This window comes from Pinus tabuliformis, chromosome J (genome assembly GCF_031772625.1).
Source record: "Pinus tabuliformis cultivar Carrire ecotype Pingquan chromosome J, CPIR1, whole genome shotgun sequence".
NCBI lineage: Eukaryota > Viridiplantae > Streptophyta > Pinopsida > Pinales > Pinaceae > Pinus > Pinus tabuliformis.
Genome location: NC_142295.1, coordinates 753,393,043 through 753,465,131, shown reverse-complemented (window position 1 = coordinate 753,465,131; position 72,089 = coordinate 753,393,043). Strand labels below are relative to the sequence as shown.

Genomic DNA, 72,089 nt, shown 5'->3' with positions numbered 1-72,089 from the left:
AGTGATGTTGGATAAAAAAAATAAAAATAATTAGTTGTCCATATGACCTAATATAATTTCATGTAAAGTAATTAGAAGTAAAAAAAAATGTAAGATGTTTAAACCTTATAATATTTTAACATGTGATATCAACTTCATATAGAAAAGAAATGTTAAAAGAAAATATTTTAATGTTGTAAAGAATAAAATATGCAATGTGGGTTATGTACTAGCCTAGATCCATCTAACTCTAGATCTATCATGCGCTAAGAAGGATCAAATCCCTCGAGGTGCAAACATTCTTTTTGGAGTGTAGAATTTGAGGAAAGGTTTGCACCTCGAGGGATTTGATCCCTCTCAACACATGATAGATTCGGATTTGGATCTAGGTTGGTTCCAGCTTAGGGAAGCAATGCCATATCTTTAGACTATATGTATATGTTTGAGATAAACTTCATACTTTGAAATTTACATTATGTTTTCTTTGCTTGACATGGTCATATAATTATGTTCTTTTTTTTAGTGTATGATGTTGGCCTTGAATGGTTTGTATGTCTGTGTTTGGATGTTTTGAGTGGTTTGTGTGTGTCTGTGTTTGGATGCTTTGAGTAGTTTGTGTGTTTGTGTGTTTGGATTTGGATGCTAATATTTGTGAATGTTACAGTTTTTGTGTTATATTTCTATATGTTTATGTAATTCTCTATTAGTAATTAGTTGGTGATGAAGAAGGTGCTAATTTTTCAAATTGTTCTATGTTGTATCAATTACTTTAGCCCAATTCCAAACTTCAATTAGCAATATTTCAAATTACAATTAGTCTTTCCATTCATCAACGGTAATTGAAGATAGAACAACATATGCAATGACAAAGAAGACAATCAACACATCAACAAGAGACACCAGATTTGGTCAAAGACCAAGGAAAAAACCCCACTACGGGGAAAACCCTTTGAAATTATTCTTTTATTAGATTGTCATAAAATGTTCAGCAAAGAGTACAATGAGCCCAATACAATATGATTAGCAATACAACCCAACAACTTCAGAAACCATTTTACAGTGGCAGAATATATCAGAGAGAACTTGATTCAGACTTCAGACAGCTTCAGAAAACTTCAGATGATTGTCAACTATAGTCAAACCCATGGATCGTCCCTTTAGGTTAGTATGTGTGTGTCTGTAGCTTCCAGGACATTGTCTTGACCATAAAATGTGTGCATCTAGGGACGAAATTTCCCCGTTCTGTTCCAGCGTCTGGAACAGAACCCCTAATTTTGTGCGAGCTCCAGATCTAAGACTTCGAACCTCCATACGACCTTTTCATTTGCCAATGTGCCAAACCAAATCAGATAGAAGAGAAGAAGATGTTTGATGTTGTGATGATTTCCAAATGAGCTTCTAGGTCACTTGTATTTATAGGCTTCTAAGAGTTTTCAACAATGTCCATTTGATGTTGAGGCCGACCTGCATGAGAGTGAAGCCGACCTAATCCAATATCCATGACTGGGTGCACAAAATCAAAAACCAAATTCTGTTTGTTCGAACGAGGTGATATTTAGGTTGATTTTGGTCCTCTCGAAAATAGGAATTTGATTCCATCATCATCTCCATCGAAAGAGTATTCCAAAGTGGAATTTGATCGCAATTGCGTATTTTTAACACTCCCTCTCAACTAGGGATAATTCCACCTGGAAAACCTATCCATCGATCAATGTGTCAACCTATCATCATGTGTACAAATATTATCAACTCTGTCTGTTGAAAAATTCTCGAATCTAAACAAGAAGAATCATGGGGAGTAAAATCTACCACCCTCTTTAAATGGGCTACAACCCGAAATATCTATCAGTGCGCTAGTACTCGGAAATATGTCATCGGGCTACTACCCGAAATTATGTCATTGGGATACTACCCAAAATATCATGGGGGAGCTACAACTCAACCCATATCGAGCAATAGGTGATGTAGGGGAGCTACTACTCAAACCATCCTATTGCATATCAATCTTCCCAACAATGACCCTTAAGATTCATGTGGTAGAACACTTGCATCATAATCCTAGCTTGGGTGAGATACCTGACTTACCAAAGGTAAGGATCTCACGCCCCCAAGCCTCCTCACCCATTGGCCAGACAGGGAGGGATAATCCCAACAAACCCATTTTGTGGGTATGATGCCAACAAGAGTATACTCTACAAATACCAAGATAGGGTGAGCTACTATTCCAACCCTATGGGTAACAAATAGGGGTGATACCCTATTTTCCAGAGTTCCCTCAACCTCAAGAACCCTCTATCTCAATTCCTCACCCTGGGAGCTCAGACAGGGGGGAAGAGTATGGCTCAGTGTCCTTGATCAGTGGTGCCCCTTATTAGGAGGGGTCACATCCATCAGTCTAAGCTTCTCTCTGAAGACCAAGAAATTCCCTTTCGACAAAGCCTTGGTGAGAATATATGCAATCTACTCATCCGTTGATATGTGATGGAGTTAAATGGCTCCTCTCTGTACCATATTACAAATGAAGTGATATCAGATCTCTATGTACTTGGACTTGTCATGAAACACGGAATTCTATGCCAGACGGATCCCACTCTTCTTGTCACAATATATCATTGTAGTGTCTAGAACCTGCTCAAATAGCTCTCCAAAGAGCTTCCTCAACCAAACTTCTTTGCAACTATCCATGCTAGCAATAATAAACTCTACCTCAGCGTTACTCAATGCTACGAACTTCTACTTCCTGCTCATCCAAGATATCATGGAATATCCAAGACTAAAACAACATCCTGACATACTTTTCTTGTCGATAACATTTCCCACCCAGTCAACATCGGTGTATCCATGAAGTCGAACATCTATGGTAGAGTATCTCAGACCAAGTGCAATTGTTCCTTGCAAATATCTCAAAGTGTTTTCCAGCGGTCCAATGTCAATGGAGACGCTCGGTCATTAATTGACTCAACATGTTCACTACATAACATATGTCCGGACAAGTGTTCACAAGGAACATCAGAGCCCCAATCAACTGTCTATATTTGGATGGATTCGCCAAATCGGGTCCTGAAGCTTCTCCACATAACTCCTTGAAGTTCATTTCCATCAATGTGGGTAGGGACTTTCATTCTATCATTTCAAATCTTCCCAACAACTGCACAACATATTTTCCTCGTGAAAGGAAAATCTCAATGGACCTTTGCCACACCTCAAGGCCTAGAAAATAGTGCATGAGTCCAAGGTCCTTCATCTTGACTTCAAAGGATAGCTCCCTCTTACACTCGATCATTAGGGGCTCACTACCTTTCAAGAATAGATCGTCAATATATAAAACCAGAATCAGCAGCATACCTAGGACTACCTTGAAGTATAGGTTGAGATCGACATTGCTTCTTGTGAATCCTAGCTTCACCAAATAATTGTCTACATGGGCATACCATGCTCTTGGGGCTTGCTTCAAACCATACAATGCCTTCTTCAATCTACAAACGTGTGTCTTTCGATCTTCTACTTCAAATCCCTGTGGTTGCTCAACGTATACTTCTTCTTGTAACATGCCATGGAGGAATGTGGTCTTTACATCCATCTGATGAAGGGTCCATCGTTGATTTGTGGCAAAGGAAACTATCAAATGAATGGTTGTATATCGATCCACGGGTGCAAGTATATCATCATAATCTTCTCCCTCTTTTTGGGAGAATCCTCGAGCCACAAACCTCGCCTTGTATTTTTCAATGCTTCCATCAATTTCATGCTTGATCTTGAATATCCACTTCGAAGTTACCATATATTTCCCCTTCGATCTCAGCACAACATCCCGTACATGATTATTCATAATAATTCATATGCCTTGACCATAACATATTTCCAAACTTGTTATTTTACGGCTTCTTCGAATGTGGAAGGTTTGGCTTGAATCATAGTGCTCATGGTTGTACCATATCCCTACTACATGCATGGCTTCTTCCTTTCTATAAACGATCTTCGGATGGGCACATGACTACGAGCATCCTAAAGAGTGTCATGGAGCCAAAGTGGTCTCTTCCTAGTAGGAGGATTACTAGGAGGACAATCAAAGGGATCCATGGGCTCCATGGGATCATCAACAATATCAGTCTCGGATTTGGAAACGGACGGGCCATCCAATATATCCATATCACCATTCTTCTTGGGAGGAGGAGGCAGAGGAAGGTATCTTGATTTTCCAAGAGCAACATCTTCATCGAATGTAACATCCCTACTAATTTCAAACTTCCTTTGACCTAGAATATTTATTCTAAATGCTTTAGAATTTTCACAATCCCCAACAAACGTACCTTTTCTTCCTGTGGCCTCCAATTTTTTCCTTTTTTCCTTCGGCACATGGAAATATACAGGACATCCAAATATGCAGAGATGACTAATGTCGAGCTTCACACCTAAAAAAGACTTCTTTAGGAGTCTTGTTTACCAAAGCTTGATGAGGAACCCTATTTTGAACATATACAGTGGCATTTGAAGCTTCAGCCCAAAGAAATTTAGGCAACTTTTGACCACGAAGCATCGCTTGAGTGGGTTCTACAATAGACTTGTTCTTCCTTTCAGCTAAACCATTTTGTTTGGGAGTATATGGCACAATTGTTTCCTTCTTGATACCTTCCTTTTTCCAAAAGTAAATGAATTCATTTGACATGTATTCTCCACCATTATCGGACCTGAATATTTTTATCTTCTTCCCTGTTTGATTTTCAACCAATGCTTTGAACTCCTTAAATGTTTCGAAGGCTTCATCCTTATGCTTAAAATAGTATATCCATGTCTTTCTTGAAAATTCATCAACGAATATGATGTAGTAGATATATCCACTAATAGATTGCACGAGAATCGCTCCACATATGTCGGAATGAATGAGATGGAGGATGTCAGTGGTCTTGTTTTCACTAGAGGGGAATGGTCCCCTTGTCATTTTTCCACTAGCACATCCCGGACATACTCCATCATGTTGAGCTTGAACCTTTGGAATCCATGAGGCCAAGTTCTCCAATTTTGGAAGAACATCATAATGAATATGAGCCAACCTTCAGTGCCATAATTCGCTTAGATGATTTGTATTGTGAACCAATGCTAGTAGTGGTATTCCAGTGACCCTGTAGAGTCATTCATATCTTGTTTCCAAAGCGAATGCATCCTCATAAGTGATCCAACATGCCAAGTAAGAACCGTTCATTTGATTCAAATTATTCTTTAACCCAGGCACATACCTTACATCATGTGGTACAATGATTCCTCAGAATTCAAATGAAATTGGACAGATCCAAAACGTTTAACAGGATGAGTGGAGTTGTATCCAAGAATTATTTTCAAATTTGACTCCCTCTCTACAAAGTTAGAGAGAACTTCTTTGTAACCAGAGAAGTGATGAGTGGCCCCATTATAAACCAACCAACTATCCCACAAATCTGGAGGAGATGAACTAGTAAGAGTGGAAATAAGAATATATTCAGATTGATTTGCAATGTTACTTTCATACCTGGAGAATTTTGACTTCTTTTGTGAGCGATGATCTTCTTCATGGTCACTTGGAGCATCTCTTCTTCTTCTATCATTTCTTCCATTGTGGTCATTCCTTCAGCCATCTCTCCTTCTTTGATTATTGAACTTGTTGTTGTTGCTTCTAGTATTATAACATGGTCCATTGTTCTTCTTAGGGAAATATTGAGCATAGTGCCCTTTCTTATGACAATTGTAGCATTCAATGTTCACATATTCCTTTCTTCCACCAGAATTTCGAGGAGGAGGCTTTCTTGAATTTGATGGACCTCCTTTCCCTTTCTTCTTCTTCTTGTCATGAGCGATGTATGCAACGGGTTCTCCTTCTTCGTTCTTTTGAATCCTTCATCTTACTATCATCCTTGACTATTATTGAGTGAGTTTTCTAACAATTTCATAAAATGAAGGGAGGACATTTGTGTTGCTTATAGTAGTGATGAATGTTTCCAAAATAGGAGGGAGACCTCTAAGAGTCATGATGACCAGTTCCCTATCAAGCACAACTTCTCCAACTCTTAGCAATTGATATGTAATATGAGAGATCCTCATTATGTAGGATTGCACGGGCTCTCCTTTGTTCATCTCAGTGTCTTTGAGTTGATCTTTCAAGGTGAGGATTTCATTCAAATTGTTGACCTCATACATGTTGGCTACCTTATAGTACATGTCTTTAGACCTTCTCAAGTTCCCAACATATGCAAGTAGATTATCTTGTAAACCATCAACTATAATTTGTTTTTCTTTCAACTCACCTTTCTTGTGCTTGTTCTTGACAACAATGGATGCATTCTCTGGAGGCTCTGGTACCTTTCCTTGAATGTAGTCCAAAACGTCATTGTTATCAGCCATGATCTCCAACCTAACTTTCCATGCAGAAAAATTAGATGAGTCACCCAACTTCTCATAACTCTTGAAGTAGGAAGCCATCTGACTTTGACTGGATCAGTTCTTTCAACTTTCCAAAGAAGAGTGCTTCAAGGCTTGTCTCCTTTTGGGTTTGTCCTTCACCTTAGCTTTGATACCATGTTAATTTTTTAGATTATTCTATGTTGTATCAATTACCTTAGCCCAATTCCAAACTTCCATTAGCAATATTTCAAATTACAATTAGTATTTCCATTCATCAACAGTAACTGAAGATAGAACAATATATGCAATGACAAAGAAAACAATCAGCACATCAACAAGAGACATCAGATTTGGTCAAAGACTGCAAAAAAAACCCCACTAGGGGGAAAACCATTTGAAATTCTTATTTTATTATATTGTCATAAAATATTCAGCAAAGAGTACAATGATCGCAATGCAATATGATCCATAATACAACCCAAAAACTTCAAAAACCAGTTTACAGAGGCAAAATATATCAGAGGGAACATGATTCAAACTTCAGACAGCTTCAGAAAACTTCAGATGATGGTAAACTGTAGTCAAACCCCTAGATGCTCCCTTCAGGTTAGCGTGTGTGTGTTTGTAACTTCCTAGATTTTGTCTTGATCATAGCATGTGTGCATCCAAAGACGAAATTTCCCCATTCTCTGCTAGCATCTAAAACAGAAACCCTAATTTTGTGCGAGCTTCGGTCTAAGACTTCGGACCTTCGTACGACCTTTTCCTTCGCCAATGTGCCAAACCAAATCAGATAGAAGAGAAGGAGAAGCTTTATGTTGTGATGATGTCCAAATGAGCTTCTAGGTCATTGTATTTATAGGCTTCTAGGAGTGTTCAACAGTGTCCACTTGATGTTGAAGTCGACCTGCATGAGAGTGAGGCTAACCTGATCTAATATCCATGAGTGGTTGCACAAAATCAAAAACCAACTTTTGCTTGTCCGAACGATGTGATCTTTAGGTCGATTTTGGTCCTCTCGAAAAGAGGAATTCAATGCCATCATCATCTCCATCAAATGAGTAGTCGAGAGTGGAATTTTACCGCAGTTGTATATTTTTAATAGAATGAAGACAATCTTGTCAATAGCTTGCAAGAAGATTGATATTGCACATCTATTTCATTTAATTTTAGGTATCATAATTTTTGACAACTAATTAATTCTTAATAGTTTCCCTCTAGGTATTACTAGATATATCTTGAAGAGTAGTTTTAATGTTAAATTTGTTGAGTTATCTCAATCTGTTGAGATGATAGATATTGTTAATAACTTTAATTATGAAAAATGATGAAATAAAAATTTTGAATGCAAATTGACAATGTCATAGTGTTTAATGGAAAAAAATGTAAATAATAATAATGTAGTCAATTACAAATAGTCTTCATTGTGATCAAGCTCAACTATTTTCTTCAACTATTTTTATTGTCACTCCTATTAGTTTTTCCATATTTTCATATCAATTATATGAAAAGTGCAGTTGAAATCATAAACCATTTAAATCTTTAACTCAAGCTATTGTAGTAAACATCTTACCTTTTCTCTCTTGCTCTCCAATATGAATAAGTTGAATTACTATAACACAAAAATCAATGCACATTGTCAATAATTTTTTTGTGCTTACACTGTCATGTCCTTCCTAAATTAATTTGGAACAAGATTAATTATTGCATTTTTGGGCCAATTTTAGAGATAGTGGGGCCCATTCGATTTTATTAGGATATTAGACTTAGGAAAAGTTGTTTTTTTGTGGTTAAGTTCCATGTGGGGGGCACCCACACTAGGGAAATACACACTCCCTAGTTCGAATTGCATGGAGGGGAAAATTCGATGGTTAAGTGAGGGCCCATGATGGAGGGAAAATTGGAGGGAAAAGTGCTCCATGAAATCTATATAAGGCAACTCTCCTCATTTCATCATCTTTTGGCATATTGATTTCTCTTTGGTTGCTCGAGCTGCTTAGCCGAGTCACTTGTTGTTCAGCAAGATTTCTTCAAGCAAAGGTCTAACCCTTTCTTTGGGGGACTTCGAGTGCCACCCTAGGAAGGTTTTTCTTCATTCTTCTAGAGGAGGATTTCATTGTGGCTTCCAGCAATTGCATTCATCTCCAGGTGGTGCATATTACTAGAGGACGCAGTGAAGAGGAGGCCGAGTTTTCTTGTGGTGTCTTGCAATGGAGTTTGGTTGGGAGATTTTTCGGAGACGAGGCATAGGAGGTTTGTTTTCATTTTGGAGAGTTTGGGAGCTAGAGGAGAGTGCTTCTTGGCAGTGTGACTTTCGCACTTCCTGGGCCAGTGTAGAGGTAGCATTTGGTGCACATGTGGGAGGTAGAGCATCAGTCTTTAAGGCTGAAATTTGTAGGGGGGGCTAAGGGAAGAATTTGTGGAGGATATTGCTACATATCCAGAGCTTGGGAAGAGGTTTTTTCTTTTATTCCTTGCAGGCCATATTCTTGAGTAGTTTGGAGGGTGCAAGGCATATCGAAGGCCGAATTTGGGAGGTCGGATTCATACCAAACACTTTCTAGGTTTTTGTGGGTTTTGGTCAAGGCGCTTGGGGTTGATTTTGTTGCATTTTCAGAGCAGCGAAAGTGGAGTTTATTGCAGTTCCTTTCTAGCCGGCAGTGTAGTTTTCTAGGCAGCACAGAGCATTAGAGCAATCATTTTCCATTACTTGATATCATTGTCTCATCACCTGGGTTCTATCATGATTTCCATTGAGACAAGCCCAAGTGAATTCCTCCATACTATTGTACTTTCTCCATTGATTAATAAAATAGCTTAGTTGGTTCTATTTCTAGAGTTTGTATGAGCATTTACTGATTGTTGAAAATTTATGTGTATAAATCGGTTTTGCTTTGCATATCATTGTTTATTTAAGTTTGGAACATTACATACACTAAAATCAATCACACTGTTAATCCAATCACTTTAAAATTAATGTACCAACAAACATCTAGTTACATCAAATCATAAATCAACATCTACATTGAATTCAATGCATTTAATGCAAGCAATCAAATATCATTAATGCATCTAATGTAGGAAATCAGATAGGATTAGAAATCAACATCTACACTGAAATCAATACATCTAGTGCAAGAAATCAAATATAATAAAAAATCAACATCTACACTGAAATCAATACATCTAGTGCAAGCAATCAAATATAATTAGAAATCAACATCTACACTAAAATCAATGCATCTAGTGCAAGAAATCAAATAGAATTAGAAAACATCTACACTAAAATCAATGCATCAAGTGCTAGAAATCAAATAAGATTAAAAATCAAATTTACACTGAAATCAATTAATCTAGTCCAAGCAATCAAATATCACTAGAAATCAACATCTACATTGAAATCAATGCATCTAGTGCAAGAAATCAAATAGGATTATAAATCACCATCTACAATGAAATCAATGCATCTAATGCAAAAAATCAAATAGGATTATAAATAACCATCTACACTTAAATCAATGCATCTAATGCAAGCAAGCAATTAGAATTATAAAACATCTACATTGAAATTATTGCATCTAGTGCAAGCAATCAAATAGGATTAAAAATAAACATCTACACTTAAATCAATGCATCTAGCGCAAGCAATCAAATATCATTAAAAATCAACATCTACACTTAAATCAATGAATCTAGTTCAAGCAAGCAAATAGTATAATTAGAAATCACCATGTATGTTGAAATAAATGCATCTAGTGTAAGAAATATCCTTCCCACTCTACACCCTCCATCAATATCTATATCTCCCTCCATCTCTCCTTCTCTATCTCTTTATCTCACCTCCAAACATACACACTCTCTCCATCTCTCCCTTGTCACTCCCTCTCTCTCTCTCTCCATTTCTCTCTATCTATGTGTTTTTTATTCCCTCCCTCCCTCTCTCCCCATCCAACTCCATCTATTTGTCTCTACCCCTCTCCTCCACTCTCTCCCTCCCCCTCTCCTCCTCTCTATCCTCTATCTCCCCCCATCTCTCTCTCTCTCTCTCTCTCTCTCTCTTCGCCTTCCAACCCTGTCACTTTCTCCATTCATCTACCCTCCTTTCTCCCCCTCCATCTTTGTGCCTTTCTATCTCTCTCTTAGCCTTCTCACCCTTTCTCACTCCTCTCCTTCTCTCTCCTCATTCCTCCTCTCCCCTCTAATTTAGTTCAATGAAAGCAATAAAATAGGATTAGAAATCATCATCTACATTGAAATCAATGCATCTACTGAAAGAAATATTCTTCCTTTCCCTCCCCCCTCCATCTATATCTATATCTCCCTCCATCTCTCATTCTTTGTCTCTCTATCTCACCCCCCTGAACACACATGCCCTCTCTCTCCATATTTATCTATCTCTCCCTCTCTCTATCTCTTCTTCCCTCTCTTCACATTCCATATATATCTCTATCTCCCTATGTCTCTCTTTTATCTTTCTATATCACCTCCAAAAAATACACACTCTTTCTCCATATCTATCTCTCCCTCCTCCTTCCTCTCCCTCACTCTCTCTTTTCCCCTTCTCTCCCTCTCTCCCCCCTTCTATCTCTCTTCCCTCCTACTCTCCTCTCTCTTCATCTCCCTCATCACTCCCTCTCACTCTCTCCACCTTTCTCTCTATGTGTCTTTCTTTTTACCTTCCTCTCTCTCTCCCTTCCTCTCTCCTTCTCTCCCTCACATCCTCGCTCTCTTCCTTACTCTCTCCTTCTTTCGCTCACGTCCTCGCTCTTTTCCTTCCTCTCTCTCCCTTTCTCTCACACCTCCCTCTATCTCTCCCCATCAACTCTCTCTCTCTGCCGTCCAACTCTGTCACTATCTCCCTCCCTCTCTCCTTCTCTCCCCCCCTTCTCTCTATCTCTCCTTCTTTGTCTCTCTATCTCACCCCAAGCATAAACATTCTCTCTCCATCTCTTCCTTGTCACTCCCTCTCTCTCTCCACTTTTCTCTCTGTGTCTTTCTTCTTCCCTCCCTTTCTCTCCTTCCAACTCCATCTCTCTATCCCTCCCTCTCCTCCTTCTCTCACTCCCTATATCTCTCCACCTTTATCACTCTATGTATTTGGTCTTCCCTCTCATATATATCTAGAGTTAACATATATCATTATAATATAATATATCTAATATTGTATTAATTTAAAGTTATTAAGTTGAATAATATTAATATTAGTACTAGATTTAATAATAATATTAATATGAATATTTTGGAATATTACAACTTTGATGAGGAAACATTTATTTATGTGTATAGAGATTTTAATATATCCATAGGATATGGTTTTCCTTTTAAAGACTAATTTTACAAATAATTAATTAAAAGAATATTAAAAAAATCTAGAACAAGATTTTTTATTCTTTGTGTTGAATTAACCTTTTTACTTTGATTTAAGAAATGGTAGTGGTTTTAATAAAGAGTAAAGTTTAGAATTTTACCTAATTTGGAATTTTAATGTGGTAAAAAAATTTGTTGAAGGTAAATTTATGATCCATTCAAATTCAACGTATATGATAAAAGAACTATTAAATGCATGAGATAATTGTATTTTAATTTTTTATCTAAAGGCACGAGATAATTGTATTGTAGTTTTTTTCTATATGGTTATTTTCATTTTTGTTTTGGGCCAACATTAATTTTTTTCTATTTTCATTATTATTATTTATTGGAAAGATGAACATAAACATTAATTAGATTTCTAATTTTTTATTCGAGGTCATATTGGGTTGTAGAATAAGCCTCTGTACGCAATAAAATATTTTAATATGAATTAATATTGACGTATACTTAAAAATATATTAATAACAAAAAAATTAGTTTAATGTGCACTAATAAAATGACTCAATGCACATGTTATGTAATCTTTATAATATTCAAAAATACAATTTAAACAATTAAAAAATTACACATTGTTTTTTGCACTCTAAAATAAGTTTGCACTTAAGAAATTTGATCTCTGTCGGCTCATGTTAGATCCATGGTTAAGATGGATCTATGTTGGTTTATATCTCTATGTTGTATGTTTTAGAAAAATATTTAACATATTCATATTTTCATCTATGCTTATGAGGATTTAGTTGTCTCTTTGTGTGGTTATTTATATTTTAGGTGAAATGTGCAGAAAATCCTACAGATTCACAGGCTAATGCAATTTGCTAAAGCAAGAGACAAGAATCTACTTCTACCCTTTACAACGGAAACCCATAAACATCGAGCAAACAATAATCAATAGAAGAAGAGAATCAAAAGCAAATAACACAATAAATATCCAAGGAAAACCACAGCTCAAAACCCCACTATCTATTTTGTATTAATCCGGACAATCAAGATGAAATTACAATGCTTGTTCTCTCTAGAACAATCCCAGCACTCCGAAAATTCAATCTCCAACTCATAAGCAAGCTCAAGGCCAAATCTTAGCCTCTTCACAAGTTCTCCAAGTCTCTATTCCAATGTGTAATTCCTATGGAGGATAGCTTGTATTTAAAGGGAAATAAAGCCTCTAAAAACTGCGCAATCCCTCAAGGGTCAGTTCTTGAATGCATGCACTATTAGTGCAACTCAAAAAAATATAAAACAAATAGTACATTGTCCCTGCACTCTAGTCTCAACTGGGTCTTTCTCAGAATCGACATGCATGAGTTTCTCATGAATAAATATTCAGTTAACTAGAGTAGCACTGGTGGAGTTCATTAGTGACACCACTGACTGTTAACTCACTATTAGTTCTCTCAATCAGTTTGAGAACTAATTTAACTGAACTGACTCATGAAACCGAGTCTTCTATTTTACAACTCACAATTAACTCACACTAGACTCCTACAAAGTAGGGAGAACATACACGACGACAGAAAGACTTCCAACTTGAATCTCCTAAGTTAAGTAAGTTTAATAAACTTAATTAACTAATTTTAAGTTTCTATGAGAATAGAATTCAAATTTAATTCACAGTTTAATTCAAGGACAAATTAAACTAGAATTTCTTGTTGTCTTTTCTCAACACTCCCTCTCAACGAGAAAGGGGTTAGCAACTACCCCGATCCTATCTCTGTGAAACTCGAATTTTCATCTTGACAATGTCTTCGTCAACATGTCAACATCTTGCTCCTCTATGGGAAAGTAATCTAACAACATGATCCGCCTCAATACACAATCTCTTAGATGATGATACTGGATATCAATATTGTTGGACTAACGATGAAAGACTGGATTTTCAGAGAGTTTAATACAACTCTGATTATCACAATAAATCACTGTCGGATCCATCTGCTGACCAAACAAAACAACCAGGATCTTCCTCATCTAGATAGCCTCACATGTTGCCTGACTTGTAGCCATGTACTCTACCTCTATCGAACTAAGTGCAACTGATCTCTATTTCTTGTTGTACCAAAAAACTGTAGCTGACCCAATACTAAAGATCCCTCTTGATGTGCTCTTCCTGTCGGATGGACTCCCTGCCCAATCTGCATTGCTGAAGCCTTGAAGCTTCACTCCCTCTGTCTGTTTGTACCATAACCCAAACTGAGTAGTGCCTCTGAAGTATCTCAGTGCATACTTTGTCACCTTCCAATACAGATTGGTAGGCCTAACCATCGCATGACTAAGCTAGTTAGCTGCATAGCACATATCTAGTCGTGTTTTCATCAAGTACATGAGTGAACCCACAAGATGTATGTAAATAGTAGCTTCCACTACTTCCCCTGAAGTAACATCCTCCTTCCTCCAATTACCAGCTAGAGGAGTCTCCATGGGTTTATTGCTCTCCATGCGGAATCTCTTGAGTATCTCGTTGGCATACTTGCCCTGAGATACAAACAACTCCCCATCTCCCTGCCATACCTCTATGCCAAGAAATTAATGCATGAGCCCCATGTCCATCTCAAACTCTCTTCCAAGTTCCTCCTTGCAAGATTTGATGAGCCTCATCACCTGTCAGTATCAGATCATCTACATAAAGTACAATGATCAACATCTTACCTTCCACCACTATGTGATACAAGTTTTCATCCGCTTCACTCTTCGTGAAGCCCATCCCAGTGAAGTAGTTATCTATCCTAGTGTACTAAGCACGGGGTGTTTGCTTCAGCCCATACAACACTCTCTTGAGTCAGCACACATGCGACTGACGATCCAAGGTTTCAAAACCTTTGGGTTGCTTTATGTACACCTCTTCTTGAAACCTTCGGGCTGCTCTATGTACACCTCTTCCTCAATCATGCCATTGAGGAAGGCAATCTTCACATCCATCTGATGGATCTTCCAACTGATCTGTGCCGATATTGCCAAAATAGATCTAATTGACGAGTACCTTGCAACAGGAGCAAATGTCTCGTCATAGTAAATCCCCTCTACCTGTGAAAAGCCACGGGCCACAAATCTGGCCTTATGCTTCTCCACACTACAATCTGCAACTCGTTTTACTTTGTAAAGCCAACGGGAGCTCACAAATGACTTATCCTATGGTATCGGGACCACATCCCAAACATTGTTTCGAACTATGGAGTCATACTCCTCCACTATCACATCAACCCAAACCAGTTGTTGCACTGCTCCCTGAAAGGAAGATGGCTCTGTCACAACACATGCACCCATAAGTGCCATATATCCAGTGTACCTCTCTGGTGACCTCCTCTGCCTGCACTAAGAAAAGGGTGCTCCCACATTCTTCTGTGCATCATCCAACAATTTGTCAGCATCTCTAGTGTGCTTTCTTCCCTCTCTAGAAGACTCTGCCTGACTGGATGTCTCCACCCTCTGAACCTCTGCATGTAGCTGCTCCACATCAATCTGAGGCCCCTCAACCTTAGTAGTTAAAAGCTCATCATCTACATGTAGCTCAAGCTCCCTCTCAAGGGATACTCGCATGGCCTTCTCCTCATTGAACCTGATATCCTTACAAACCACTGACATCCGACTGGTCGGCATGTACACTCGATAGTTGTGGGATGTATCGGTGTACCCCACAAAGATCCCCAACTCTGTTGTTGGATCAAGCTTCTTCTGTGCATCTTTGGTCACATGGCAATAAATAGATGACCCAAAAATCCTGAAGTGACCAACATTTGGCCTCTTACTGGAATAATCCTCCTCTGGTGTCTTCATCTCAAGCATCTGATGTGGGCTATGGTTCTAAACATACACCATTGTGTTGCATACCTCAACCCACAAGTGTAGTGGTAGGCCCTGATCATGCAATATCGCCCTTGATGCCCCTACTATGCTCTTGTTCTTCCTCTCGGCAACCCCATTTTGTTGAGGGTTATGGGGTGTCGTCAACTCTCGTTTAATCCCTTCCGCTGCACAAAAGTTCTTAAACTCATTGGAGACATACTCACCATTGTTATCACTTCGTAGAGCTTTAACCTTCTTTCCAGACTCTTTCTCTACTAATGCTTTGAACTCACAAAACTTTGTGAAAGTTTGATCCTTTTTTCTGCATAAAAAATACCCAACATTTACGAGAATAGTCATCAACAAATATAACATAATACCTGTGTTTGGCCGTGGATGTTGTCGAGAATGGTCCACACACATCTGAATGGACTCTCTCCAGAATAGACTCTGCTCGACTGTCTCTGTCTCCAAAGGAAGACTTGGTGTATTTTCCCAAAGTACAACCCTTGCATGTATCAACTTGCTCAAGTGTACCTTTGGGAAGACCGGTAGAGATTTGCTGCAATATCTTCAAAGCCCCATGATGCAAGTGGCCCAATCGCCTGTGCCACACTCGCTGACATCTCGACTCATCATATTTTCCGCTTTTTAACTCAAAGAAACACAATCCTCTACCTCTATCTTATAGAGATTCTGAACTCGAATCCCTATCTTCTTTACTTGACCCGTGGCTATGTTTCGAAGGAATGCCTCTCCTTTCAAAAATATCACATCATAGCCTCTATTCTCAAACATGGCAACGGATACCAAGTTCTTCGTCAGTCCGAGTACATGCATAAGATTCTTCAAGGTGAGTGGAGCCACATGCTCCCTCTGAAAAATATTAGTGCCCACACTAGTAACACTATACTTACCGTCATCACCCATCTTGATATGCATCTTAAGATCTTTTTCCTCTAGTTCACTGAATAACTCTTTGTCACCAGTGATGTGGAATGAAGCTCCATTTTTTAAGTACCAGACACTTCCCATCATTGAAGACACCATGCATGCAATGAGGGAAAAGTCTAATTCAAATTGGGAGACCAAAGCCTCACCCACCACTCCCTTTGAGGACTTCTCCTTGGACTTCTTAAATGGACAATTTGTAGCAAAGTGTCTCATCTTGTGACAATGAAATCATTTAACTTTCGTCATGTCCTTCTTCTTATCTCCATGATAAGAATCTGATTTGAAATGGGAAAGTTTACCTTTCCCCTTCCTTGCCTTAATTGCTAAGGCACAGTTCTCCTCATCATAAGAGTTTGATGAAGAGCCATCCCTAGTGTTCCTCCTGATCTCATCCTGCATCAAATCCAACCATAGTCGTTCTCAATCTGGCAACTTCTCCCGACCATTGACAAAGTCCTGATAACTATGCAACTCTTTGGGAGAACAAGAAGAGCAAGGCTCACCATATCCTCCTCGACAACCGTGATTCCAACACTTCCAAGTTCATCCCGACATTGAGTGAACTTGGTCAAGTACTTTGGAATCGTCTTGCCTTTCTCCATCTTGATTTTACAAAGTTTATCCTTCAGTGCCAACTTCCTTTGATCACTACTATTCTGATACAAGTCCGTCAATGTTTCCTTTCCATGGGGACTCGAAACAATATAATCTCGAACTCCCTCAAGGATTATCTGCCTTGCCTTCGCCACACACTTCTTCCACTCAGCCAAGTTCTGTGCATCAATCGTTGCTGGCTTAGGAATTGTTTGTTCAACAAATTCCTTCAAGCCATTGTCCTCTAGCATAGCCTCCATCCTGTCCCTCCAGAGTATGAAATTCGAGTTGCCTTCCAAGGAATACTCAAGCCTCAACCCATGGAACGCCATCTGCCGATCTTGAAGTATGTATTGCAAATTCAACTTTCCCCTGTAACCCAAAAACTCAAAACTTCGAAATCTCCTCTAGTATATTGTTGTTAGCTCCGATACCATGTAGAAAATAATGTCGATTCACAAGCTAATGCAATTTGCTAAAGCAAAAGACAAGAATCTACTTACTTTTTACAGTGGAAGCCCATAAAAATCGAGCAAACAATAATCAATAGAGGAAGATAATCAAAGGCACATAACACAATAAATATCCAGGGAAAGCCACAACTCAAAATCCCACTACATGTTTTGTATTAATCTGGAAAATAAAGATGAAATTACAATGCTTTTTCTCTCTAGAACAATCTCAACACTCAAAAAATTCAAGCTCCAACTCTTAAGCAAGTTAAAGGCCAAAGCTTAGCCTCTTCACAAGTTCTCCAGATCTCTCTTCGAATGTGTAATTCCTATGAAGGATAACTTGTATTTAAATGGAAATAAAGCCTCTAAAAACAGCACAATCCCTCAAGGGTCAGTTCCTGAATGCTCATCATAGACCCATCCAAAATTGTGAAGTAATAGAACCCTATAAAAATTGTTCAATAGGCGGGTGTGTGTTACAAATCAACCTAGTATCATTTTGTGTTGCACAAGTTGACCTCAATGAGCTCACCTCTTTTAATATTATACAAGTTGTCACTATGTATTGGGCATTAATATAAGTAGTATTATTAATTTACATAATAATTATTAGTACAATGATTTGTCTTCAAAGTAGTTTGTTTCACAGAAAACTATAGCTCTCATTTGAAATTGGAGATTTCATGGGACAACCATGGGTTGATTCCAGATTTTTTCAGTCGTCTTTTTCATTATACATTGTTGAAATTATGCATAATTTTTCAGCTGGAAAATGTGTTTTAATAACTGGAAATTATATGATATAGCAGGGTTTTAATTGCAGAAATTCCAATGATCTATTTCCTCACATATTTTTTTTTCTTTTGCATGTGTTTTCTGCTGGAAATCATATTGTTTATTTTGTTTCACAGAAAACTATAGCTCTCATTTGAAATTGGAGATTTCATGGGACAACCATGGGTTGATTCCAGATTTTTTCAGTCGTCTTTTTCATTATACATTGTTGAAATTATGCATAATTTTTCAGCTGGAAAATGTGTTTTAATAACTGGAAATTATATGATATAGCAGGGTTTTAATTGCAGAAATTCCAATGATCTATTTCCTCACATATTTTTTTTTCTTTTGCATGTGTTTTCTGCTGGAAATCATATTGTTTATGCTGATAATTGTATTGGGTTTTTATGAATTTCATTGGTTTATGAACTTTATTGTTCTCAGATATATTATTATGTTATGTTCTTATGCAAACAAGCATGATTATATTTTATGTTTTTTTGCTCGAACGTATTGAACAAATTGATTTTCTTTCTTGAAAGTGTTGATATTAGTAAAAGAGCTCCCATATGCATTGAAGATCCAACATTAAATTATATTATTTAATAATATCGTAGTATATTCTAACCAATATGTGTTTGGTCTCTCGACAAGTAAAAGATTTGGTTTGTGACTCAACATATTATTTTTAGAACATTACAAAAAAGACTCTTTTTTGTACAAGAGAAACTACACATAACAAAAGTTAACACAGATCTCTTATATCTACCTATGAAAAAAAGAATGGTTCGATTTTAATTTTTTTTATTTTAATGAATTTTCTTCCCTTTAAACTAGGTCTCACTTCTAATTTTCAGATATTTTTTTAATAAATAATTTTTACATTTATTTCACATCATTCAAACTATAGGCAATTGTAGATTTTTATTGTTTTTTAACTTTAATTTAGCTATATTAAAACTAAGCAGCAAGTACTAGCTACTATGTAGCACTTGTTATATTGAATCTCCTCTAGCATCTCCTAATTATTTATTTATTTTGTTAGATGAGTCCTCTAGCTATGTCATTATTTATTTATTTTGTTAGATGAGTCCTCCAGCTATGCCCTGATGATGAACCACAGTGGTGGTTCGAAACATCAAGTCAAAAAACATAATGTGATTAATCATGATGATGAACCACACTTGTTGGTTCGAAACACGTCGGAAAAAATTTCTCTTCTGTGATTTCTACCGAAAGACTTTGTTTAATTCTAAATAATAATAATAATAATAATAATAAACAACGACAAATAGAAAATACTAGTAATGTATAAGTAAAGGTAGTTTCAGATGCATAAAGAACACAAGTGAATGCTTGAGGTTCTTCCCACCTGAATGGCAAAGCTACAATTTTGCTTTCGATGAAAAAGGATACTATCTTTTGAAAAGCCCGTAAAGGAAATTCCATGCATCCATTAAAAAAAACTTTTGGAGGAGTTTGCAAGTAGTTCTAAGAGGAATCAAAAGTATGGATCTAAGTGGCTTCTGCTGTCTGTCTTATGATACAGATTTGTATAAAATGGGTGGCATCTTATGGAGTTGCATGCATTGTTCCTAAAACAAAGGGATATAATCGAAGCTATGGATCAACATGTCAAGGCATTATAGGCTTGATGTATTCTTGAAGAGAACATGGAAATTTAAAGAATTTTCCCTCTGGCTTATGTGGGCATTGAAATCGATTCGACTCGTTGATGAACTTGATGGGAACCGAAAAAGATTTCTTTGGGGTTGCTTTTTGAAAACAAATCAAGGCCATTATTCACAATAACCATTTTTTATGGCGTCTTTTCTGTGGACGTTTAGAAGCTAAGGGTAAGAAATCCGAATCAATTATATAACACTAAAAGAAATATGTATCATATGAAAGGATCAAGCAAATAGGTTTATGCTTTGGTAACATTTCCAAATACTTAATATCAGTGTATGAATTCTCATGTTTTGGCTCAAAAATGTAATGCTTAAATGCAGTAATATACAAGCAATTTTAAAATACATTGGAAGTTGAGCAGTTCATATACTGAAAAAAACTTGATTCCCTAAACAGAAACTTTTCAGAAATGTGAAATAATCAGCACAATTAAGATCACTCCTCTATTTCTTCATCTTTGTTGTGCTATTCTAAACTATAACTGTAAAAATAAATTATACGCACCATAAGATTTTAACCGTTGTTTCCAGTCATTTGCTCTTGAATCTTCTGGTTCTTCAGAACCAATATTCATTATATCTAGGAATTCTTAATTTTTTTTTATCAATGTGCATGACGTTCAAGAAAATACTAAGTACTTTGAATAGGAGTTGTCGATTGCCCTTTTTTCTTCGTATAGTTACTATTTTATAATTACAGGTAGCCATAACTTGGCCTATAAATTCACATATTCAAAGTGAAAGTGCTATGCAGTCATATACACAGGAATTTCAATTTTTGTTTACAATAGATGGGTTGCTCAGAGCTTTACATCCGAAAAACAAGTGATCTTCCAAAGGAACTTTCCATGCAAGTAAACTAACCACTGACTGGCACACACACAAAGTAGGCAATAAGAAACCTCTTCAGAAGAAAGGCTTGGAAGTGAACGTCAAAGCCTGTCAGCTAGCTGAGGGAAACGGTCCAACAGTGAAGTCACAGCTTTGATAGCAACCTGCCCATACATTAGAGTAAGGAATCAGGATGAAAGATTAGATCACAGTAGCTATCATTGTTTGCTAATCTGTTTAAAAAGTACTTCAGTACAAGGAATGGATTAAAATCTGATATACCAATGCCATATCGCCAGGCTTTGTGGCAGGTTCAACACTATCTCTGCCATAGCTGTAAACACGAACTCTATTTGAGAATTATGTTGCAATTTTTCTTTTCAATCAAGATATCTAATGAAAACACAACAGACAGTAGGTAATGCCTAAAAGAGCTTCTGGAACAAAGATTAAAATTCCTAGCATATAAACAACATATTGAACTGCTGATGCATCAAGCTTTAAATAGGGTAGAAACAAGCATAGGTCAGGCTCACATAATCTGTTGTTTTCCATTAAATATCTCACAGCGATAAAAGCTGCATCCCCGGCTAAATGGAAAAGGTTTTCCTCTCCACTCTGAAAGCAAGAAAACAGGTGAAATGTAGTTAACCGCAACTATGCAAAGATTGTTCCTAATAGGTTTCCTAGGTAAAGTTACATGCTTAAAAAATTAGGGATAAAATAAAATGAAGATTGAATAGATAGAACTCTGATGTTCAAAAGTTTTTTTTTTCATATAAACAAGCAGAGGCATGACTCAAGTTCCTCATATATGTAGAAAATGGCAGGAAGAGGATACCTACCTAGGTGCCATGTTACTCCGACAGCAGTTGAATCTTGACTGGTAATATCATCAATGACAAATTGTAAGTCTGTACTCGTAGCATCAGTGAACTTCTTGAAAAATTCAATAATAACCTGCAACATAAAATGTCTAATCCTGAAAGACAAAACCAAGAGTGCACAAGAAAGCTAAAGATAAAGCTATGAAAACCCAACACCAAGAAACTAGAGGGTCTCCAAAACTACCGGTACTAAAAGACAGACCAGCAAGCCTGAAAATGCTCTTGAATTGCTGAAAGAAACTGCAGTATTGAACTAAAGATGATCTTAGGCAGTTTCTTGTATCGGCAGCCCTACCATTCACCATAATTATTCATAAATTATAAAAGATAGAACTGGTATGTCTGTCGGGAAGCAGGCTGTGGTGCAGTGGCAACTTGCAGGTTGCAGCACATTGCATAAATAGCCCAGGTACTGTTACCAGCAAAGCAAGCTCCACAGTTCTCACAACAAAGACCTGGTGGAAGTTAGCAAAATTTGATGGCTCACGGTTGCATTTGTTTCATAAAGTGATAAGACCAGATTCAAGTCCTTGGTGATTTTGATGGAATAGGTACCCCGTGACCATGGCATTTAAGCTAAAGGTAGAGTTCACTTCGTTAAAACATAGGACCATTTATTGTTACCAAACAAGAAAAAATATATAGGATTATGTTTTTGGAGATATTATGAAACCAAAACTAATAGCCAAGAAATGAGATTCCAAGGAGAACCCTTCTAAGCTTTCTGTTCCTGAGATATCATTAAAACAGAAGAACCAAAATGAGATCCCAATTGAAATTCTACTAAGCTTTCTGTTTCTGAGTTATCCTTAACATAGAAAGCCCAATACAAGTGATTTAATCACTCTACAATGATCAAGAACAAATTGTTAGGATATGACATTCAAACAGCACCGCTGAAAACACGCAGATGTTTGAGCAGTTTAACTCCTAATTCTTAGAGGATGATCACATGGAGAGCTAGAAGGGAGGCTAATCCTCTCAAAACTAAAATAGGTCTCCAAGGGTAAGACTAAGCACTTAAGGTAGTTGACTATATTGGGAGCAAGCCAGAGTCTTCAAACGAAATTTGTAATATGTTTTGACTTGCACTTAAGCCTAAAACCAGGGGATGCCTTTCTACGTTGTACATTAGTTCTTGTGGATTAATTTCAAAATTCAGTGTGAAATGAAAAGACAAAGTTGAAATTTTTAGCACAGGCAGCATTAATAAACCTCCCAACTATGTCTCAAAAAATACATTTTTTAGAGCCCTTAACTGGCCTTTCATATGAAGAACCTAGAATTCTTGCTGGAGCTAAAAATAATTTCAGAATCTCTCTTTTCAAATTTTTGTTTAGCAAATATACAGTACCAACGGTGTGGCTAAGTATATTTTATTTTTAGTTGTATAGACTGAAGGTTCAAATGCATTCTCCATTCTTCATAGGCCTGCATTCTAGCATGCCTTCGTAGACACGCAAAAGCTTTTATTGCAGGTGTGTTGCTTTTTATGTGTTATAAGAGTGCAAATTTCACAAACTTCAAAGTTCAAACGGACAGTACAGTTTAATTCATTTGAAAAGATAGAATGCATGAAGAACACAAACTCTGTTTCTAAAGTACTCTTGCTGCTGGGGCTATTTTCATAATATCATGACTATTTAGAAACTTGGGTGAGTTTTCTGGAGATGGTTATTCTCATTCATGCTCTGAAAACCCTCAGCTATAACAAGCTGAGAGACAAATCAATCTTCCCCTCCATAAGTGACTTATGCATCCAGATTCCAGAGGATGGAATTTGATCAATAGGGTTATGTACTCCTCAGTGAGTAGTCACAAGCCATACATGTCCCACTGCACAAGACACCACATTTCTCGGGAAATGATGACTGATACAGGACAATGCTCCGTAGCATCTAGCTTAATTTTATTTTACCATACACTACATGTAAATTTCAAAAGAATCCTCAGCTAGTAAAGGCTAATAAAAAACTTTGCTTTCACACATGACTTACTGAACCAGAAAATGGAATTCATAAAAAATGTGACAGGTTCCTGTAGCATGTTTTTGTATTCATTAGCACTCCGTGCATTTGATCAAGTTTAACTGTCATATATTATTTTATTTTCCAAAACATGTGAATTCTATATATGGCCATAATGGTCTGACAAGGTCCGCCACTGATCAGTAACTGTTAACTAGTAAATATGGCATGGATACCCAGAACAGAACCAATAGAATATCGTATTGAAAATCTACACTCTAGAGAATGTGTATCCAAATAATAGAATAATCAAATAAGATGAAGTATTCAAAGTAAACGCAAAATAGGAGAAGAATTCTTGATTGCATACATCTCTCATGGTAGCCTTCCAAGTCCAGATCCAATCTAAAAGGGCATGGACAGGTATGGTTAGGGTTTTGAGATGAACCCATGGTATCTGAGTGAGAAATGATATTCAAAAACACCTTCAAACAATGAAGCATATCTTTGTAAGAAGATAACAAAGAGAACAATGCATTGTGGGTATGCAATGTGCATGTTGTGCATGTCATAGACTAAAGCCTCACTAATAAATAGGTTTAAGATTTATCCCTAAGACCCCAAATGGCGGGACTGCAATAACCATTAAAGTGGCAGTCATAAATGAAGAACTGATCGAGCAGTCCCATCAGTCCAATAATCCACTCAAGTTGGGTTTACATTAAATATTCTCACATCCTACTTTAAAGTTTAAACACAACTTAGAGGATTTATGAACATAGCATTATCTCAGCAGATATTTATAAACTCATTTGCCCTACAACTATTGTATCAAAAGATGATCTAATCCTTATGTTTCTCTAGAAACGTGTCTTTGAACTTTGAAGTACGTAGTTACAACAAAGTTAGGGCCTTCACTCATACATGCATACATATATACATGCTAAATCCAATAGATTGGATTATAACGAGAAAGGTTTGAGAGAAGCAATGGCATTCAGAGTTTTCAGGTCAGGTCAAACCTATTGTGTTCAGAGGCCTAGGTTCTATTTTCCTCTTCTAAAGTACATAGCTATGATAACCTTTGCGCTACTTTGAATTGGTCAGCAAACTGTGCCTAGTTCAGTTACCAATAAATCTCTAAACTTGCCTTATAATACTGCAATCTAGTAAGGAATACTCTAATAGTTAAGTAGAATAAGTTTCACTAGATTGAACTAAATTTTGGCAGGTGTAAATTAGTTCTCAAGCTACTTCAAACAAATCTAGTACTAACATCACTAGTAGTTTTGGTGTCATGCCTTGTGGGCCTTCTCTAATTTATGGTTGTTGTTATCAGCCTATTTTGCTCCCTAGAGTCAGTACTCATGAGTCCTTTTACTGTTGACCACTTGTCTGAGATTTGACCTTTCTTTTGACCTAGTTTTGTCCACAGTCATTGGGCCCCAGTGTCTAACAGAGTGACCCTAGCCTTAGAGTCGCATGGTGCACCCTAGCATAATAGAGACAGGGGTCGAAGTTTTTCAATTAAGTCCCTGCAACCCTAGCTCATGTTCTAGAGGCTTACTTTCCCTAGGAGATCAATTTGAAGCCACATGGTATCTTATCCCTTCAAGTTGGCTTGGGTGCATTATTAGAGAAGCTTCCTAACTTCTCTTCACCCTAAGTGTCTACATTCATCCTCCTTGGAAGTCCTTTGGGTCTTTATATACCGTCCACCCTTGAGGGTCAAGCTAGTTCCAGAGTTAGAGAGTCATTCTGCTATTCTGATTCTGCGAGAGATTGTGAGCTATTTTGGTCTCAAGGTCATATTGCTTGGAGAAGGGGAGACTCTATCGGGATCTGGAGGAGAAGATCCATATGTGATGGTATAACACTCTTTGTATCTATTTCATTTTGTGATCAATATAAGTAAAGATTCCCTTCCATTAAATCTGTGTTTATAATCTATTGTTCATGTTGATTTTTTTGAGCTAACGGTCCTCTGTGGAAGTCCATTTGTGTGCTTTGTTTCATAGTGATTGTGTGCAGGATTCAGATCTATTGTAGAGGACATGATCTCTTGGTTGGAGCAAGATTTCTTTGCATCGGATCCAACACTCACCATCAACCTGCATGGATAATTGATTTGCTTGTATGGTTTAAGGATCTATTTGTTTGTACACTTCTTGTCACATTCCATATACTCCTTTGTCTGGTAGTCTTGTCAGGGCCAAGACTACGAAACAATAGCTCCTAGTAGCTGTGCAAACATAGCCATAGCAAAACTGGCGACTCCATTGGGGAGTCTGCCCTGTTTGTCTTTACATCTCGTCTCTTTCGCTTTGGAACTGATTTTTGTGGTCTTCCCAAATTTCTTTGTACAGTTGCGAGCTATTTTGAGTTATAAATCTTGTAATTCGACCTTGATTTCATTTTGTTTCTCGCGCCTTTTAAAAAACCAAATTTTCTTCCATAATTGCTACCACATAAGGGCTTACGAGCGATTATGCCAAAATCGTTGGGTGTATCATTTCTTCCCTGCGACTGTACCTTACAGAATTGCACTGTTCAGGTCTCCTTACCTGTGATTGTGCTGGAAATCTTAAGGTTTTCTGAGAGATCCTACAGGACTCTGTCTTTTTAATCAACTCTGTTCTTCAGCTTCTTTTCTAAGTCCAGATCTGTCACAAATCTAATCCATCTCTGTTTATTTGGGTTGGAATTGTTTGCTGGTCTTGTTAGGGCTTCTTGGCTAGCTGATTTGGTTTCAACTCCAACTCCCTTCTCTCTGAACTATTCTTGGCTTTCTGGATATGTTTGCTACTGTTGCTTTCAGTTGTGAAACATATCAAATTTAAGTGCACTCTTGTTGGTTCGTTTTGGATTCTTCCTTTGGTACTACTCTAGGGTTTTTCTTGGAGATTTAGTGTGCTTTGGTTGGGGCTATTGTCCTAAACAATTGGACCCAATTTTTCATATATGTTTAGTTGATCAAGTAACAGCCAAGATCTGCTTTTGATTCCAGTATTGCAACCATATTTGGCTTCATTTTCCTTGTCGCTTTTGATTGAGTGATTGCATTCTTTCTTGTGTGCTTACCTTTGTTTGCAAGAGGTGGTATTTCTTGTTTGTGGTTGTGCAAATTGTGACTTGAAAAGTTGATTTGGGTGTGTTTTGTCTGTTCCTTATTCAGATTCACATTTTGTCGCTCCCATTCAATCTTTCCTAGTCTTTCCTGCTATTAGGGTTTGGTTTTGACTGTGTAGAACATTGCCTCTCATTGAGACATTGTGCTACAACCCTAACTTGTTTGCATTGCCTCCCTCTTTCCACTTTTTGGCTTTCTTGTCAATTGCTTGAGAGTGTTTTTTTGACATTGATTCCGAGTTTTGATGCTTTCTGAGTGCTTTGTGTTCTAGCTTGGGTACGTTTTGACCTCTTTTTGGATTTTGTTTTTTGAATTGTCTTTTGGGTTTGGATTTTTATAAATTTGGGGATTTCATTTTAGGATAAGTGAGAGATGCATTTGGTATGCATTTGTTTGCTTTTGAAAAGTGAAAAGATTCTTGCCCCTTCTCTAGTTAGTTTTCATCGAATTGTAAAAAACAAAAATAAAAAGAGTGCATCTCTATGTAGCTGCATTTAGGGTTTTGATAACAGAAGTCCATCACACCTTCTGTGTTTCACACCACTACCCAACTGAGTAAACAACCACTAAAATAAACACTCTAATAATATTTATCAGATTTGTCTTTTATTTTTTCTAGTAGCACACCAACATTAGATTAGGCTAGGGTTTTGGAGCTAGGTGTGCGAAAACTACTCCAAGACCCACAAAATCAACTTGGCAGCTTGTGGTAGGGAGTGAAAATCCACTCTCGGCAGTGTGGTCTGGGAATCCCTTCTAACAAGAGGGTTAATCATGAGGTCACACATGGGGCTCTGCGAGGTGACATTCCCCATTTTGCTTAGTTTTAGGTGGTGAGTATTGCTCGGGGGTTGCACGTATTACAAACGGTCTCACTAGCACTGTTTGTGGCACTTGGGAGCCACTTGGGAGGACTATACCTCGATTTGAGGGATCTCTCAAGGGGGTTTCGGACTTTGGTTTCCTGTCCTTGCATGTGAAGCAAGTTGTCGACTGTCCCCCAGGACGTATTATTGTTAGTGGTGACCTTAGTGGCCATTTTTCTAGGGCTCATACACAGGTGACGAAGAGGGGCTCATCTTCTTTGTACCTGGAACATATATTAGTCATACGCCCCCAGTCCTCTCAGGGGGTAACCCACGGCTTATAAGGGTACATGGGCCGAGTTCGCGACTAAAGCGATTGGGAAGCAAGTCGCTAGTATAACTGTCCCACCGCCAGCTTCTTTGTTTTTGGTTTACATGTGACTACCTTTTAGAGCTTTTCTACTGTGTTTTGTTTGGTCTAAGTCAGTAGTTTGGCCATAGGGGTGTTTGTACTAACTTAATTTGGATAAAACACATTTATTCACCCTGGTTGAACCCAGTCACCATCAGTCACGTAGAATTCGAGGTCTACCTCCTGAGAGGTGAATTGTCGACTCCTACTAGTAGGGTGCCTGTCAGGACTCAAGACCTAGACCAACCTCTAGTTGTGGAATATATTCCTGGTCCTCCTAGTAGTGACTTGATATATATCAAGACACTTGCGGACGATTATGTCTCTCCTATTAATCCACCTTTGACAGACCCATTAGGACCAGAGTTATTGTGGTTGAATCCAAATGGTTTAACACATGCCTACGTCTATAGCCCTTTTTTTTCACCACCTATTGATGAGGTCAATTCTCCTTTACCCTTTGCATCTTCCGTTTTTGCTGCTATGACACGTTGCCACCACTGATTATGGAAAGATCTACACCTTCAACACCTCTCACATCCTCTTGGGGCATACCACCAATTGCTTATGTGACTCCCACAAATTTCCCTAGTGTCTTTGTGCCCATTTCTTCATCTATTCCGGCCATGGGAGAAAACCCTAGCCAGCCTATAGGATCGAAAATATTTACTCCTAGTTTTGCTCAGCCATGTGAATTATCCTCCCTTTGTTGGTGCTTATGTGAAAGGAGTCCCTTCTTTTTTTGTCGGGTACAACCCCACTAGCAACCATGTTCTTGGGGGTCCTTCACTCTCTAGGGGCACTTACCTTGGGGAGCAAACTCCTTTAACCATTCATACTAGCCTGTATCCTCAATATACTAAGATGAATTATAACCATGGTACATAGACTGTTACTCAGAACCAGGGTATGGGGGGGCCTCACAGTTGGTCAGGGGGTTCTTCCTCCTATGACCCATTCAGTCAACAACATAATCCTTTCCTATCTTCTCTTAATCTTTCAGATTTAGCTAAGCTGACGAATGACCCCATCCGTCATGATCCTTGGTGGCCACCCATGCCTGCAAAGTTGCCATCTGATATCCCTAAGTTTGAAAGGAAGCCTAGAGAGAACCCATTGACACATATCACCACCTACCATCTTTGGTGCTCATCAAACTCTTTGGTGGATGATTCGATCAAATTGTGTCTGTTCCAATGAACCCTGACTAGAGATGTTGCTAAATGGTATATTGAATTGGATACAACATCTTTCAATGATTTTTCTTCCTTGGCCAGGGCATTACCCATGAGGTGCAACATTGATTCTGACCTCTTGTCCAACTTTAAACAAGACAAGTCCACTCTAATTTCTGATCATATCCACAAGTGGCAACGACGCAAAAGATTGGTTCGAACCAAGCTCCCTAATGAGATTCTTCGTAAATGGTTCATTCGATCATTGTTACCTCCCATAGCCAAGGATGTGTCTATGTTCAGGGTTGTTACTGAGGAACAAGCTATTTTAGCTACCCAACAACTAGATTTGATTTACTCTCAGTCGGGCATGCTTTATGACGTAATTCCTAATGCTCCTCACCCTTCTACAGACCCACCCAAACCTACCCCGGGACCACACTCTGATGGTGTGATTGGTTCTGTATCTGATTTCGTGAGCCAACTTGCTGCCCAACTAGGGAAATTGTTTGTTAAATCGCAAGCCCCGGCAAGTGCGTCTGGCTCTAAAAAAGCACCCTCTTCCAAGCAACTTGTCGAGGTTCTCACGGTGAAGTCCACAGCACCCAAGAACACTCAGCAACCTGGTGGTAAAATAAACAAAAGAATAAACATGCTTAGGAGACTCAACCAAATCCATCTAATCAAGGTGGGGGCACAAGTGAACGATGTCGCAAGATCAAGTTCCCTTGTAATATTTGTCAAGGTGAGCATTTGACTCACGAGTGCCCTCGAATGGATGAAATCCACCAACTTCTTGCACCACCACCTACTACTCACCAGCCAACTGTCTTGACTCATCCATTCCCTGCACAGCCTCAACAACAAATGGTTGCCCAGGCTCCTCAACCTCCACAAGGGGGCAATGGGGGGCCAGATTTTCATCCTGCCAATAATGTGTTTTTCCTTATGTGCCAAGAGAAAGTTAATGTGACTATGTGTGATAAGTCTTATGGTACTCCTGAGTCGAGTTCTTCATCTAAGGACTCAACCACCCTAACTATTTTTACTGAACCTCTCACGCTAGATAAGCCTATGGAGCCCGTCTATCGCTCACCTAAGGGTGTCGTTCACAAGTCAACACATAATCCATCTGCACAGCCTGCCCAACACTACAATATTGTCAATGATTTAGCCCATGCTCCTTGTGCCCTGTCTGCCTTGGAGGTTTTGCAGAGCTACCCTCAGCAACGCAAAGCCTTGCTGACTGCAATCGGGGGGGGGTAGATCTCTCAAAGTCTAATCTCATTACTTTTAATGTTGATGCTCCTTGTTATAGGCTTTCCCACCAAATTTCCTTCCAGATTTGTGTGTGAATCTTTCATAAAAATATTCATCGCACTCTGGTGGATGAAGGCTCTTCTACCTGTGTTATGTTAGCATCATGCTGGAAAGCTCTCAGTTCGCCAGCACTCACTAAGTCTACTACCACTCTTCAGGCATTCGATGGACACCATTTTGTACCTCAGGGGGTTCTTCCTAAGTTTTCCATCGAGCTAGGGGGCAAGACTGCCTACATTGATGTTGAAGTCGTCGACGCTCCCTTGGACTATAACATACTCCTTGGTTGTAGTTGGTTTTATGCTATGTGCGTTGTCGTGTCTTCGGTATTTTGTGTTCTTTTCTTTCCCCATGAAGGCAAGATAGTCATGATCGATCAGTTGGACTATTGTGTGCCGTTGACCCAGCTTACCGCTATGAGGAATTTTATCCCACTTGTTGGAGATAACCCTAGGAGTTATGAGAGTGTTGGTGTGGGTTTATTCAAAAGCTCATCCCTTATTGGTGTCTTTCCTTTACCCCCACCTGACATTCCTTCTTCCTCTACCACTGTTCCCATGCACATGGTCTCTTCTGTCACTTGTGGACCCCATAGGTCTCCTAACCCTTGGGAGGTGTCTTCTTCTATAAATGTAGATCGGCATGGTGAGCATACATCGCCTTTAGTGGAAGAGATTGCCTCCTTGGCAGTCCCGTTAGTACCTCCTGACACTAGTCAAAAACTCCATCCCAATATGGAATATGATCAGGATCCTTTGCCCACACGGGTTGTCACTCCACCTCTTCCACATGACTCCCTTGATGACAAGCTTTCTCAACAAGTCATCTTGGATGTCATGGATTCGCCCATTCATATTCCTACGAATATTATGCCTCTTGATGCCTCCAGTCCCCCTGCTTTGGAAAAGGTAGATATTGGTAAACAAAATCTTGAATCGACCCAGGGGGCATCTCCTCGGCCCTCCTTGGAAGTGCCACCCTTGGACTGAGTCAAGTCTTGGGTTTCTAATGCTGAACTTGCCAATGAATTGTCCAACTCCTCTTTTCCTATCGACAAGTGTCTTGTACCCACTTTATGTCTTGATAGTCCTTGTCAAGGAGCTCCACTAGCTCACGAGACCACTCACCTTGTATGTCCTCGGGTCATTCCTAATAATGCTATGGTTCTAGGTGTTCCCTGGCATCATCAACCTTTAGGAATTGGGCAGTTCAACTTTCTATGGCATGGCCCCATCATGGTGTGCCGTATTATACCTCCAATCCATGTGTTCATGTATAGGAATCCTTGGCCTATGCCTAGTAACGAGCACACCTATACGTGACCTATTAGCCTGAGTTACGCTTGTACATATTGTACATAGGAGTGTGTGTGATATTTTTATCCCTCTTTTGGTTTGGTGTGTGATGCGCATATTTTCCTAGTAGATCATATATGCCAAAAAATCCAAAAAAATCATAAAACCCAAAAAACAAAAAATATATATGGTCATGTTTTTACCTCATCCATGTTTTATTTCTTTCATTATGTGATTTAACCATGGGTCTAGTCTTTCTGGATGGTTTTTACAGGATAGGGTGGCATTTTTATTGCGATATCCATTGGACCTTAGGTGTGTTTCTCTTAAACTTGGCATATAGGGGTAGGTCACATATCGCCATCACCGTAACATTATTCACTGTCAGTGCCATCATTGTGTCATGAGTCCGACCCCGTCAAGTTGCAACATTAGCCGCCCTCTTCTATGCATGTCGTAATTTGATAGTAGAGCCTACCTGTATATAGCTACCCTAGTTTAGCATATTTTTGTCATCTTGGTATCCATGCAGTCGTTTTTATTCTCTTTCAGAATCCCTCCTTCTGACCCACCATGACCTAGAATTTGAGCCTCATGTCCTCTTCTTTGTCATATTTCTAGCCTTACCCCAGGAGGATTCTACACTCTATCCCTCGTGATTGCCACATTCTATCAGCCTATTTTTGCATGATGAGCCTTGGTTTCCTCATTCCATCGTCATCCTCTACTTGCCCTATCATTCGCTTTCACTTGGTGTTTTACCCTTTCATGGAGGTGTTAATTTTTGGTAGCTCGGTGACAAATTCCAACCATAAGACTAGATTCCTCTTTTCGAGAAGACCAATTTTAACTTTTGAAGCACTTGATTTGGACAAGGGAAATTGGATTTTTGAAGTGAAGCCCACAATTGCACAAAATGTCAAGTCAGCCTAGAGAGACTAATTAGCCCTCCTCCAACGCCTATAAATACAAGTGACCTCCAACTCATTTGGAAACACATCGACTCACAACTTCTCATCTCTCTTCTCCTCATTGGTTCATACGAATTGCAGGGTCTCTTCACACGCGTGGGCTGGAAAAGAAGGACGAAATTTCAAATCGACAAAATCTAAAGCAGAGTACAACTTTGACCAACTTTGACCAGTGTTGACTTAGACACTCTGGGCTAAATTTTGGTTTGATCCTTTGAGGGTATTTTTGTCTTGGTAGGTCGCAATTTTTGGCATAAAAACCAAAGAAGTCTAGGCACTTTGACCATAGACCTATTGCAGACTTTTACCGCAGGAAATTGCAGATTATGACCACAGTTTGACCGAGTTTGCCTTCATGTTTTGACTTACTTTGAGTGTGAAAATTTCGTTTTTCAGAGGCCGAGTTGACTGGCACTAAGACCGAGAAAATCTGGGCAGTTTGACCAAGTGTTGACCGCAAACTTTCACCGCAGGAAATTGCAGACTGTGACAACAACTTTCTCTCCTTTGACCGATTTTGACAGGGATATCTTTGACTTTTTTGGCCTAAACATGATCAGCATTCAAGGCCACACCTATTGTTGCTTTGACCAAGTTAATTGGAGGGTTGACCGTTCACTGTTGTGGACTGGTTAGGGTAGACTTTGACTATTGTTGACTTGGACAGAATTGCAGATTTGAGATAGTTGACCAGATTTGACTTTTCATCATTAGTATATTGGATTTATGGTTGGTTGACTTGGTTGATAGTCAAAGCCTTTGACTTTGACTTTGACTCTTGTTGATATATATTGCTCGTTGTACTCTCTGCTGAGCATTTTATGACAATCTAATAGAAGAAGAATTACAAAGGGTTTTCCCCCTTGTGGGGTTTTTCCCTAGTCTTTGACCAAACCAGTGTCTCTTGTTGATGTGTTGATTGTCTCCTATTTGTCATTGCATTTACTATTGATGAATGGAAGAATTAATTACTGTTGAAAAGATTTCTAATTGAAGAACTGAATTGGGCTAAAGTAATTGATATAGAATAGAGCAGTATAAAAATTAACAGGATATCAGAGCTAAGCTAAACGACAAGCCCATAAGGAGACAAGAGTTGAAGCAATCATCTTTGGAAAGTTGAAGGAGCCTATCTAATCAAGTCAAGATGTCTTCCTCATTCTTCAAAGAACATGAGAAGTTAGGTGACTCATTGAACTTTGTTGCATGGAAGGTCAGGTTTGAAATCATCGCTAATAACAATGATGTTTTTGAATTCATTCAAGAAGTACCTGAGCCTTCGGAGAATGCTTCTACCGTTGTCAAGAACAAGCACAAGAAAGGTGAGTTAAAAGAAAAACAAATTATTGTTGATGGTTTACAAGATCATTTACTTGCTTATGTTGGGAATTTGAATAAGTCTAAGGATATGTATGATAAGTTGGTCGACTTGTATGAAGTCAACAATTTGAATGAAATCATCACCTTGAAAGATCAATTGAAAGACACAAAATGAATAAAGGAGAGACTGTGCAATCCTATATCATGAGGATCTCTCGTCTTAAAGGTCAATTGCAGAGAGTTGGAGAAACGGTACCTAACAAGGAATTGGCTATTGTGACTCTTAGTGGTCTCCCCCCTGTTTGGGAAACCTTCAATACTACCATTAGCAGCAACAACAATTTTCTGTCATTTGCTAAGCTTGTTGGAAAGCTCACTCAAGAAGAATCCAAGATGATTTAAAGAGGGAAAATTCAAAAGCATATGGAGAAGAATAACCCGCCACATTTGCTACTCAAGATGAAAGGAAAAGGAGAAAAGGAAGATCATTTAGTTCGAAAAGGTCCTCTCTCGTTTCAAGGGACTCTTATAGAAGACTAAGGGATGTTGAATGTTTCAATTGTCACAAGTGTGGTCACTATGCCCGAGACTATCCGAAAAAGAAAGATTCTCCAAGATCCGATTGAAGCTACTACAACAACAGGTATGATGATAGAAGAAGAAGCGATGATAGAAGAAGAAGTGATGATAAAAGAAGGTGAGATGATAGAAGAGAGAGAGATGATTGAAGAAGAAGAGATACTCTGGATGATCGTGAAGAAAGTCCTCGTCCTCAAAAGAAGTCAAGAAACTCCAGGTATGAAAGTAACGTAGCTACTATCCAATCTAAATACATTCTTATTTCATCCCTCTCTATTTCATCTCTTCCGGATTCGTACAATAGTTGGTTGATTGACAGGTATAAGGAAGTTCTCTCAAATCTGGTTGAGAGGGAGACTAGTTTGAAGATTATTCTCGGGGACAACTCTACATATTCAATGATGGGCTTTGGTACTGTCATATTTGATTTGGACCATGGAAAATCTATTATTCTTCATGAAGTAATGCATGTTCTGGAATTAAAGGAGAACTTGATATCTATTTCTGCCTTGGAAAATAATGGAATGAGAATAGCCTTCATTAATGGAAAGGTTCTCTCCTAGCCGAAGGGATCCTGTATGAAATATTCCTTTACTTTGGGATCTAGAATGGGAGGACTATATAGAGTCATTGGAAGACCTCTTTTAGCAAAGATCCACAACACCAATCATCGGAGTAAGATATGGCACTGAAATAAAAGGAAGTACAGTGGACCATTCCCCTCTATCATGATCAAGTCCAATGATAATTCCAACAAGATTTTGGCGCAGTGAGAGAACAGGTTTGGAAGGATACTATAGCCGAAGAATCAATTATGAAGAAAGATGTTTGGGATATTAGCTTTGAAAGGTACAAGGAGGAAGTATGTATCGATCAATCTCAAAGGTTTGATGTACAAGACAGGAAGTTTCTCATTAGCAATTTGAAGCAAGCACCCCCAGCCTATGCCTATATTGACAATTACTTGGTGAAGCTTAATATCTCAAGAAGCAAACTGGTCTAAGGTATGAATTTGACTTTGCCTTTATATATTGATAATCTATTCCTGATAGGTAGAAAGCCTCAGGCAATTAAGCATAGTAAGGATTGTGGTATGAGATATACTTAGAGAGATATGAGACTATATGGATACAGTAGATTTCATCTACTTCGATTGATGAGCAGATTGCAGCATGAATTGATGTGACCCTTCTAAACAAGGTTATGGGTTGACTGAGGACACTGAGTCGGCTCTTCCCCCCCTGTCTGAGCTCCCAGGGTGAGGAATTAAGATGTAGAGCTCCTGGGGTTGAGGGATCTTTGGACAATAGGGTGTCACCCCTATCTGTTACCCATAGGGTCGAATATGTTGCTCCCCTATCTTGGTCTATGCAGAGTATACCCCAATTGGCATCTGTGTTTCCCACCCATCTGGCCAATGGGTGTTGGCTGCTTGAGTTAGGCGCGATCCTTACTATTTATGGTAAGTGGCATCCAGCTCAAGCTAGAGATGCAAGTGTTCTACCACTTGACTCTTCTAGGTCATGTTGGGACCGCTAGAAGAGTTTCCCTAGTTGTAGCATTGGCTCCCGCTCGCAGAGTTTCTCAGGTCGTAGCATTGGATCCCCGTTGGCAGAGTTTCCTGGGTTGTAGCATTGGGTCCCCACTAACAGAGTTTCCCAGGTGGTAGCATTAGCTCCCCACTAGCAGAGTTTCCCAGGTTGTAGCATTGACTCCCCGCTGGCAGAGTTTCCCAGGTCGTAGCATTGGCTCCCCGCTAATAGAAGTTTCCCGAGTCGTAGCATTGGCTCCCCGTTGGCAATGATTCTGGGTGGTAGAAAGTGGCTCCCTAATGGATAGAGGGTGGTAGTTGAACCTCCCCTATGATTTTTCTTCTTTATATTTGAGAATGTTTTAGCAGATGGAGTCGAGCAGAGATGAGATGACAGGGTACTTACAATGATTACATGATACAGTTGGAATTTCCCCCTAGTTGAGACGGTGTGTTAATTTTTGGCAGCTTAGTGACAAATTCCAACCATAGGACTAGATTCCTCTTTTCGAGAGGACCAATTTTGACTTTTGAAGCACTTGATTTGGACAAGGGAAATTGGGCTTTTTAAGTGAAGCCCACAGTTGCACAAATTGTCAAGTTGGCCTAGAGAGACTAATTAGCCCTCCTCCAACGCCTATAAATACAAGTGACCTCCAACTCATTTGGACACACATCAACTCACAACTTCTCATCTCTCCTCTCCTCATTGGTTCGTACAAATTGCAGGGTCTCTTCACACGTGTGGGCTGGAAAAGAAGGACGAAATTTCAGGTGGACAAAATCTGAAGCAGACTGCAACTTTGACCAACGTTGACTTTGACTTTCTGGGCTAAATTTTGGTTCGATCTTTTGAGGGCATTTCTGTCTTGGTAGGCCACAATTTTTGGCATAAAAACTGAGGAAGTCTGGGCACTTTGACCGCAGACCTATTGCAGACTTTGACCGCAGGAAATTGCAGATTTTGACCACAGTTTGACCGAGTTTGCCTTCATGTTTTGACTTGCTTTGAGTGTGAAAATTTCGTTTTTCAGAGGCCAAGTTGACTGGCACTAAGACCGAGAAAATTTGGGCAGTTTGACCAAGTGTTGACCACAGACTTTGACTGCAGGAAATTGCAGACTGTGACAGCAGCTTTCTCTCTCTTTTGACCGATTTTGACAGGGATATCTTTGACTGTTTTGGGCTAAACTTGACCAGCATTCAAGGCCGCATTTATTGCTGCTTTGACCAAGTTAATTGGAGGGTTGACCATTGACTGTTGTGGACTGGTTAGGGCAGACTTTGACTGCTGTTGACTTGGACAGAATTGCAGATTTGAGACAGTTGACCAGATTTGACTTTTCATCATTGGTATATTGGATTTATGGTTGGTTGACTTGGTTGATAGTCAAAGCCTTTGACTTTGACTCTTGTTGATAGATATTGCTCATTGTACTCTCTGCTGAACATTTTATGACAATCTAATAGAAGAAGAATTACAAAGGGTTTTCCCCCTTGTGGGGTTTTTCCTTGGTCTTTGACCAAACTGGTGTCTCTTGTTGATGTGTTGATTGTCTCCTATTTGTCATTGCATTTACTGTTCTATCTTCAATTACTGTTGATGAATGGAAGAATTAATTACTGTTGAAAAGATTGCTAATTGAAGAATTGAATTGGGCTAAAGTAATTGATACAGAATAGAGCAGTGTAAAAATTAACATGGTATCAGAGCTAAGGTGAAGGACAAGCCCATAAGGAGACGAGTTGAAGCAATCATCTTTGGAAAGTTGAAGGAGCCTATCTAATCAAGTCAAGATGTCTTCCTCATTCTTCAAGGAACATGAGAAGTTGGGTGACTCATCAAACTTTGTTGCATGGAAGGTCAGGTTGGAAATCATAGCTGATAACAATGATGTTTTGGAATTCATTCAAGGAAAAGTACCTGAGCCTCCGGAGAATGCTTCTGCTGTTGTCAAGAACAAGCACAAGAAAGGTGAGTTAAAAGAAAAACAAATTATTGTTGATGGTTTAAAAGATCATTTACTTGCTTATGTTGGGAATTTGAATAAGTCTAAGGATATGTATGATAAGTTGGTCGGCTTGTATGAAGTCAACAATTTGAACGAAATCATCACCTTGAAAAATCAACTGAAAGACACAAAAATGAATAAAGGAGAGACTATGCAATCCTATATCATGAGGATCTCTCATCTTAAAGATCAATTGCAAAGAGTTGGAGAAACTGTACCTGACAAGGAATTGGTTATTGTGACTCTTAGAGGTCTCCCTCCTATTTGGGAAACCTTCATTACTACCATTAGCAACAACAACAATTTTCCGTCATTTGATGAACTTGTTGGAAAGCTCACTCAAGAAGAATCCAAGATGATTTCATGAGGGAGAATTCAAAAGCATGGAGAAGAACCCGTCACATTTGCTACTCAAGATAAAAGGAAAAGGGGAAAAGGAAGATCATCTAGTTCGAAAAGGTCCTCTCCCGATTCAAGGGACTCTTATAGAAGACTAAGGGATGTCGAATGTTTCAATTGTCACAAGCATGGTCACTATGCCCGAGACTATCCAAAAAAGAAAGATTCTCCAAGATCTAATCGAAGCTAGTACAACAACAGGATGATGATGTAAGAAGAAGCAATGATCGAAGAAGAAGTGATGATAAAAGAAGGTGAGATGATAGAAGAGAGAGAGATGATCGAAGAAGAAGAGATACTCCAAATGATCGTGAAGAAAGTCCTCGTCCTCAAAAGAAGTCAAGAAACTCCAGGTATGAAAGTAATGTAGCTACTATCCAATCTGAATACATTCTTATTTCAGCCCTCTTTAGTTCTTCTCCTCCAAATTCGTACAATAGCTAGCTGGTTGATAGTGGGGCTTCTAGACACCTCACCGGGTATAAGGAAGTTCTCTCAAATCTAGTTGAGAGGGAGACAAGTTTGAAGATTATTCTCAGGGACAACTCTACATATTCAGTGATGGGCTTTGGTACTATCAGATTTGATTTGGACTATGGAAATCTATTATTCTTCATGAAGTAATGTATGTTTCGGAATTAAAGAAGAACCTGATATCTATTTCTGCCTTGGAAGATAATGGAATGAGAATAGCCTTCATTAATGGAAAGGTTCTCTCCTAGCTGAAGGGATCTCGTATGAAAGATTCCTTTACTTTGGGATTTAGAATGGGAGGACTGTATAGAGTCATTGGAATACCTCTTTTAGCAAAGATCCATGACACCAATCATCAGAGTAAGATATGGCACCGAAATAAAAGGAAGTCTTGGCAACCATTCCCCTCTATCAGGATCAAGTCTGATGATAATTCCGAACAGGATATTGGAGCAATGAGAGAACAGGTTTGGAAGGATACTATGGCCGAAGAATCAATTATGAAGAAAGATGTTTGGGACATTAGCTTTGAAAGGTACAAGTAGGAAGTATGTATCGATCAATCTCAAAGGTTTGATGTGCAGGGCAAGAAGTTTCTTATTAGCAGTTTGAAGCAAGCACCCCGAGCCTACCCCCGTATTGACAACTACTTGTTGAAGCTTAATATCTCAAGAAGCAAATTGGTCCAAGGTATGAATTTGACTTTGACTTTATATATTGATGATCTATTCCTGACATGTAGCAAGCCTCAGGTGATTAAGCATAGTATGGATTGTGTTCCGAGATATACTTAGAGAGATATGAGTCTATATGGATACACCAGATTTCGTCATACTTAGATTGATGAGCAGATTGCATCATGGATTGATGTGACCCTTTTGAACAAGGGTTTGGGCTGATAGAGGACACAGAGTTTGCTCTTCCCACCTATCTGAGCTCCCAGGGTGAGGAATTGAGATGTAAAGCTCCTGAGGTTGAGGGATCTCTGGACATTAGGGTGTCACCCCTATCTGTCACCCATAGGGTCAGAGATGTTGTTCCCCTATCTTGGTCTATGCAAAGTATACCCCAGTTGGCATCTGTCTTTCCCACCCATCTGGCTAATGGGTGTTGGCTACTTGAGTTAGGCACGATCCTTACTATTTATGGTAAGTGGCATCCCACTCAAGCTAGAGATGCAAGTGGTCTACCACTTGACTCTTCTGGGTCATGTTGGGTCTACCGATAGAGTTTCCCCTGTTGTAGCATTGACTCCCTGTTGGAAGAGTTTCTTGAGTCGTAGCATTGGCTCCCCACTGGCAAAGTTTCCCGAGTTGTAGCATTGGCTCCCCGTTGGCAAAATTTCTCGGGTGGGAGCATTGGCTCCCTACTAGTAGAGTTTCACAGGTTGTAGCATTGGCTCCCCCTAGTTATCTCCCTAGTTGAGAGGGAGCCTGAGCCCTGAGGAGAAAAGGCCATGAGGATGTTTGAGATCGAAGAATAGCTAAAGCACTACAGACAGGTTGTTTATGATTGGTGAAGCTGCAAACAAAAACTTGGTTACGTTGAAAAGTGTTGAGGCTGAGTTTGGTGCTGTTGGAAAACTGAAAAAGGAAGCTTCCAATAAGATGAATTTGGATGATGATTTAAGCAGCATCGGAATAACCAAAAACCCCAAAGGTTTGTGCTAAACATATATGTATATATATTGAAAGTTTATTATTGATTCGGGTTGTGATTATGCAGGATCTCTTTGTAAGAAGGTTAAACGTTTGAAGCACGCTTGGATTGGTGGATACATCTGGTTTAGTTGATAAGGAGAGATGAAGCATCTTGGGGCAACAAGATGCTTGGGGGGACATCTAGTCGGCCTGTGATGATATCTAGATCCCAAAGTAGGGTGGGTGGCGTTGGTCTTAGAGCTTTGACCTTGGATACGCACCTAGATCCCTGGGTTGGTGTTAGAGTGGAAGTTTGATAGTACCTAGAGTGGTTGAAGCTTGGAACACACCTTAGTCCCAACCAAATTAGATACCTTGGTTAAGTATCTAATCTGTAGCATTGTATGTGTTGTGACTCTTCGTAGAGTATACTACTTTGAGATCTTCCATGTACCTCTATATATATGTAATTATGAATACCTCCCTAGTCAAGAGGGAGTGTTGAAGAATGTATCTAGTGTCGGTCTTCATAATTATATTTGAGTCATGAAAAAAAAAATCTATTTATAAAAGAATTTTTTATTGACTTATTAAAGCATGGGTTTCATGCTTGGGTCAATGGTCAATAGGTCAAAAGCACCCATTGTGTGCTCTAGGGTTTGTGTCTTATGTCAAAAATCAATGTCATGATGTATAAGACCCTTCTTGGGTTCATTGTATTAAAGAAAGAAATTTATTTTAGTCATGTTAACCCCTCCACCATCAAGTCAACCTCAATCACAAGAAGTCAGCATCAAACACAAGAAGTCGGCCACAAGTTGTCTAGTTGGCCTCATGAAGGGACACATCCACCTTATGAAGACTATATATAAAGAAGCATTCAACCTTGAAGACGCCATTGTTACCCACCATTTTGTGGGTAATATCCCTAAGAAAAAAAATTCTCCGAGTCCGTCCTCAGTCGGTAGCCACCAACCCCTTGCAGCCACCAGCTAGTTCATTGTGCCATTTCTCCGCCACCTAAGCCAGCCATGTGGTCCCTCTCCCATCTTCCACGATCGTATATTTGAAGGTGGGCCTCCCGAATCTAAAGGTATGCCTTGTCATTTGGAAATTGAGTATTGTAGTTTGCTTATCATGGACACTTCTGGGCATGGATTAATGGCGGGATTCTGCATAAAGAATGGGCTAGGTTTGTGCTTTTGTCCCCTAGCCCCCTTTTAGGAATTAACATTGGATTCCAGTCCCGTGGGATCTCTTTTACTGAATATTTGGTTCCACAGATGGTAATTCACGCGAAACCCTGATTTTGGTCGCGTGTCCCCCCTTCCTTATCCGCTTATATTACCCGCCTTTCCATTCATTATTACCCCATTCATCATTTCTCCCCCCTGGGTCCACATTCCTCCACTGGGTCTGCATAGGGTTAGCTTGCCCCACCCCCTTGCCCACAACTTGGGTCATGGCCTATAATGAAGCCCAGAGGTTGATGTAGCTGAAAAGAAAGATAAAAACATATATGACCACATTCAACAAGAAAATGTACAACAAAATGCAAAAGATGGTCGGGACAAATACATTTAGCACATGGGAAAAAGCCAATACATGAGCTCTACCCCATCATCATAGCCATCACCCTGGTTCCTACAGGTTCTATGAGCCTTCTTCATCATATAGGAGCCCATGATTGTCCCAACCCCTAATGGGCGATGAACTGCCCCACCTTAAAAGGGGGAATTCACTACTATATCTTATACATCATGCTCTAACCCCTTGAGCCCCAAGCAATTAATCAAAGAAAATCATAAAAGGGCAAAAGGCATAAAAAGAAGGGTGGAAAAATCAAGGTCGAGACACCTCATGTACCACGATTGCTCCCTCCTATACATTATAGACCCAAGTATGGGCTTCCCTCTTATTAGCTACCCTTGTACCCCTGCATGTGATCCGGGGCTGCCCCTTCTCATCCCCTACTTCATTCACCTATCTGTCACATGCCACCACCTTTTGAAGGATGTACCTTGAACATATTATCCCTTTAGAAGTAGAAACCACCGAATAAGGTACTTGGTTAACCCCATTTGGAGTTTAGGAGACATTGGCACATCCCAAAGCCTATTATGGAAAGGTAGGCCATTATGAAGTCCCCACTTGTATTCCATGATTTGATAAGCTCATTTACTCGATTTTTCTAATAACTTGTTGTACTAGAAGGTTGGGGGACGCATTGGATCTTATGCAAGACTGCAGATGGTTTCCATCTTGGGTTTGATCTCCTTATACGGGGTCATAATCCTCCAGAGGGCTACATTGGCACATGTAGGGTGAGCATTGAGAGCCATGTGCCTCCACAACAGCAGATTGCACTCCATGGATCCCCACAGCCATTCAAAGATTACTCGTGGTTCACTTATTGGACGAGGAGGATGCACCTAATCCATCATGCCCAGTTGGCCCCAGATCTACACCATACACTTGGCAAATGATCTAGGACTTGCACGATGATGTGGCATCACCTACACCACCATCCTAGCCCTTGCAGGCGATATACACGCATCTTTGATTTGTTTGGAGACCCATGAGGACACTTGTGTGCCCCCACATGTCATTTGGAGCACCACAGGTTATTACAAGGGGCTAACCCCTTGTCCACTGCTTTTGAGGGTCGTATTCTTCATTGTGGCACCCATAGACCTCATTACGCCTCTTAGAGGGCCCTACAACATGCATAGATTATTATTTGACCTCTTGAGAGGCTTACTTTTTCATTGTTGAGCTAGTTTGGTGGGCTTGTCACCAAAAGTTGAATTATTAGAACATTATTTTATTTTTTGGGCTTATGCAGGCCAAGGAGGCTAATTCAAACTCCTAAGTTGCGTATAAATACAAGTGAGATGAGCTCATTTGCTCATCATCACTTTGGTTTGAATCTCTTATCTCTCTTGAGAATTTCGCACTTTTTCTAAGGATGAATTGGATATTTATGGATGAGTTTTGATGTATGGATATTGGTCTATGGATCTCGGTGATGAGTTGGAAGATGAGTCCTCATTGGGGCTGCAGGACAGGCAGGATGATTTTGAGAGCACATGTGTTGAGGAAAATGAAGTTATGGAAAGTAAGGTCGAGACTGACCTTACCTTTCTAAAGGATATCAGTCCTGGTGACTCTCCTTTTGAGAACCTTGAGGAAGGTGATCCCGTGAGCTCCTTGGAAAATGACATTGGAGATTATTTCTGCATTGAAAAGGAGAAATGGGAGATTGTTGGGCCCCAATTTGATTGTGCTCCCATTTATGATACTGACAAGGAAGATGAGATTAAGATTTGTTTTTCCTTTATCCCAGACATTACTTGCGATGACATATCCATCAATACCTTTGGGAAGGAGATTTATTATTTTCCCTTGCATGAAAGACAATTGGAAGTGATTGATTCTCCTTTTAACAAAAGCCCAATCTTTGATGCTTATAATGAGGAAAGCAATGAGGCTCCCACCTACCCACCTTATGACTATGTATTCAAATCACTTGAGCCTTTAGATTGTGGGGAAGGAAATCCCGTTGAATATGATACTTCGCCCTCCCCTTTGCCTTTCCCTCTTGTTCATCACCTTGAGTCTTTCTCAAGTAATTCCCTCATCTCTTTTGATATGACCTCGAGTGACCATGCCCCTTTTACCCTTTCTGAATATGTTGTCAAGAAAGAACTCTTCATTGAATATACTTTATCCCCTTTGACCCATCCTCAAGATTATGATCACTCTGCGACCTCCCTTCTCCGATGTGACCATCACATTGAGAGACCTATTTGTTGCACTCCTTTCTCTCACCCTTCGTTCCCCTCTCATCACAACCGTGTGACATCCTCAAAGCATGATATTACAAACAATGGTTGTGATGAGGAGTTTTTGAGAGTGATCATTCATTCCACCATTGTGTACCTAGAAGGAAAGCCCGGGACCTCTAGATTGACCAATTTTCTTTCTCCTAGGACTTCCCTTTGCCTCAGATGGAGATCATATTTTCCCGCTTCATCTGCCATGTGACTATGCCCACATTCGATTTGGGGGTTGCTACATGAGTAATCATACTGGCAGGCATATGTATATTGATGTGATGATATGTTGGTTGCACTGGCTTTATGATTACACTTAGTATTAGCCTTACTATATGCATGTTAGGGTAGGATGCATTGCATGTTTATTTTCACATTAGAACTAAGATCATATGATATTTCTCATGGTAGATTAGATGCATCTGAATTAAAATATGCATATTTTATTTTATGTTGGTTTTACGGCCTAAGATATAGCATGTGCAATCATGAGATGCCGCGAAAGCATGTTGCCCCGTGTTTTTCCATCTATTATAGGTGATAGGTCTACGATAACCAAGAGATTGCTAGAGTTCTCGTGACCTCCCGTTTGAGTAGCTTCCCCACTTCTTCGAGAGATCACATCCCAATTGGAGCCAGACGTTACCCACCATTTTGTGGGTAATATCCCTAGGAGAATTTTTTCTCCGAGACGGTCCTCAGCAGACAACCAGCAGCCCCTTGCAACTACCAGCTAGTTCATTGTGCCATTTCTCCACTACCTAAGCCAGCGATGTGGCCCCTCACCCATCTGCCATGATCGTATGTTTGAAGGTGGGCCTCCCGAATCTAAAGGTATGCCTTGTCATTTGGAAATTGAGTATTGTAGTTTACTTATCATGGACACTTCTGGGCATGGATTAATGGGGGGATTCGGCGGAAGAATGGGCTAGGTCTGTGCTTTTGTCCCCTAGCCCTCTTTTAAGAATTAACCTTGGATTCTAATCCTATGGGATCTCTTTTACTGACCATTTAGTTCTAGCGATGGTATTTCACGGGAAACCCTGATTTTGGTTGCACAATCCCGCTCCCTTATCTGCTTATATTACCCCCCTTTCCATTCATTATTACCCCATTCATCATTTCTCCTGTCTGGGTCCACATTCCTCCATTGGGTCCGCATAGGGCTAGCTTTCCCCTTCCCCTTGCCCACAACTTGGGTCATGGCCTGGAATGAAGCCTAGAGGTTGATGCAGCTGAAAAGAAAGATAAAAGCATATATGGCCACATTCAACAGGAAAATGTACCACATAATGCAAAAGATGGTCGAGACAAATACATTTAGCACGTGGGCAAAAGCCAAAACATGAGCTCTACCCCATCATCATGGCCATCACCCTAGTTCCTACAAGTTCTATGAGCCTTCTTCATCATATAGGAGCCCATGATTGTCCCAACCCTTGGTGGGTGTTGAACTGTCCCACCTTAAAAGGGGGATTCACTGCTATATCTTCTACATCATGCTCTAACCTCTTGAGCCTCAAGCAGTTAATCAAAGAAAATCATAAAAAGGCAAAAGGCATAAAAAGAAGCGTGGAAAAATCAAGGTCGGGACACCTCATGTACCACGATTGCTCCCTCCTATATATTATAGACCCAAGTATGGGCTTCCCTCTTATTAGCTACCCTTGTACCCTAGCATGTGACCCAGGGCTGCCCCTTCTCATCCCCTATTTCATTCACCTATCTGTCACATGCCACCACCTTTTGAAGGATGTACCTTGAACATATTATCCCCTTTAGAAGTAGAAACCACCTAATAGGGTTCTTGGTTAACTGCATTTGGAGTTTAGGAAACATTTCCACATCCCGCAACCCATTATGGAAGGGCACGCCATTATGAAGTCCCCACCTGTGGTCCATGATTTGGTAAGCTCATTTACTCGATTTCTCTAATGACTTGTTGTACTGGAAGACTAGGGGATGCATTGGATCTTATGCAGGATTGCAAATGGTTTCCATCTTGGGTTTGGTCTCCCTATATGGGGTCCTAATCCTCCAAAGGGCTACATTAGCACATGTAAGGTGAGCGTTGAGAGCCATGGGCCTCCATAGCAGCAGATTGCACTCCATGGATCCCCACGGCCATTCAAAGATTGCTCATGGTTCACTTATTGGACGAGGAGGATGCACCTGATCCATCATGCCCAGTTGGCCCTAGATCTACACCATACACTTGGCAGATGATCCAAGACTTGCACGATGATGTGGCATCACCTACACCATCATCCTAGCCCTTGCAGGCGATCTATAGGCATCTTCGATTTGTTTGGAGACCCATGAGGACACTTATGTGCCCTCACATGTCATTTAGAGCACCACAAGTTATTACAAGGGGCCAACCCCTTGTCCACTGCTTTTGAGGGTCCTATTCTTCATTGTGGCACCCATGGACCTCATTAGGCCTCTTAGAGGGCCCTACGACATGCATATATTATTATTTGACCTCTTGAGAGGCTTACTTTTTCATTTTTTAGCAGTTTGGTGGGCTTGTCACCAAAAGTTGAATTATTAGAACATATTTTATTTTTGGGGCTTATGTAAGCCAAGGAGGCTAATTCGAACTCCTAAGTTGTATATAAATATAAGTGAGATGAGCTCATTTTCTCCTCATCACTTTGGTTTGGATCTCTTATCTCTCTTGAGATTTTCGCACCTTTTCTAAGGATGAATTGAAGATTTATGGATGAGTTTTGATGTATGGATATTGGTCTATCTTCTCTTGGAGCTTCTTTATTGTGAATTGTGAATGGCTGGATATACTCTATTACATGTAAGTACGTGCTTTCAATGTTATTTTTGTTTACTTTTGTCATATATGTTGGACTGGGATTTTCGTTGTTCTAGGGCATAATTGTTGCATGCCTTTACCGCTTAATATTATAGGATTTGTCTCTATTATAGCATTTCCTTCAATGTATGGCCATGTAATAGGAGCGAAATCTCCTAGGGGTCAAATTTGACCTTGACAAGCCATTTCTCTTGCACATTGAAGTATAAAAGTTGCAAGGTTGCTTCTTATTGACCTAGAAGGCAAATGAAATGATCTTGAGGCCTCCTTGACTGGGAACCAAGAAATCCTACTCTTACTCAACATAGACTCCATTCTCCCAAATATTAAGGCACTGATCTACCAAGGGTGGTCACTAAAATCTACATTTTCTCACATCCTTCCGAGACTAGCCATATTGAGGTGACGAGGGTATCAATTTCCCAGCAAGCTAGCCATCAAAAAAATTCTATCTCCTAGGGTCTCCTACACTAGCCTTTCCTCTACCCCTCCTCCAATTTTGAAGCAATTCTGACTGTGGAGCTGAAGAAAAGTCAAGCCCTAGCTTCGGGATCAAAACTTGCCCTGGCATCCCCAAGGCTAGTACCTCATAGGGTCAAGACAACCTCTTCTAGTGAAATTATTTTCTTGATCCTTTCCCCACTTTGTCTAGGCTAAGAATATCATTGGTTGCTTCATAGCTTCCTCATATCCTAGACCAGGTCCACTTGGCCCCGTGTGGTCCCGCTCCTTCAAAAGCAGTGCTGCGGGGGAGCGCCCCCCCCCCCGGATCCCGCTCCCAATCTGCGCTCCGGGCGAGAGTGACTCGGGAGCGGGTCGGGAGCGCGCTCCCTAAAAAAAAATTTGCTCCCTGCCTTTTCAGGAGCAATTTCGGGAGCGTTTTGCCTTTTTTGAAATTTTTTTTGTAGTAATGTTTGAAATGCAATAATTTTTAAAGAAACAAATAATTTTTGAGTGGGGCAGTTTAATGATCAAGTCTAGGCCCTAGTATTGATATGCTATTCTCGTTAATATTCATTTTCATCCTTTTACTTAAGTTTTTAACATTACCATGAAATGACTCAGGATGTTTGGGAGTGGTTCCGGCCTCATTGGATTTCATATGGAAAAAGTAGAATTTTAGATTTCATTCAAAATCCAAGACTTATCAGTTTTTCAGGATTTCAGGATTGGGGGATTGCAATGTTTCCATTGAATTTTGTCATGTATTAGGGTATGGAACTCGTATTTAATCAAGAGCACCAATCCCTCTATGTACCTTGATGTTAGTGACATTGGTTGTCGAACTCCTCTATCATGACCCTCCTAAAAATGTATGCATCACTCAAACAAAATCTTCACTTGACATGCTATGCTTGTTCTATCTAATTTTAATGCTTAGAGGGTGATATTAATGACAAAGATCCCTATACAGAGACAGAGGTAATGACAAAGATACCTCTGGATATTAATGCTTAGAGGGTGATATTAATGACGAAGATCCTGATTTTCCAACAAGACTAAAAAATTAGACATTTCTCGTGGTGGCAACAGGCCCAAGCATAAGAAATAGATAATAGATTTACTTCTCTTTTCTAGTTTCTAGTAGCTTTGATAACTATTGACTCTTTCATATTTATTATGATATTTTTTAAACAATATATGACAATTTAAGTTTGAAGTTGGCAATTATAACTCATTAGTAATGAATTATGAATATGATGCTTCATGAAAGTTGAAAGTTGTTTTATTTCATTTCATTTTATAACATTTCATTTCATGTTAGATATTATTTGTTGTAATGGTTACACTTAGCTTACAAGTACAACTTTGGTGATCAATGATGATAAATGTTATATATTGAATTTTGAAAGCTTGAAACTTTAAGATTGATGAATCATGAGACTCAATATGTTGTATGTTACTATGTTACTAACTTGTGGACGTGGTTGATGAAGATTATAACTTCTAGATGATTGTTGTTGTATGGTTCAATCTATGTTTTTTTAATGTTTTTTATATCTAATTCATTATCTACATGTTTTTGTTGACATATATGTATCAAAATATAAAAAATATATATATTATATAAAAAACGCTCCGAGATTCACTCCCAAACCGAGAGCTTCTGAAAATGTCACTCCCGCTCCCAAGTAACACTGTTCAAAAGACTATTCTTCAAGAACCATCCAAGATACCAATTCTAACAAGCATTTTAGGGATTGGGGAACTCCTTCACAAGCCTATTCCCATAAACCTAGCCCTCAAAAACCTCTCTTCCTTTCCTTAGAAATACATAGTACCTTGCTTAGAAAGCAAGCAAGCTCTATGCTTCAAACTTTTTGGGAAAGGGTTTGGGTCACTCATGTCCATTGACTTATCATTCATTAGTGACTCCATACATATCGAATCTCCTCCCATCGGTGAAAGTTCGTAAATAGAAGGGAGCCTTAGCTAAGGTGACAGTGGGCCAAGTCTCCATATGTTGCCCTTGGCCTAGCATTTTCCCTTTAGGGATCCCCCTTAGGTCCCCTGCTAGTTTGAGCGGTAACAGGCACCATTCAATCTACAATTCTATTGAAAAAAGAAGTTTGCATAAGCAATAAAGAAGAAATGCCTATGAAGAGGAATAAAGGTAGTGCAGGGCTGAAGTTTCTATGATTGCAAGAGACAAAAATAAGAGATGACATAAAGGGTCGAAACCCTTGTTCTTGAAGAGCTGTTTTGGAAGAAGACTACTCCAACTAAAAGGTTGACTTGATGGATGGAGAGAGGTTTAGGTCAAGGGTCTAGGATGATCTCAATTTAATTTTGATTCTACTAAGAAAGAATTTGACTGGGTTTTCCCTTCCTTGGGGGTTTTGCCCTGCCTTAGTGCCTACGTCTTGTGTTCTCTCGTTGTCTTTGAAGTTTTGGCAATTGTCTTCATGATAAACATAATAATAACGAAGAAGAAATAAGAACTAATCACAAGAAATTGTCAAGTGAAAGAGAAATCAATTTAATAAGAAGCCCTAACTATGTTGCCCTATATTTCTCAACAGATTCCATCACTAAGAACTTATCCAACCATAATGAATTGTTTTCTTTTTAACTTTCTTCTTCTTTGAACATTTATCTAAAAGATTATTTGTGTTCCCACAATGAAGACAAGGATGGAGATCAAAACACTCTGTCTCCATAAGGCCAACTTGATGACAATGCTAGCACTCAAGACTTTCCCAAATGTGTTTATCCTTAACTATATCATTAACCTTTAACTCTTGCATCAAAAAAATTCTGAATCTTTAGCAAGAGTCCTGGCACTCACAAACTGAATTGGTTTAGAGTAATCGAGAATATAAAAGTTGATGTCTTTTTCATATTCTAAACCATGTCGATTCCTACTTAATTACAATTTTTCCCGAAGTCTAACAGTAAATTTGGAGAGATCATTTTGTGCTTGTTGATGTTCATGAACGTTTTTTTTTGTGACGTCACAAAGAAATCAAGTTCGCATTCACTTATATTTTCTTTTGGTATCACTCTATGCTTTGACATATTCTGCTAGTGACTCATTTCAACAATACTTCTCTTCATCAATTCATTGTTAATGAATGATTCCATCTCATAACCAGTTAAAGAATCATCAATCATATATTTGTTGCATTTATATCGCCCATTTGCATTAGGTCACTTGTGTCAAAAACAGCATTAACCATTTACATTAGGTCATTTATGTCACAATTTGCATCAACCATGTTCTCAATTCACATTGTTAACATTTCGTGCTCCTTTTCAATTACTTTTAGTGAGGTGATTTGAATAGTTTATCCTTCAAATCAATTTTCTTGTGAAGATCAATAACCCAATTATACAAATCATGTAAGGAGTCTTATAGTTCTTTAATTTCATTATTGTCATTTTGCAAATGCTTTCATTCTTTACTCATTTTAAATTTGTGATTGTCACACCCACTTGTTAGTGTCATTCTTACTTGTACCTGTCACCAAAAAACTGTAAGGTGTCGAGTACTACCAATCATGCACCCCAAGGTGTACTTTTAATATGATTAGACTTTGATAAAAAAGAACTCCTTATTCAGTTTCAGGTGGGTCTTTTTGACTAGTCACAACTGATATTTTACTTTGAAAGCCTCTGCAAATCCCACCTTTATTACAAATGAATGACTCAACCTTCACTAAAGAGAAACTTTGAACTACAATTTTCACATAATACAGATGTGTCACCGAATCGTTTTTAAATTCACAAAAGCGTTAAATTTGCGAGAACTTAAATATTTTTAACTATTATATGCACCATTGTTGTTTATCCACATAATGAGGGCATGCAAATTTCAATTGTATGCTTGTTTTGTTTGCCAAAGTAAAGTTGAGTGTCAAATACTACACACAAAACATAATAAGCATCCAAGAAAATCATGCACCATACACAAGCACAAATGTCCTAGACACCCTTATTCCAATGATAGGACAGATCTAGGACATATCTACCACCAGAAAATGATACTTTTCATTAAAATATGTAACACGCAAAGCTCTCAACTAGGCTTCTTTTCCCCTTTTCAATAAGGCTATGCAACCTTTGTCTTTGAATCTAATTGCATATTTAAAACACGTACATTTTTTACCAAAAAACTTACAATTTTGTTTTTCAAAACATTTTACATTGTTTGGCAACCAAGCCTTCAACTATTTTGCAAGATTCCCTTCTTTTACAGGAATTCTTTGTACTCATTTTACAAAAAAAACACACACACAACAAATGATTTTGTCAAAAACCTTCCTGAATTGTTTTTAGTCAAATGACTAAAATTAACAAAGATAACCCATTAGACATCTCAATGACACTATCTTAAAGACACCTTCACATTGCCTCGTATCTATGTACAATCTACAAATCATGAAATTATTTTACTATAGCTTTGGCAGACCATCAAAATTTCATTGATATGATCTCACTAATCAAGACTTCAGTTGAAAAAATGAAAAATACCCATTTGAATAATCACTTGAACATCCTTTCCATAATTGTTATCTCAAAAAGAGATAGTTCTACAGTAAGGAAAACACAATTTGCATTTGTAACGTTCATTTTTCTATTTTGGGTGAATTGTTTCAGCGAGATTTTCTCCATTAGAGTTGATTTTTTAGTCAATCTTTAAAGGGCTTTGATAGATTTCTAAAAGACCTTTCCAATGCTACATAGTATGCTTAGTTTGGTTGTGTATAATGACTATAATCTACATTTAATGACTATATATCCAATGATTGCATATAATCCAGTTTTTACGAGATGAATATCTAGAAATCGAAAATGAATCTTGAAAATTATAAAAATACTTTTTTGTACTCTTTTGAATCTATTTTCCAATGCAACTAAAATCACTGAAAACAAATAAAAATGAAAGAGAAATCTTAATTTTACCAACAAACACTCCAAAAATAGTGAATTTCCCCTTTAATAACGTGTTCTCCTTGGATTGTGTGTATTTCAACGTTGGTTCTCTCTTCTTCACTATTGCCCTTATTCAATAGGCCCATAACAGTTAATATCCATCATTCTCATTGCGACGTCATCACTATAGCCACTGTAGCTCATTACATAGAACAGCACTAGCATGCTCTTTACCGTAAGTTACATTTCTCATGGATCACTACCATGAGGAGCTACATACCTCACCTTCCATGAATTGCCACCATGGAGTTATCGGGCCCTTGAAACTCAAGAGGCTTTGATACAATGTTAAACTATTCAATGAGACATGACACAAGAACTGATGGAAAAAGCTTTAGCCATCCCAACAATATATTCATTCAATGATATCAATATATAGTACATGGATGTAATCACATTGAGTGCCAAGACATTGACAACTCATAAAAAGATAAGGATGACTCCTCATCAAGAATAGGGATGACACATCATCAACGATAAGGATGACAAGTTACAACTCATAAAGTACTGCTCTCTGACTTCATGATTATTTAAGGCCACATATGCTAATAATCGTTAGTTGATCTAAATCTGCAAATCTAAATATTTAAGCAAAGTCTTTCGGTAGAAATCACATAAGAGAAATTTCTCTTATGTGATTTCTACCGAAAGACTTTGCTTAATTTATTATGGATCACATAACCCTGAATACAAAAAAAATCTAATCATGTTACGAATTGGCTTGGTGAAGTGCAAAACATGCTTAACTTGTGACCAAAAATGAGGATTCAAGAATGGTAGCTTGCACCATAGAAGCACTATCTCCGTCTGATGTATTATGTATCCTCAACTACTCCTATAAATCATTCACCACATTATTAGCCTACAAGGCATTGATCCAATCACACTATTTATGCTTCACAGTATCATGCATCAAAAGATTCAACGTGTGAACCAAACAACAAGACCTAAAAAGGTGAGGATGTACCTACTCAATAATTTTTTCCAACTCACTTACAATCGGTTACATTATCAGTAATTACTTGAATCACATTGGATGACCCATGATTTTTAATAGGAGGTCTCCAAATTTATAAGATGCAACAAATGATGAGGAGTCATGGGTTGCAAGGAACATTGCACCACTAGCGACGCACCAAGAACATTTATTAAATGTTACCTTTTAACATTTGTCCAAACGTCGAATACAACAAAAACCTTGCTATCCATCCACTCCCTAGAGCTCTCTAGACTTTAGCTTTTTCCTTATCTAGCAATATAGTTCCATTTTTCTCATATCCACAACTATTGTATTCTTTAAGGCCATTACAAATGGCTTTAACCATAGCATGTGCATAGAGGGAGAGAAGAACATTAAATGGTATACCAAATAAATAGGGTAAAGTTATGACTTTTGCATCCACATCATCCCTACCATCAACATCGAGGAGATTTGATATTGTTCTACTTGTACTTCCCTCCTCCACATGTGAGCCCTTGGCCCCACTAGTGACTAGCATCAAGGGAACTAAATGTGGCAAATTTAGAATGGTCAAACACTCCCTATGTGGCATCAAATTGAAATATTTATCTTTTAGGACACATTTTGTGTGCTTCCCCTTCCTTGATATATTCTCTTCATTTGATATTAGGGGCAAACTTTAATCACGCCAACAGTGGCCTTGTCAGCCAGCGATGTCCCACAAAGATACATCCCCAGGCAAGTATATGAACCAGTGCAAGGCTTGCCCTCATGACAATCACTTTTGTACATAAATTTTGTAGTTTCGCCCTCTTTCCTCTACCAAGTTTTGTCACATACTTCCATAAGGCTGTTGAATCAAGTTTGTTTGTAACTTCATCCTCACTTTGACCTTCATTTCCTTCATCCCCTTCCAAACCTTCACCATTTTTAAAGAATGGGTCCGGTCATTCTGAACATCATCCTATTCTTTCTTATCATGCCTATTCCCTACTAACACCATAAGCATAAAAAATGGAAGCATACACCAAATGAAGAACATTTTCTTCAAGTCTTGGATGACAAACCTGCAATACGATGAGGGAGAAGAAGAAATGGTAAAGAATAGAAGAGAACATATCCATAAAAAAGAAAAACAACACAAAGAAATAAAAATAAAATCCAAATAATGGGGTTTCAGCTCACCTCTTCAACTCTCTAACTGTTAAGAATAGTGGAATGTGATTATAGCAGCCTTCGATCTCTTCCAAGCTCTCGCCAATATGCTTTGCTCAGAAACCAGCAAGCTCCTCTGTCAGAACCCTAGAGCCTTGGATACATGGAATGATGAAATGGAATAACAAACATGACGAAGAAGGGGTTTAACACTTCCTAAGCTTTTGCCTTGACCTCAAGTGCCAATTGGGCCTTCCCGTAGGCCCCATAATGTCTTTAAAAAACAAAAAGGCAAAAAAGAGAAAATCTTTTGGATTCTCTGAGAGCATTCGGAAGCATTGAGGGAATGTGACCATGAGCATTTGACAGCAAGGCCGAGAGTGAGGTCGCAGCATGGGGGAGTATGTTCCCGATTGAAGTTCGGACAATGAACATAGATGATTTTTAAAGCATTGGGAGCGTTCTTCCAGGAACACTCAAAAGACAGAATCATTTTGGGAGCATGCACCCTGGACCACTGCTAAAACAAACCCCAAGGGAACGTGCTTTTGGAACAGATTGCTGCCCTTTGGGTATGGTTCTGTAACATGCATTATCCAAAATGAAGCAACCTTGGATGAAGCATGTTTTTCTGGACACACTATCTTAGGCAGGACATGCTTAAATCCAAGGCGAGAGATTTGACCAGAATTTCATAGGAGAAGTTTAGTAGCATTATACATCTCCAACGACTGATGAGCCATGGGTATTCATAGACGTTTGATGTTTTATGCATACATTAGCAACACAAATTTGTGCTAAATTTCGTCATCTTCTCCAACGATTGTTGAGCACGGCTGTTAAGCAAGATCTTTATAGAAATGCCTTTCTAATATTAATTTTGGGATTCAAATCTTCTGGAGGGATTTAAGGCCAAAGGAAAGTTTCTTCCTAGAAAAGGTGTGCTTTTACGCTAAGATATTTGGGACCTACAGAGATGAGATTGGTTACATTGGGGGAATCTATCTAGGTAGTAAACTGATAAGTCTTATCGTAGACATTGCCAAAGGGTGTGCTTTTACGCTAAGATATTTGGGACCAGCAGAGAGGCGATTGCTTCCATTGGGGGAATCTATCAAGGTAGTAAACTAATAACTCTTATCGTAGACATTGTCTCAGTTTTGACCCAAGAGATAGATTTAAGGTAGCTTCAAATGGTAAAGATGCCAGCTGGAAAGAAAGCATGCAGCCTAATAGCAAATCCAATTACAACATCATATGCATGCACTTCATTGGTAGATCAGGCAAAGACATTCAATTGCTGACCAAGTAAATCACCGATGGAAATTAAATGACCAAGAAGATCGGTGACTAAAAATAATCAATGTATACGCAGATGTATGAGTGACTTTATACTCGGAGTAACTGGATGGTTCGTCCTTATTCAAGCTTTTCCTAATGAAGACAAGTTATCAGGACAATTTTTTGTGTGCAGTATGGGAGATAGCAACACATCAAGCATATATTTTGGGACTATGGATTTGCTGAGTCCTTGTTGGCATCTCCCTTCATTTTTGCCCTGCCCAGTGGAGGGCAGTTCTTCTTGGTGAATCAGCTTTATGTGCTGCAGCCTTTCAGCGTTTTTTCTCTGTTTTTTAGATGGAAGACTCTTTTTTCTTCTGTTTAATTATTGTAAATGTACTTTTGAAGGTAGCAAGGAGGTCTTTCAAAGGTTCTTGGGGTGGCCACGAGAGGTTAACAGGGTCGGTTAAAGCAGGGTATTGTTTTACCCCCGCCAGAATTCAAAACTCATATAAGTGGCAGGTTTGCCCCGCAAGCATGGCCGAAAGTAGGTAGAAGGATCGTAAGCCTCAGCATTTCAAATAGATGCCAAAGATCGTGTCCTTTTAAACTATGGTAGGGTCTCGGATTCTATGGGGCACCTAGTGAGCATGTGGGAACCAATCTCCGACCTGCACATCATCTATTTTTGCAATTCGGTAATATAATTTGTTTTCTCATAACTACAAGAAGGAAAAAAACACAGGAATAGGTCTGGTTCCCACATGAACAAAAAACCAGACTAGTCAATTGCCGCAAGAGGACCTCCAATTTTAATATAGTCGAACCCAATTCATGATTTCATATTCTTCCACTGAACTTCGTGAATGGGTTGTCTGCAAGCTGAGAGACATACCTTTCGGCCGACAAATGGCTGCGGGAAAACGAGATCATCATATACGCAATTCTCTGCTATGAGCTCCCCAACAAGCTCCGGTTCATGGCTATTGATCCTAGAATAGAACTCCCTCACAACCTCCGATGCAGAACGCGGTGACAGAACAATCTCCGTTCTTGTAGAAGTGGCGAGGACAGCGGAGTTTCGATTAGGCCGCCCGTTTTTAGCCATGGCTTTGCATTTGAGAAGGCCCCACGCAGTGTTATTCATCGTCAATGTAGAGAATTGCGCAGGTCCACGGGGAATTGGGTCGATACAGAGGCCATTCTTAGGAGGTGTGGAATGCAGGGATAAGAAGTCGTGCAATACAGCAGCCTTGCATATCACTGGAAATGTGCAGAGCGCCATTGAAGAGAGTGAAAGAATGCCGTTTGTAATTGTAATTCTTGTTGTGCTATATAGAAGAGAAATTATTTTAATGTGTATAAAGTTAAAGATAGTTTATGGGGAAGATTGTTTCTTCATGTCTTTGATGTATTTGGTGTTTTTTTTCTGTGACACTTCACAATAAATGCTCTTAGCTTCTGGTTAAATAGATTATCCCAAGAGCTAGCTGCCAGCGTATTTGCATAATTTTAACTGTTGTCTTTGAAGGCTTCATATTCTAAAATGAAATGTTTTTCTGTTTCCACCTTTCCGGAAGAACAAAAAATGCATACCCTTTCCTCTCACACTTCCTTTGGCCTTTTCCACCGCCCTGTTTCACAACGGGGTTGATGAAAATTAGTCCTTAAATGAGCAATAAGAATTTTGGCTCTCCAAGAGATATTGGCCTCTATGTATGCTTTTGGTTGATGATCATGAGTGGGATTAAACACTTCAATATAGTAATTTTTCTTTCTTCCTAGCTCCTTATCCCAAGTACGTTTGTGGAACTTTTCCATAACGAAAGCATTTATCTCTGTTGTTTATGGGACACGTGTTCAAGCAAATACCACATTTACTAAACCATTTGTTATTTTGTTGCATCTAAGTTTTTTTGCTCTTGCACAATCTATCATTAAAAACAACCTTAGGCCATCTACCATCTTCCATTTGCTCAATTTTTTTAAATACCTTTTGACTCGCACCATAGCAATTGCTTCAATAGGGGCAGTCCTGTTTCACTTAACAAGATATCATAAGACACTGCACTTTTAATCTTAAATTTGTTTGTAATCAAACGCTTCTGAATTTTCTCAATTTGTCTCCACTGCATGTCGGAGGTACTGCTAGCCCACAGTTCACAACCATAGAGAATCACCGGAATCACTAGAAGCCCAAAAAGAGTTTGAGTGGTCTTCCAGTGCCGTAACTCTGCCTCTCTACACCTATTTTGAAAAGCATAAAACGCCTTCCAACCTCCCAAAGTTCTTTTCTTTTTACAACCATTCTAGCTTAGATTTTTGTTCAAGTCAATTTCGAGGTATTTGAAATCCGCAACTTCTTCAAAATGTTGCCTTCAAAGTAGAACTTATCTGGTTATGTTTTCTTTTCTTAGAAAAGACCACTACTTTCATTTTGTTGATATTGACTTTGCATCCCCACACTTCTACAAAAATGTTCAAGGGATAGTAAGTGCTCTTGCAAACCAAGAGCCAATTTAGCAATCAGAATAAGGTCATCTGCATACAAAAGAAGCCTTATAACAAACTTGCACAAATAGATACCATCACCCCCTTGCGAATTTAACCACTCCTCAGGCTTGTTGATATATAAACCAAAAAGGGTAGGAGACAGTGGGCAACCTTGCTTGACCCCGATATCACTTCTAAAACTTTCAGAAATGCCTACTAAAGTTCTAATTTTGACTTTCACCTCTTCATACAGTTTATGCACCGCTGCTCTCAAATGTTTAGAAAGCCCAAGTTCCTCCATTTTCTGCCAAAGTTTATCCCTAAGAAGCGAGTCAAATGCTGTTCTGAAATCAACAAAGCAACAAAAGACTTCTTCCTTCTTCTCCCAAACTTTTTCAATGATATGCCTTAAAGTTATGCAATGATCAACTGTGAAATGCTTAAGTATAAACCTTATTTGCTCTTTACCAGGATTATAAACAAAATTATTTCTTTCTTCTGCCCACTTACTAATTTTATTATAGATAAAATTTGGGCTGAAATGTATCCCTAATAACTAAGACTAAGGAGAGTATAACTTGCTCACTGAGAGCGAGATCACGTGGGAGATTGAATGAATGGGTTTTAATGACGTGCACGAGACGCGCAGTAAAGGGACCACAAAACAAAACAATTTAAACCATATTCAGGCGGTGGAGGTCTCATTTCTTTGGCCGCTTGCTGTATCGGCATCAGCCATTAAGAGATTGGAAAACTCTCGCTCGCTCGTGTCCGTGCCGTGATGCATATACGTGTATTATTTCTCGTCCACCCTAACAAATTAAAACATGAGCTGAGTTTCGTTGATTTGTTAGTTGGTATGACACATTCATTATCTTTTTTCAATTTTGAGAAGTAAAATGTTTTCCTTTAATCAAAAAGTTTTGTGAAGTAAAATGTTTTCCTTCTACAAGGTAAGTACACCTTGATTTGCTATTTGGTATAACACATTCATTATCTCATAAAAGTAAAATGTTTTCTTTTTATGAATAATTTTGTGAAGTAAAATGTTTTTCTTCTTAAAAGGTCATTATACCAAATTATAAAAAGGTTTTGTGAAGTCAAATGTTTTTTTCTACAAGGGACTCAAGGTATATATATTTTATTTGTCTAGTTTTGAACCTATGATTTTTTTGGAGGAAAAATATGCTCTTAACCATTAGGCCCACTCAAACCCTTAATACTGGCAATAGATACCATAATGTTATATTTTAACGCAATAAACTCTTTACTCGGTATAATAACATATTTTCTCATTTTAATATTAAAATTGTTGATGTCATGTTTTATAAAATATTTTTCTTTTAATGAATATTATGCCTCATGGTTGCATATTTCCATTATCTTGAGATATATTCCCACATTAACATTCTTTTTCTAATTGTGTGTGTTATGAATAATCTCATATACATCATAGTGGTGAGAGTGGAAGGATGTATAAGGCATTGCCTACAACAAAAAGCTTTATTGATTTGGAGTTGCTTTCTAGTGTGGATCCTTCCTCACTCTAGCACTAGCACTAGCATTGACAATGTCATGCCTTCTGAGTCAATTATGGCTTGTGGTTGTTAACTGTGTGAGATTGTATGTTTTGTGTGTGTGCTTTTTTATAGATAAAGTTTATCTTTTGCTAGTGGAAAAATTTTGCAATATGATTTACCCTTATAGAATTTGATATTCAACATTTTGACCCCAACTAAACTCTAAATTAGGGTTAAGACGTTCATCTTTTCACCCTTTCTCCATGTTTAAAAAGACTACTTACAATTTTTGTATGTAAGAGGTTAAATGATAACTCGATTGTTTCCAATTTCAAAGAGAGATGTACTTTTAAATCTCGTGGCCAAGGATCTTACACATTAATAGACTTCTTTTTTTTCTATTTCTTTCTTCATTATTTCTATCTATTTGAACAATTAATTTGAAATTGTATTTAGTAACATTATTTGCATTGCATTATCTAGCTTAGTTAAAGGGTTTAGTTGTCATTCATCACCAAGTCATCCCATCCTTTAAGTTTGTTATCCTTCTTTTCTTTTGCATAAGGGACTTTGGGTCTTAAGCAAACTTCCTCGGAGGGTATGCTTTTAGACAAATTTTATACTCAAATATTGTATTCTTGTAAGCCATCCCTTATGTCCATTTAAAATCTTCACACTCTATTACGATATTTTCTAATAAAGTTTTATTCATGTTAAGTTCTATGCAAACTCTTACATGGGATTAAAAAGAAAAAAATCCACCCTTATCCACTTGGCTTGGATCTATCTTAATAAATTTTCTCAAAGACTTTTCAATTTTTTCGGCTTTCCTCTTCCAATGAGTGGAGGGAAGGATTCAACAATCACTCAAATTAGCATTAACGAAATGAACATTGAGGTAGAGTTGAAGAAATGGATCTTGGGTAGGTTTGATCTAGGAAGCCATGATTGGAAGAAGAAACAACTATAATTCGCATCCATGGCCTTGTACAATCTTTTGGGTATTGAATTATAATAATAATAACTTTAGGGTATAGACTTACAATCTAAGTTGGTGTCTATCCCTTTAATGATAGTTGTATATGATGGCCAAAATGTATAGATTAATACATTTTCCTTATAGTTGTTGATGAACGCATTGATCACTTGCAAATGAATTTGTAAAATAGGTGCATTCAACTTTCTCCACAACGAAGAAATGCATTCAACTTTATTTGCAATGAAAGACCCAAATTATGGATTCTTCATTCTTTTTATGGGGTAGAAACTCCATTCTATATTACAACTATGAAAGAGTGAGGATTTGAACCCTAAAGACAGGGGTACATTATGGTTTCTATTTTTGGACCCGGTGGTTTGGGGGAAGGGTGTGTAATCCTTGGGAACACCCACGTTACCCAAGTGATTCACCACCATTGTTTTACTTCAGACCTCCCTCTCCCTCCCAGAAATTAATCATAGTTGTTGAAAGGCATGGACCTTTAAAATGTTTAATAATGAAATAAAGCATAGGGGTTCATTAACATATTAATATTTTAATACTAGAATGTTGAGTTGTGTAAAATAGTTTATAATATGTCTAAATAAAGGTCAAAAGGTAATAGAGAGTAAAAGCATAATATTAACTGTTAAAAATATAATATTAATTTGTGAAATAGAATGTAGAGGTTTTGAGTAAATGAAAATAAAAATAAATAAAATTTACTAAAATATTAACAAGAAATTGCCTTCCACATAAAATGATTTTGGCCCCAAAATTCCAGTAAAGGAAGATATTATGAGACAAGTGTGGAGCAGAGAATCTCTTTTTGGTGCAAAAATTTTCTCTAATAGCCTTATCATCAATCTAATTTTAGTGTTCAATTCCAAAGTTCAAGGCACCAAATGAATATCTGATTAAGATAAAGACAAAGGTTGAAGAGGAAAAGAGGGGAGGAAGAGGTAGATTTTTTGGCTGGCAACATGAGGTTATGTTGTGGTAGAGGTTGTTTGTGATTTAAAGATTAGTAAAACCTTCCAGAGATTCACTTCTCATTCATAGATCCCTATTCTTCTTTATTTTTGAGTTTAAGCTTCTCATTTTCTAGCTCTTTTATTTCCGATTACAAATGTAAATCTTTGTAAACCAAGCTTTATATATAATCAAGATGAATCAAATGTATTATTGAGACAGATTTGTCTTTGTTTATTTCTATTTGTAATGCTCTCTCTCCCCCCCCCCCCCCCGCCGAACCATGTTGGGCTGATGGGAGGTGTTAATTTTAATTACCCGACCTCCATGGTCTCACTATGAATATGGGGTTACAAAATCTTCCTTCTCCAAAGCTTGTGGAATGAATTTCTGATATCACCAACATATTCAGCTCATCGAGAGCTTTTAGGCAATAGAAACTTTATCTCAATTTGACTCTCGGATTGAAAGATATATGTGTTCAAAGTTCGATCAATCACATGTCGCCACATTAACACCACACTACCTTATGGAGTCCACATAGGCTCAGGACCACTGGTCCCACCAGACCCGATCTTGCAATTCTTGCGTTGCTACTATTTATATCTAGTTTCAAAGGAAAATTTTGGGCGCACAACTTTTGTCATAGTGCAATATTTCTCGCGCCCACAGATTGCCTGGATCTTTGGATCCTCTATTCCCATGAGGCATATTGTGAAGCCCACGGAGCTATCACGCAACTATAATAGCTATAGTGGCATCCACTACCTCACTCCCCTTCATGGGTCCCAAGTAACTTCACTTAAATCTACTTTTCCACAAGTTAGTGTGTTAGTGCATTAGGGTCGACCATGATCAAGATGACAAGAGTCAGCATAACATGGCCATTCGAGACCTTTGTCGTGGACAACAACAATTTAGTGTGTTTGGGCCGACGATTGATAAATTTAACACATATAATCAACCACTGACCTCGTAGCCTCGGTTTGGGTCAACAACGATGGATATGTCCCTTACACTTTAGAAACCTCTACCCTACATGGATGGAGTTATATACATATGTAACAAATATCCCACATAAAGTCGGCCAGTAACCCCAATCTAGGCCAACGATGGTTTAATACCGAAGGGGCTATGTGTGTGTGTGTACATGGATGGAGTTATATACATATGTAAAAAATATGCCACATAGAGTCGGCCAGTAACCCCAGTCTAGGCCAACGATGGTTTAATACCGAAGGGGTTGTGTGTGTGTGTGTGTGTGTATAACCATTATTCATTCAGTCGATGACCTTTGTCTGGTTCGACGGTGATGTACAAAACAAATGTAAACACAAACTTTGTTAGGTAGAAAAATATAACACATCATCTTTGAAGCTTATATATATATATATATATATATATATACACACACACACACACACACACATATGGGGACCCATTTAATTATATCAAAATCAATCTTTTCTAGGTTAATTGCAGTACTCATATCTATTAACTAGATAGCATTAAAATATGTGGCAAAGTATGTAACATTCCTCCATTGTGAGTATAAATCCACACACTTTCATATTACATATTAAACATCATTATTCATCCATGGCACAAGTACATATAGGAGTAAAACACTTATCAGATTAACTTGAATGACTAACAACTAAGGGAGGGACTTCAACTCTCCACCCAACCATAGGCTAGCTACATTGAAATATTTCTTGCAATGGACCACCCCCGAGCTGGATTAAGAGCTAGGGGAGTTATTTGCTGAAGGGAATTTCACATTGATAACAAGTCAACCATATCAGAGAGGGAGTTCACTGTCCACGTGGTTTATCAACTACATCACACAATAAGCACCACAATGACTAATACCACTATGTGAACCAAGCTTTAGTGAAGGTTTTCCCGATCCAAGGGTATGATCTCTGTTTAAGGGTGGTCTTTCAGCCCTAAAGCAAGTATCAAGAGAATCACTATCTCCACTTGTTGAAAAGTGTATCTAGGTTTGGTCTTTATAATGACATATGTAATTATGATTTTTATGTAATTGATGTAAAGAAGAAGAAATAAAATTATTTTTTTTAATGCTTGACTCATGAGTTTCATGAGCAAGGAATTTTATTCTAGTAAAGGCTCCCATTGTGAGCCTTTAGGTTTTGTCATCAAGTCATAAAGTCTAGGTGATCTGAAATGCGGAAGTTAGATCGTCTTCTCTCTACAAATGCAAGTCTAAATGGAACTGTCAGGCGGTTGATTTAGTTCAACATAAATAGAAGTTAAGCTTTTAACATCAAAAGTAAATGACGCATAAGCAACAATGATCAAAGATGCAAACTCAGTAATAATTTGGTGGCAGAGTTCGTCCCTCTTGGACTACGTCTCCAGGTCTGCTTCAAAATGTGCGACTGTTCTATTATAAGTGCTTCAAGAGTTTCTTTACATGTGATTTTACCAATTGATCTATGCTTGCAGGCACTGTTGGTCACTGTAGAAAGAAAGTCATCTGCAACAGATTTCCAGCGCCTGTCTCCATTCCTAAATAGACCCAAGGATGGCTAGGAAACGCTCAAAAGAGAATCTGCAGACAAATGTCAAAACTCTAACCCTGAAGCTTCTTTCACTGAACTGTTGCTTGAAGGATGAAGCGCAACCTCCTTCTTGAAGATTTTCACCTCTGGAAATGGAAAAGACTTGATGGACTTCTGAAATGCCTCTCTTCTCTTCTTGCCAAGGCTTCAAAAAGTGCTCTCACACTGAAAATGTGATCTCCACTTCACAAATGTGAACCCTTGGATTTGCCTTCTACAAATCTCTGCCTCCTCCAAAGGCTTCGAAAACCTATCTTCAAAGAACTCTGCTTCCTTGAATTCGCTTGTATAAAGGTTGGACTTTCACCTCCTTTTATATGAAAATCCAAAGCTAACTTTGGAGTTTTTTAACAAATTCTTTGTGGTCCAATTAAAAATCTCGGTGCTGATACATTATGAATTTAGTTTCAACAAACTTTATCATAAATATCAATATAGCGCAAAACTATCTCCTATAGTTTTAAACCTTAACTTCAAAATTATTCCGAATGGAAAATAATACCATGACTTTCGAAACGCATTAAATTTATTTAAATTGTATGCTTTTAGACCTTGCTTCAAAATATTTCGAATTGTAACAATACCATGATTTTAGAAATACATTAATGATTGAAGCCACATTGTTGGTTGACTTATCTGCATGCATCATAGTTCGGATCAGAACCTTAATATAACTATGTTTTCGAGTTTCGTGCCGGTGACAAGACTTTGGATGATGCACGTAGCCTCGTTCTGTTGAATCCACCTGTTTGCTGACATAGCCACCTTGGCTCCATGCATTGAATCCATGCCTAGATAAACTGTTGACTTGGTTATACCTCCGTTGAATGGTAACTACCCTGTTGTGGTACGAGTTGTTCAAAATCCCTGACACTGACCAGATCTGCAACGAATTTGCATGCGGGGGCTTTGTGGACAGGTTGGTCCACCATTTCAGCGGTCAACGGATTTGCACAACCATTTTTGCCTACTCATCGATGCTGACCTGGGTATGTTTGTCACCGTGACTTGCATTCTCGTAATGCATCAGAATACATTCATAACAATATGTCATATACATTTGCGCCTTTGGAAATGGACTCCGCCATGACGTGGCAATTGATGTAACAATAGAACATTCTATCAAGGCATATACCATATAGTTTTAAAATGTGACATATAGATAATGGGCAAGTGCTATTTCATGGACTATAGCATAGTAAATGCTCTCTTAACAGAGTCTAAGGACAGTCTTGGGAGACGGGTTCTGACATCGCCTCCGTTCTCCGGCTAACAGATTCTGATTGCATAGTGATGGAGATATGCATGATGCCATCGTTGTTTGTATTGATGCCCATCGAAACGAGCGGCATATGTATCATGGCATGTGGTGTATCGTCGATAATGGGCATGGTTCGCATAGAGGTTTGGGTTTGTGAAGGTAATGGGCATGGTTCGCATAGAGGTTTGGGTTTGTGAAGGAAATGAGGGCGGGGTTGATTTTCCAGAATGAATTCAAATTTGAATTTCATTAGCCCGCGCATAATTTAAAAACTTGAGCGTATACAATCATGTATGCTCCATGCCATAACCTCCAAAAGCATGGCGTACTATCAACGCAATTTCAAATTCAAATTTGAATTCATTCTGGAAAATCAACCCCGCCCTCATTTCCTTCACAAACCCAAACCTCTATGCGAACCATGCCCATTATCGACGATAGAAGAACTCTGGAATTGGTCGTTCTGATGATAATGGTAAGCGCAGCAGAAGCCGCAGAGGTGAAGGCAGCAGCACCGAGTCCACAATGGAGGCAGGCGCTGCTTCATTGCCCTTCCTCCCTTCTCTATTTGCCACTCTCGTCGCCGCCTTCATCCCCTTCCTGGCCTCTCGATTTTACTGAGATCTATTGCAGGCAGCTACTATTTAGTTCTTATATATATATATATATATATATATTTTCGGATATGTAACATATTCTTTATGTATACGCCGTTGTAGGTTAGGGGTTTGTTTCAGGTTATTCTTTATGTATATGACATTATAGGTGTGGGTTCTGTGGATGCTATTCTCTTCTGGACGAAAGAGCATTTTGTAATTTTTCTTGCTTCATTGTTTAGCCATTTAGGAAATAAAGGATCTTTTAACAGTTCTTGTATATTCTTTGAATGAGTTAATAAGATTCTTGCAGGCATGATTGGATTTCAAATATTTATACGGTGGCGACATCATCCAGAGTTAGGGTTTGCTGTCTTAGGGTTATTAATGAATCTCTTTGAGCGGGATCATCGTGGAGACTATTATAATATGGATGTGTGCAAACCTGCTATATCTTTTATTTACAGGGTTGCCTAATGATAATAGATTAGGGATAATCCATAGCCTTTTATTTACAGGGTTGCTTAATGATAAAAGATTAGGGATAATCCATCCATAGCCGTGTTAATTTTGATGTACTAAATATCTCCAACATAATGAGGGCTTTTTAGATTTCGCGTTTTACATTTCTGGGAGTCACCGTGCGAGAAATGGGAAAGATGTGTGTGATTTACCCAATTAAAACTAATAACGTTTGAGTTGAGTGAAGTTAACTGTTAATTCAGAGCCCGAGCCGGCGATGCGTTGGCATTTTGTTTGCATCTGCTGCGGCGGAGATACCATTGTGTTAAAACTTGTGCAATAAAATTGAGGCATGCACGATATTTGGTATCATTTTGTTAGAGGCGGGCATAATGAAAATGAAGATGGAGAATGTCAAAGTTCATATCTATAATTATGTTATGTTATTGAAGTTTTTAATTTAGTTTTAAAATTGTTATACTTATTAATTTTATCACTTCAACACTTAAAATTCTTTAAGTTTTCATGGATTTTTGTTATTTTATTGAAATTATATATTATTTTATTGAAATTTTTAATTTAGTTTTAAAATGGTTATACTTATTCATTTTATCACTTCAGCCCTTTAAATTCTTTGAAATTTCATGGATTTTTATTATTTTATTGAAATTTTAATTTGAATTTTCTATGTAATAAAAATATTTTACAATTTTCTTTTCATGTATCATGCAACTATTTGTTGTCTCATTGGTCATTAAGCAATGACACTAATAGGTATTTCGATACTTTGTATTTGTATATTGATGTCTTCAAATTTTGTTACCACCAATCATATTTTAAATTTAATTTAGTCATTAATCATTTATGAAAAGAAGTAAGTAGAAGTTATGATAATCATTTATGAAAGGAGAAGTAGAACTTCTTAATATATTCTCTACACTAACCAATGAGAAAATATTTATAAAAACTTTAAACAAATTTACTATAAGAAAAAATAAATCAAAGAAATAACAATATATTACAAAGATGTTGTGATCTCAACAAAGAGTGTTCAAAAGCAACATAAAGATTCCATAGAAATTTTGCAAACATAATAGTAAACAAGTTTACTATAAGCAAAAATAAATCAAAGAAATAACAAACCATTACATATAAATTTCTTGGAAAAACACCTTTTGGTTAAAAACCCCACACTCTAAAGCATGCTCTATGTATCATTTAACAACTAAATTGTTATAATATATTACAAAGATGTTGTGATCTCAACAAGAGTGTTCAAAAGCAACATAAAGATTCCATAGAAATTTTCAAAACATAATAGTAATTTAAACTTAGGCACATAGTTTTCCACCAATCCTAGCACTCAATAAATAAACATAACAAAAAACCTTGTAGGGTTTTCCAATCCACATGCAACAAATCACTAGATTAATTGGTCATTTCCTATTGCTTAGGATTCGTTGACTACTATTGACATGCATTTATTCGCTACCACTACTCAATATTTCTTCTTGGTATTTGAGGATTTATTCGCCTATAGTGATCAATGCCTACTCCACTAAAGGGTGCAAGGCGTATGACACACCTATCACAATGTTTTGCAACTTATACCTTGCAAGACTATAAGGGAAACTGTGGTCACAATGTTTTGCAACTTATACCTCTACAAGGGAAACTATGGTCACAATGTTTTGCAACTTATACCTCGCAAGACTATAAGGGAAACTGTGGGCTAAATTCTAAGTACTATAAGGCCCATAGACTCACAATACCTTGAAATTTTATGTGCTCACTAGTTTCATCAATGCATCCACAACATTATGAAAAGTGTCACATTTCCTATTTATACACATGCTTTATCTTTGAATGAAAGGTCAAGTTCTTTGCTAAAAAAATGGCATTGTTATTATCATATTGAACTATAAAAGTTCTTTGAGTCAGCCTTATGTTTGAACACAATTTCATTAACATATACTTCTACCCATATAGTGAACAAAGAAACCACTACTTGTTGCTTTTTCATCCAACTTATTGTTGTGCCAAAAAATGGAAATGCACAAATGCTTATAAATCTCTTTTTCTACTTACTTTCCCTACCCAATAAGAATCCACATAACCATGTATTTATGTTAAGTGTGGATTCCTTGAAACATCACTATGATAGAAATTGGAATATCTAAAAATACTTGCAAATACTTGAAGGTCCTCTTCATTGTGACCTAATGTGATTGTTCAAGAATAGCCATGATTGTACTGAAATCTTGCACTACTTGGACAATGTCTAGTCTAGTACAAACCGCAATGTATGTCAAACTACCAATTGCTCTAGCACAAGATATAGAATCTATATCCTCCATATTTATAGTTGTTGAAGAACAATGTTGAACTGAAAGTTCAGTTCCTATAGAAATAAAAACATTTAATAGTCTGCAATGTGACATGTGAAATTGTTGCATCCTACATAAATAAAAACATTTAATAGTCTACAATGTGACATGTGAAATTGTTGAATCCTACAGAAATAAAAACATTTAATAGTCTACAATGTGACATGTGAAATTGTTGAATCCTACAGAAATAAAAACATTTAATAGTCTGCAATGTGACATGTGAAATTGTTGCGGCACATAGTTTAAATACTTATTTTGGCTCAACCAAAGCATTCTATTTTCTCTGTCTCTTGATCTCAATTCTTAAAATATATTTTGTATCCCCCAAGTCATTTAAATCAAATTGTGCTACAAGCTAAGACTTCAAATCATAGAGCACATTCTTATATTTCTGGGTCACCGTGATAAAAATATTTGTGAAGTTGATTGGTCTCGTGTGATTTACCTAATTAAAATTAATAATATTTGTGAAGTCAATTGGTCTCGTGTGATTTACCCAATTAAAATTAATAATGTTTGAGGATTTCACTGAAATTCACTGTTAATTCAGATTTTGAGAAGAGGATGCATTGGCCATGATAAGTATGTGTGTGCATGTGCATTTTGTTTGCATCTATGCAACAGAGATATTGTAGTTAAAGTTTATGCAAGAAAGTTCATGTTAATTAACCAGGGGTGCATGATATTTGATATTTAAAGGTGGGAAAAATGAAAATGAATGATAAGTATGTGTGTGCATGTGCATTTTGTTTGCATCTATGCAACGAAGATATTGTAATTAAAATTTATGCAAGAAAGTTCATGTTAGCTAACAAGGGGTCCATGATATTTGATATTTAAAGGTGGGCAAAATGAAAATGAAGACGGTTAGAGTTAGAATAGAGGAGATGCCAAAGTTCATATTTTTTTAGGGAATGGATCATGGTGCTATTGCATTTAAAATGTTTATTCTAATACAATTTGCAAATTCTTTGGTGCATAAAAATTGTTTTAGATTCTTTAATATAAAGTGGAATTTACAATGTTTATTCTAATACAATTTGCAAATTCTTTGGTGCATAAAAATTGTTTTAGATTCTTTAATATAAAGTGGAATTTAAGATAATTATATAAGAGTAGCCAGAGAATTGAACGTGTACCCTCTCAACAGAAAAGGTATTTTAACAATGGGGACTTGAAATTTTCTTCTTTTAATAAAATTATTAAACTAATTTTTAATATAATCATATATAATAACAGTATCCTCTTTTTCATTTTTTATAGTTATACCCCTTGGCATCTCTTTTATTTTCACTCTAACCACCTCTATTTTGTCTATATTTAACGAAAATGATAACAAATATATTTAAGCTATGACTTTTAATTTGAATTTCCTATGAATACAAAATATTTCTCAATCTTCCTTTCACCTGTCTTGGAACTATTTGTCTCAATAATCAATAATGACACTATCCAATATAATTAATCTTGAATATCTATATATATATATATATATATATATATATATATATATATATATATATATATATATATATATCCAATGGGGTTTCTAAACTATAATGGTTATAACAATGACATAAACTATTAGCAGTTATTTGGATGTGATATATACATCCTCTTTATATTTCATATTTGGATAGTGATGTCCTCAATTTTTGTTGGCCGCCAATTATATTCTAAATTTAATTCATCCTTAATCGTCTAAGAAAGGAAGTAAAATTTCTTAATATATTTCTTACACTAATCAATGAATAGCAAACCATTACATAACATTTTCTTGGGAACACACTTTTTGGTTTAAAAAACCCACACTCTAAAGCATGCCCAATGTATCATTTAACAACTAAATTGTTACAATACATTACAAAGTCATGATCTCAACAAGACTGTTCAAAAACAACATAAGGATTCCACAAATTTTTTGAAAACACAATATAGATTAAAACTCATACACATTGTTTTCCACCAATCCTAGCACACAATAAATAAGCATAACAGAAACCTTGTAGGGTTTTCCAATCTACATGCAATAAACCACTAGCAATTAACTGGTCATTTGTTATTGCTTAAGATTCATTGCCTCCTATTGACATGCATTTATTCCCTACCGCTACTTGATATTTATTCTTTGTAATTGAGGATTTATCCCCTATCGGTAATCAATGCTTACTCCACTTAAGGATTGCAAGGTGTATAGCGCACCTACCCCAACGTTCTGACACTTATATCTTACAAGAATATAAGGGAAATTGTGAGCTAAACGCTAAGGACTATAAGGCCTATAGACTCACAACACCCCTTGAACTTGTGCTCACTGGTTTCATCAATGCATCTACAACATTATGCAAAGTGTCACATTTCTCTAGTGTCTATATATACACATACATGCTTTATCCTTGAATGAAAGGTCAAGTTCTTTTCCAGACAAATGACATTGTTGTTATCATTGAGCTACATAGTTATCTGATTTACCCTACTTTTGAACACCATTTCATAAGATAAATGGTGTCCTTACATGCATGCGTAGTTATCATATACTCTATCCATATAGTGGAAAAAGAAACCATTTCTTGTTTCTTGTTCATCGAACTTATTGTTGCACCAAATAATGAAA

General features: G+C 38.1%; 1 protein-coding gene across 1 annotated transcript; it reads right to left on the bottom strand.

The window, feature by feature from the left end:
• Positions 1 to 20,602: 20,602 nt before the first annotated feature.
• LOC149228923 (uncharacterized) lies at positions 20,603 to 57,544 on the bottom strand. Its single transcript, XM_089378416.1, has 5 exons — positions 57,110 to 57,544; positions 21,643 to 21,757; positions 21,334 to 21,415; positions 21,080 to 21,131; positions 20,603 to 20,961 (listed from the first exon to the last, which is right to left on the bottom strand). Exons 1-5 carry the CDS (start codon positions 57,497 to 57,499, stop codon positions 20,899 to 20,901), a joined length of 702 nt encoding a protein of 233 aa, XP_089234542.1. The 5' UTR covers positions 57,500 to 57,544; the 3' UTR covers positions 20,603 to 20,898.
• Positions 57,545 to 72,089: the final 14,545 nt, after the last annotated feature.

Coding starts and splice junctions, on each gene's coding strand:
- LOC149228923 (XM_089378416.1), bottom strand. CDS start 57,499: ATGGCGCTCTGCACATTTCCAGTGATATGCAAGGCTGCTGTATTGCAC. Junction 21,758..57,109: donor AGCCATTTGTCGGCCGAAAG/GTATGTCTCTCA, acceptor TTTATGTTGCAG/GTTATTATTGAATTTTTCAA. Junction 20,962..21,079: donor AGCCTGGCGATATGGCATTG/GTATATCAGATT, acceptor ATGTATGGGCAG/GTTGCTATCAAAGCTGTGAC.